This window comes from Onychostoma macrolepis, chromosome 13 (assembly GCF_012432095.1).
Source record: "Onychostoma macrolepis isolate SWU-2019 chromosome 13, ASM1243209v1, whole genome shotgun sequence".
Classification (NCBI taxonomy): Eukaryota; Metazoa; Chordata; class Actinopteri; order Cypriniformes; family Cyprinidae; genus Onychostoma; species Onychostoma macrolepis.
In genome coordinates, this window is record NC_081167.1 from 17,321,789 (window position 1) to 17,393,877 (window position 72,089).

At 37.4% G+C, this 72,089-nt stretch overlaps 2 protein-coding genes and 1 long non-coding RNA gene across 4 annotated transcripts; 2 read left to right on the forward strand and 1 right to left on the reverse strand.

Moving 5' to 3' along the window:
• Positions 1-19,431: 19,431 nt before the first annotated feature.
• Positions 19,432-39,054, forward strand: fancl (FA complementation group L). Its single transcript, XM_058796215.1, has 14 exons — positions 19,432-19,681; positions 19,844-19,902; positions 20,457-20,517; positions 20,848-20,904; positions 21,074-21,171; positions 24,450-24,546; positions 27,973-28,041; positions 33,020-33,170; positions 33,298-33,381; positions 36,309-36,354; positions 36,694-36,775; positions 38,414-38,530; positions 38,681-38,752; positions 38,917-39,054. The coding sequence occupies exons 1-14, from the start codon at positions 19,595-19,597 to the stop codon at positions 38,950-38,952; spliced, it is 1,116 nt and encodes a 371-aa protein (XP_058652198.1). The 5' UTR covers positions 19,432-19,594; the 3' UTR covers positions 38,953-39,054.
• On the reverse strand, positions 38,896-55,538 carry vrk2 (VRK serine/threonine kinase 2). Of its 2 annotated transcripts, none has more exons than XM_058796214.1 (13): positions 55,151-55,538; positions 54,716-54,771; positions 54,557-54,626; positions 53,899-53,986; positions 53,353-53,461; positions 52,688-52,780; positions 52,229-52,361; positions 47,273-47,393; positions 46,862-46,920; positions 45,210-45,367; positions 41,562-41,705; positions 39,611-39,769; positions 38,896-39,383 (listed from the first exon to the last, which is right to left on the reverse strand). In XM_058796214.1, the coding sequence occupies exons 1-13, from the start codon at positions 55,251-55,253 to the stop codon at positions 38,982-38,984; spliced, it is 1,695 nt and encodes a 564-aa protein (XP_058652197.1). In that variant the 5' UTR covers positions 55,254-55,538; the 3' UTR covers positions 38,896-38,981. The 2 variants fall into 2 exon arrangements, with proteins under 2 accessions (XP_058652197.1, XP_058652196.1); XM_058796213.1 differs by having other exon boundaries at positions 55,127-55,538.
• A 2,688-nt stretch (positions 55,539-58,226) lies between these two features.
• LOC131552465 (uncharacterized) lies at positions 58,227-70,282 on the forward strand. Its single transcript, XR_009273976.1, has 3 exons — positions 58,227-58,266; positions 64,410-64,465; positions 69,949-70,282. It is a non-coding gene; the product is annotated as an uncharacterized LOC131552465 (long non-coding RNA).
• The last annotated feature ends 1,807 nt before the right edge of the window (positions 70,283-72,089 follow it).

Here is a 72,089-nt window from a genome sequence, read left to right on the forward strand (position 1 = left end):
CAGTAATCTCCCTGTGACAGCACTTGGACGTGCCGTCATTAAGCCGTCCGTGTTATTGAGATGATAGCCCTGAGAATGTGGCCATCGTGCCAAAGAGAGCAAGCGATGAGCAGCTCTTCCTCTCCGGCTGAAAGACAATGAAAAAGAAAGAAAGGGAGGACAGACAGTTTTCCTCTTTCCCAAAAGCCACACCAGTTTAATCCGTGCTTTTAACATGCTCTTGCCAAGGAGTATTTTACAGTCCGCATGTTGACTTAATTAAACAGAAAATCGACTTAAAAATATCTCCTCTACAAAAAACCCCCAAAACAAATCTGATTTAAGTGTACGCAGACAGGACACTAACAACAGGCGATAGTTAAGGAATAATTTACACATCATTTACTCACCTTCATGTTGTTCCAAACTAGCATGGTCTCTTACTCGCAATTTTCTCATGTGGTAAATACAAATTGATATATTTTGTAGATTATTCTGGCTGCTCTTTTATATACAAAGGAAGTGAAATTACTTGGGTGAAACAGCCCAAAAAAATTACGTTTTGGTCGAAAAAGTTTGAAAGGGCGCAATCATTGACCCAAACAGGTTTAAGGTTTGATTATGCATATTAACTGTAAATAAACTGCAAGAAGTAAACATATCAGCACTGTGGACAAAAATTTTTAAATTAGCAATATGTAAAATGTATTTGGCTAAAATATCAAGAGGCAGCGCATGAACTTCACTTCAACTGGTTTATCCGCTGACAACAACACCCTAACAGCAAATTCAGTAATCCAATTAATCATATTTAATTATCGAAACATTTGTTCTTCTTGTTTTTTTTAGATCTTCTGTGAAGTTTCAGTCTCTTTGTGTGTAGGACAGAATGAATTTCGAATAATTAATTATTTACTAGAATCTTCCTCTCTGCAGTAGATCTCAAATCTCATTTGTGAACTTGGACCACAAAACCAGTCTTAAAGGGTTAGTTCACCCAAAAAAGAAAAGTAGCCTGTGTTTTACTCGCCCTTGAAGCATCCTAGGTGTATGTGACTTTCTTCTTTCAGACAAATCCAATTGGAGTTATATTAAAAATTGTCCAGGCCCCTCCAAGCCTTAAGATGTGTCAAGATAACATCTTGACACATCTTAATGTGTCCAATTTAAATATATAGCATGTGAATGAGATTTGAAAGTTGTTGTGAAAAGAAAGACAAAGGTGTCATATGGCTTATTTTTAATATAGTGCAGGCATCATATGGACTACTTTTTGTCATTTTTTTTTGAGCCTGACAGCCCATAGCCACCATTCACTTCCATAGCATGGAAAAGGGCAGCGTGAACATACAGCGAAACAATTCTTTTTGAACAAATTTTTAGGTGAACTATCCATTTAACGTGTCAAACCATTTGATAAATTGCAAAACCTGTTATTCTAAAGAAAGAACAGAAAGATCAGATGAGCGACAGAGTGAGTGAGGAGAGAGAGAGAGAGAGAGAGAGAGAGAGAAAAGGAGAAAACTTTACTTTCCCCCTCCTCTCCTCTCAGAGTCTCAGAGTGCCCTGACAGGGAAACAGATGGCAATTTAAGCAGAGAATTTATGAGCGCCACAATCTTAATGTTGCATAAAGAAAAGAAAAAGACTCGCATCAAGCCCACTGACAAATGTACTCGCTAATATTAATGCACTCCTCATTCATCCAATATGCTTCCTAATTGCTTTTCTGTACACAGTAATATGGCACCTGCTGCTCAGCCCTTGCTCTGGCGTTCAGGAACCAGGCAAGGCATGGGCCGCCACTGGCCCTCGCGTCGTGATGGATGCAGGGCCGTGCATCACGCACCGAGCCTGTCAGGCAGCATAATTAAAATTTTAGACTTACAGCCGAGAGAGAGAGAAAGGGAGAGAGAGAGAGAGGGAGAGGGAGGAGTGGTAAACAATCAGACAAAAAACACGGCCACTGCTCAAAGGCATCTTCACAGTCAGTTCACACACTTTGAACACCTCTAGAATAGTGACTGACAAAAGCACACACATATATAGGTTCACACAAACAAGTGAGAACATGAACAGCCACAATAACCTATACAGACATATCTGAAATAGCATATAGACTGGTGAATGTGATGATTCCTCAATACCACTTTACATCACTACTTGTTCAAAAAAAAAAAAGAAGCTATTTCAAGTATCAAAAAGATTATATTATTACTGTCAGCAATCATCATTACGGGTGAACTTCACAAAAGTGGTCAAGAACATGTATTGTTCATGGAGTTTTAAAACCCTCAATCAAAATTATAAACTGCATTTTTTTTTTAAATCTCATTTATTCCAAAAATGTATATATATATATATATATATATATATATATATACACAGTTACACTGTTTTAGCTTATCATTTAAAAATATTATAGTATTTACAGTTAAAAAAACATGAATAATCACCGAGGAAAAAGTGGAAATGCAAAAATAAATAAATAAATACAACCTTTTACCTGGAAGCACCACACATAATACAATAATAAGCATCACTGCTAAAGAAAGAAAGAAAGAAGTTATTGTGTTTTAAATGTCCTTTGAATCCAGTATCCATGATCCATTCTTGGGATCAGTTTACATCAGTTAATTGTTATTCAAGTAAAGAAATCCTTGATTTCTCTCTCTTAAAAATTACACTCACTTTAAATCTCATTCCATTGCTCGAACCTGTGGTCCCTGCATGCAGAATGAGTGTTTGAGTGTGGAATTACACCTTGCACAGAGTCATTTGGGATAATGTAGATCCTCCCTATAGCTCTTGTCATTAACTCTATAACAGCTGCTGTTAAATGCACTAAATTGTACTATAATGAGCAAGTGAATTGCAAGCAATTACAGAGTTAAATTGAATAAATCCTCAGAGCAATAAATTGTCCTTTCTCTTTACTTCAGGTTTAATTGATGCATATTCGTATGGAGACCCACGCATATAATTCTCAGGGAAACAATAAGGTCTTCCATTTAGACACTAACACTTTCAAGATGTAGTATTATAGATAAATGAATATTAAACTAATATATATTCACAGCACTGACTCATCTATTTTAAATGTATAGGCCTACAACACACCGTCTTAAAGGGGTAATATATATATATTTTTTAATATTAAAGTAAAACTGTATACAGTCTATAAATACAAACATTAAAAACATAGTACTTATGTTATTTTATTTATCTTTATCTTTGTTATCTTTGTGACCATTATACACCAGAATCTTACAGAGTTTTCACACTAGACGCATTTTCCTGCCTTCCAAATCCAATTGTGATATTTCCTGGTAAGCCCTGCAGTGTTGGTCTGGTTTCAGAGCCACTTGATTCTATCGAACCCTGATGCATTTGCGTTCATTTGCAATTACTCTTGCTCGTATCACCACCGTCATCCCCTACATGTGTTTTGTTGAACTAATGAGGTCATCATTAGCTAAAATGCATGTTACTTTATTTCCTAAAGAAGTGTGGACTCAAGTTTAAGCTGCTTTCACATTTACGCAAATTGTGCAATAGTTCCATTGCAACCAAACTCATATCACCTCCTACAGGTTGTCTTGGGTTTGGTATTGCGGTGTGCTCCTGGGTCCGCATGACAAAATTTTCATGCAAACTGTGCACTGTTTGAACTAAACAGCCAGTGTAACTGGTTCTACTTCGGCTTGCTCCGAGCGGGATTCGAACCACAGTCTCTGGCATGGGAGGCGGGCGCTTTAACAAGGAGGCTAAAGGCCACGGCCTCTAGTGTCATTTGCTAGAGCACCTCTTTTTGAGATCAGGGGAGTGAGGTTTACACGCAACAGCACTTACTGGCCTACAACAGTTACTACAGTGTGCCACCTTACAATAAAAGGGGCATGTTTGCCGCTTACCTCAAATGGCTGGGCAGGCCAAGTTTCTCAACACCAAATGTCTGTTGTTGTCACAAAATTGTGACTGGTCAAGATATGTTCCCTTTAAAGCAAGCCTAATAACTCATGATCATGTGTTTTAGATACAAAAAAAAACACTGGGGTGATTTAATGTAACTTTAAAAAGACAAACATAATCAACAAGAAGACTCATTTGCAAAGCCAATTGTTTTTAATAAACTATCTTACGATAGTTATCTTATTAGTTAACTATCTTATTTCTGCGTATACATTTTCTAACTCTTCTCCCTAATTCAGCACTCTAGTATGTTTAAAACGATCATACACACACACACACACACACACACACACACACACACATACACACACACACACAAAGGGCTCAACAGCGTTCTCTGGCTCTGGTTCTATGTCAGGGACTAACTCCGTTATGTGTGTAATGGGGAGTGTTGTGCACCTGAAGGCACTTGTCAACACAGGATCCCAGGAGCTGGCAGCAGCCGGGGGCCCCAGCGCCACACATCTGCTGTACCCACTTCCAGTGGGCACATATATCAAAAACACAATCCGTTCAGACACACACAAGTGCACAAATAACCTCTCGTTTAGCGTGAAAGGCAACAAAACCTGGTTAAAAAAATCAAATAATTTTTATTTATTTAATATATATATATATATATATATATATATATATATATATTTATATATATGCACACATATATACATATATATATATATATATTAGTGATTAATAGAAGTTTTTGTTTACAATACACTCTCAGAAATAAAGGTACAAAAGCTGTCACTGGGCGGTACCTGTTCAAAAGGTACATATTTGTACCTAAAGGGTCCATTCTGGTACCTTAAAGGTACATATTAGCACTTAAAGTGTACATATTTGAACCTAATAGGTACAAAAGTGTACCTTTTGAAAAGGTACCGCCCCAGTGACAACTTTTGTACCTTTATTTTTTAGAGTGTATATGAATATATGTATGTGTACTGTATATATTTATTATGTACAGGTGCATCTCAAAAAATTTGAATATCATGAAAGGTTTTTTTTTTTTATAACTTATTTATAAAAGTTAAACTTTCATATATTATAGATTCATTACATGTAAAGTAAAACATTTCAGAAGTTTTTTTGTTTGTTTTAATTTTGATGATTAGAACTTACAGCTCATTAAAGTCAAAAATCCAGTATCTCAAAATATTCAAATATTTACATTTGAGGTTCATTAAATGACCATCTCTACAGTATAAATTCTGGGTATCTCTTGTTCTTTGAAACCACAAAAAATGGGGAAGACTGCTGACTTCACAAGGAGTGGACTGAAGCTGGAGTCAGTGCATCAAGAGTCACCACGCTAAGTCGTCTTCAGGAAAAGGGCTACCAAGCCACTTCTGAAACAGAAACAACGTCAGAAGCATCTTACCTGGGCTAAGGAGAAAAATAACTGGACTGTTGCTCGGTGGTCCAAAGTCCTCTTTTGGAAATCAAGGTCTGGAGTCTGGAGGAAGACTGGAGAGGCACAGAATCCAAGCTGCTTGAAGTCCAGAGTGAAGTTTCCGAAGTCAGTGATGATTTGGGGTGCAGTGACATCTGCTGATGTTGGTCCATTTTGTTTTATCAAGTCCAAAGTCAATGCAGCCATCTACCAGCAGATTTTGGAGCACTTTATGCTTCCATCTGCTGACAAGCTTTATGGAGATGCTGATTTCCTTTTCCAGCAGGACTTTAGCACCTGCTCACAGTGCCAAAGCCACTTCCAAGTGGTTTGCTGACCATGATATTACTGTGCTTGATTGGCCAGCCAACATGCCTGACCTGAACCCCATATGGAATCTATGGGATATTTTCAAGAGAAAGATAAGTACCAGTCGATCCAACAATACAGACGAGCTGAAGACTCAATAGTGCCTCAGCAGTGCCACAGGCTGATCGCTTCCATGCCACACCTCACTGATGCTGGAGTTTGTGCTAAAGGAGCCGCGACCAAGTATTGAGTGCATAAATGAACATACTTTACTGAACTTTTCTGATTTGCAAATCCTTTTTTGGTTGATCTTAGGAAATCTAATATTTTGAGATACTGGATTCTTGACTTTCATGAGCTGTAAGCTCTAATGATCAAAATTAAACCAAAAAAAAAAGAATTTACATATTTCATGGCACACTCGTTTTAAGCGTGTTTGGCGCCACCTATTGTTGTGGGTGTATTATTGACATGTCAAAGTCTAGACCCTGAATATAAAACGGACGTATTTTTTCAGATGTATTTCCAAGAAAAAAACATCATCTTATAGCCTATTCAGGTCAATACGGTAATCGTGATTAATCATTTGACAGCACTAATATATATTATACACACACACACACACACACATATACATGTAAATGAATATTACGCGTGTGTGTGTGTGTGTGTGTGTGTTAAACAAAAGGTCAAAAATATAATTTCATATAATTTGAATAGCCATGTGCATCTCAGTTTTTTTGTTTTTGTTTTTCTCCAAGTGTGTGTAACAAGAAAGTGCTTGGCAGCAGCTCTTTCCTCAGCCCGTGTAAAACTACTCGCGCTCATACCGCCACACACGTAGCATTTAACACAGCATGGGCACGCGTTTGTACATTTCAACACCTTACATTACCGCGCTCATCTGTGCAATTGCATTCCTGAGACAGCTGCAAGTTCCTGCCTACTTGTGCTCATGCACATCCCAGATAACTCTCTCTGCTTCAATGTCACCACAATTACACAACACAGGCACGGGACCAAGGTCCGGTTTGCAGGCATGAGGTAATAATTGGGTTTTATTTTATGGTTTGTGTATTTTAAGATTGTGAGAAATAGCTCGGCTGAATAAATCATTCATACGTTTAGAGTGATTACCGGAGCAAGAAGAGGGGGGAAGCTGGATCGCCCAAGATAGATTACCCATAATGCATTTCAAGAAGGCAACTAATTAGCAGAAGAAAGGTCAAGTAAAACCAGAAAGTGATTAGAGAGAGGAGACAGAAAAAGAGAGAAGAGAGAGCGAGCGAGCGAGAGATGTTCGCATCTCACATACGTTTAGTCACTTTTGGAATGTGGCCAAATTTTTTTCCCCACCTCGATAACTGAAAGCAGTCGCTTCAATATTTAATGAAATGCTTATGTTGTGGCACCTGGGCACATCCGCATCCACAGCGACCCGCTGCCTCCCAAGTGGGTCATTACTGTAGCCATTTGCAAAGGGCATGGGCCTCTCTCCGCCAGCAATGATGCCAGTCTTCGGGAATCTGCCGCAAAACAGCAGGGGACGTGGGGGCGGTGCCGTACCCATCTACCGGGAGGACGGAGTACCGCTGCAGAGGAGAAAAAAAAAGGCAACAACAACAGCCCGACGTCGCACCCAGAGCAAAGCTACTCCCACTGAGCCCTGCTACATTACAGCCCGCAGCCAGGCTTCTGCTGCCTTCTACGCCCAGAGATTACAGCGCACTGCCAGCGCAGGCACGGCGGACGCATTTCTTCTGGCGCATCTCTCCTGTCAACAGCGAAAACACAGCTTTGCGCTGGCACCATCCGCTAAGCGCCCCCCCCTCCCCCTTAATGATCCAATGCATCAATACCTTCAGCCATCAACGGGGAGCAGATGTCCTCCGTTACCGTATCCTTGGCCGGGATTGGGAGCACTGCTTTAAAAAGCATTAGTCTCCAGGTCCAGGATGGCTGTCTCACCGTGGCCCGCCACCCGCTTCCACTGGCAGGTGATCCCGGGGCCTAATGGAATTTAATTACTTCAGCCACATTAATCATGGCTACAGTGGAACAGCCACTATTTCATCTCCACTCTTAGGGGTTATTAGTACAAATACACTGTCAAACTGCATTGTGGAAGTGGCATTTTAGGTGTCATCGCCTGTACATTTATTAAAATCTATATCAATATCTTTCAGCGGACACTGCTCTCACCACCCCCCTCCTCGGTCGTCTCCCGTGCACATTAGGGTTTCAGACAAAGTTTCCTGGCATGAAGTGACACCGGTCTGAGAAACTTTTCCTTCATTAATTCTTTCCTGCCACTCCTGCCCGTCTTTCGACGATTGATTGGACGTGGCTGGCAAGGACAGCGGAGCAGCGCTTCAAGACAACACTCTGAAATAGAGACTTCATGCCTTGACTCGATGGAGGTGTCAAAAGCATTACTCAATTCATTATATTATTAATGGTCTGATGGTCACAAGCATGACCATTTTTTTCACAACAGTAAAGTTTCATAGATAAAATCTGGCAACATATACCTGGATAAAATATCTATTGTTGCTTTTCACTAGCAAAACAAAAATAAAAAAACTCAAAAAAATATTTAGGAAATGTATTTATCTATTTATTTCTTTTTACAACAGTCGTATAGTTAAAGTTTAATTGACGTTGTCCAGCAATTTTTTTTCCCCCAAGAAAGAATTTTATTTATCCACCCATTAGTACAGTGAAGTTTATCTCTTAAGTTTGTCATTTTAAAGAATCGGCTACTTAAATAAGAGTTTCATTCTTTGAAGAAGCTAAAATTGAAATACTATATGACTTTACTCTACCACCTTAACATACCTAAACTAAAATAGCACTTTACACATACATTTATTTCTAAAATCACTCAGCCAAGGACCAGGTGCTGGTTTGTTCTGTTTTAATTATTATTTCTAGCCTTGAAATAAAAATCAATAGGTAGATTCCCTGAGCCCTCATTATCCTTTTTCATGTATTTCATAGTAAAATAAAAAGCCACAATAGTAATATGTGGAATTTGAGTCCTGCTGCTCTGAAAACCCGAAGGTCAGGGAAATTAATTTTACTGACTTTGGAGGTGAGGAAAGGAAAAAAGGTGAAACCACAATAAAAACTCCTGCTATACAAAATATTTCAACAGAAGGTAATTCAGTATTCGCTGTTCCATACGTTTCAATATTTCCTAATGCAAGTCTCACATGAGGATTTGATCACACAGCGACAGCTGAATTAGACCTGCAATGACGAAAGACCTGCAATGAGAAATTCACCTCACTAAAAAAACCTTAACCTCCCGCATTCTCCACCAACTTCCAGGTTATGTTTTATGTGACAGCCTCATTTAAATGCATATCTTCTCCATACCTGAAGATTTTCAAACATGTTATTTTGTAGACATGCACCAATTTAATATATTAATATACCAATAGATATCACAGCAAAAAAGTTCAGTCAAGATACAACTAAAATCAATCCTGAATCAGGCAATTCAGTAGTTCTACAGCAAAAAAAAAAAAACATTAAACATGCGCGCATTCAAAGCAAATGATGAGAAGCTGCCTTAAGCTTTGCTTTGATGAGGATACACCTATCAATAAAAACATAATAGATCTGGATCAGCGAGCTTGTTAGCTCGCTCACAACCAGACTAGAACCCTATAGCACTGACAAAAGAATGTAGGCGCTTTTAACAAAGGCATATGAACAGTGAAGTCGTGAGCTCTGGGCTATATAGATTATTATATGATTACTAGAGCCTATGCTTGCGCATGCGTGATGTTATGTGGGGAGATTGTTGTGTTGATGAGGCTCAGGTAGCCAGAGAGGCGGCTGGGCCGCAACAGAGAATTCTGGGTGTGTGAATGCGAGCGGTGGAACCCTCTGGATCCCTGCCACTCATCTGGCCACCTTCCTAAGCAGGGCAGAAAATCAAACAAGTAGGAAAGAATTAAATAAAAGCAAGAAGAAAAATGATTTCTTATAAATAGCAGGCTTCGCCAGAAGGCATAGGAAATGAGAGCAGCGAGGCGCAGGAGAGGAGCTTGAGCTTGACACGGGTCTTAAAATTGAGAGGGGGCGGAATCAGGGACCTATTGCGCAAAATGGCTCCAACCAAAGCAAGGATTAGTGTTCCTGCCTCCACAGCCAAGATTCTCCAGAACAACTAATCACCTTCAAGTTCTCTCGGTTTTTTTTCCTTTTCCTTTTTCCTCCTCACTGTCTCTCGCTCTCCTTCTCACTCCCTTTCTCTCTCTCTATCCTCTTTAAAGTATCATTTCACCCCTCACAGCCATTATGGCTAAAATTAAGCAGAGAGTGTTCTGCCAGCGCCGATTAGACACATCCCTGGATCCGCGCTGAGGAGAAGGTGTCATGTCAGTTACAGCTCTGAGAAGAAACGTGCTTCGCCGAGACAGTCTACACAGGCAGACTGAGAAAGCGACGTACATCTGTGCCACCCAGCGAAAAGACTTGTGGCGAGAATAGTTTCGATTCGGTTCAGAGGGCTAAAATATCAGCCGGCAATTAGAAACGAGGAGGAACGGCATACAAAACAAAGCTTTTGTGCGTAACTGTTAATAGACTTCAGCGTGTTTTGAGTGAACAAGTGTTATACAACTCAGAATAAAGACAGATAATCTACTTTCAAGTGAGCTTAATTAAACTTATCCTGCAAGAATAAAAATGTACATGTGTTTACAGTTGTATGAATATTCTAGTAGCTAGAATTCGCTTGAATTCATTTACTACAAAACAACGGTTTGCATATCAGTCAAAAGCATGCGGTGATCAATTAGCTTAATGCAAAGAAACAAACAAGCGCTTCTTTGTTGTTGCTTAAAAATACAAAATGCAGACATCAGCAAATCTCACGTTCACACTTTAACCCACTTACAACAAAAAGCCGAAGAAGAAACTGAAGTTTCATAATTAGTTACTGCAAGGATGTGCATAAGAACACATGTTTACTTCATTTATAAACAGACGGAGTGTTTGTACACCTGTTTAATGTGACATTCTGCGAGAGATCTGCATCTCACAAGCACGGCTGCACCCGCAAAGGGCAGCGATGATATTGATAAAACAGACGTTTTATAATCACAATGATCTGGAGAACTGCACTGCCACAGGAAGTTTAAATGAAGCTTAGATAGGTCACCTTCAACTTTAAGAGTTTTGTCTGACCTTTAGTTCTTTAATGTCGAGCCGCTGGTTTTGAAAGAAAAAAAAAAAAAAAAAAGGAAGAAGGATGGCTGTATGATTTCTCTCCAGTCCTATTCAGAGATGAAATGGGCCCTGCATACTTGCAAATGACTGGGAAATATGCAAGTAATTTACCGTTAAATTCCATAACAGGAAAACCTAATTGTACAGCATGTCCAGCCTAATTGAATTGTTCTACAAGTGCATTACTGATATGGAAATAATACTGACAGGAGTGATAAGAGATTGAACGAGAGACACTGAATGGAGAATAAAACTATTAGGCTAAAAGAAAAAAAGAAGAAAAAAAATCATATACAGAATGTGTTTCAGTGAGATGTGTAAAACAGGATCAAAAACTTTAAGATGAACAAATTATTATAAATAAACAAAAGTAATACTACTAATAATTATTATGCTTATGTATGCACTAAAAATAAACAACAATTTAAAAATATTAATAAATGCTTCCAAATTAGAAGCATTAAAAATCACACGACTACTCATCAAATCTGATGTTTCAATTTGCATGTTTTTATAAACTACATATTTACAAAAATAAAAATGCTATGTTTTCACTGTAAATAAAACACTAAATAGCATGATCATTTGTCAAAAATCCCCCCAAAAAATGCCCTTTTGCTTGCCAGGACTGGAAAGGCCGCCCTCTGCTGGTCAGAGACTGAAGCACAGTTGACCCTTCTACAGTTTTCCTGCAGTGGCCTCTGTCAACTAACAAAAGCAGCAGCCTGTGTCAAAACACACTGTCTATTTCGTAAAAGAAATTGACATGTGAGATACAGGATGCGCTGAGCAAACACATATGAAGAAAATTTGCATCCACGCTTGTGTGCACCAAACACATTCAACCAGTAAATACATGCTGCCCAGCCTTTCTTGCAAACAAAAATTACACAGATACATACATTTGCACATGTATGTAATAATGCACTTTTAACACAAAGGTACGCATGTGCTTTATTGTATCAAGTTGGAAGCAAGAAACAAAACAATCTTGCGATAATAATTCTGCTGTGAATATTAGCCTTCGTTTGATTGATGCAAAGAACACGTGCAGTTATATTGAAAAGCTCATGAGTGATAATGTCGAACTGGGAATGTAATATCACCAGTGTTTCCAAGAAAATCTACATACATGTTACACTTACTAAAAAAAAATAATAATAATTGTTAAATCTCATTAAAGCACATCACTCTTAAACACCGGAACTGCCTAAATATAATGAACCTTATGATCTCAAGCTACAGTATCTCTTTGACAGCAGGTTGTTTCAGCAATGATAGGTTAATGTCATTTCTCTTTTGTTTTCATTCAGTCATCATGGAGGAGATGTCCATCCATGATGACATGCCGATGGTGAGCAACTTCATTTCAGCCCCGGAATATCTCACGCATGTGACAACACCTTCCTTTGTTGCCAAGAGTGTTGAACTGCTTTGAACTGCCGACTGACAGAATAGGGAAGCCATTCCAAACGCAAATGTAAATTATTGTTACTTACACGTTTAACCCTCTAGACACTGTTCTGTCCTGGTATGTTGAGGAATTCTGAAATCATGTTGCCCTCTTTTGGCTGGCATGTGCGACTGCAGATTCTTTCCTGACATAATTACAACAGCTTGAAAATGGGCAGATGTTTAAAAAAGGATAAAGGTGTGATATCTTGATAAGATGTTGAAGAATGTAAAATATGAATGTGACATATTTGAAAATCGGATATGACAATGTTACAAATATAGAGGAAATGGCCTAGCAGTTGCCCTACGTAGTATGGTACAAAAACATAAATGACTGGATTTGATAGATGAATTAAACTGCAATGACTTGTAAAAAACCTGTAACAGAAACCCTGAAAAAAAAAACTTGAAAAAGAAACCTGTAAAAGAAAGTCAACATCAAAAAACATAAATAAATAAATAGTGACCTGTACTCATCACACTAGGCCAAACTACCCTGTAAATGTCTATTAATGAATTTGCTTTTCTATTCCCAACACAATTCCTCCTGTGCTTTCGTCTCATTTCATACTCACTCGCTTTCTCCGCCTTCCTCTCCCTCACTCCTCCTCAGACCTGCGGGTCACTCCAGCAGGAACAGGAAGTATCTGTCCTCCTTTCCAGAGCTCACCCCTTTGTCAGTTTCCCCAGTGTTCTCCCAGCATTCCAGTCTTTGATTTCCCACTCGTCTGCAAAGATAAGAAACAAACCCCAGCAATGGGAACTTTCAGTGAATATCCTTTTCAGCCTCCACACCTACTATCTGTTTTGCTTTCTCTTTTTTTCCTCCCTCGTTCATCTCTGAGCTCGGGGGAAAGTGAAGAGGTGGGTAGTTTATTCAGTAATATTCAGAACGGTTGATCTAAATAAAGATGCTCTTCAAATTCCAGTGTATGTCTAATGGTCTATCACTGAGGGAGGATTAATGATCTGATTTAAACGGCTAAACAATGCAGAGTGGAAAGGAGGAGCGGAAAAAGGACTTTTGTGGTGACAGATGCACTATCGAGAATTTCGGTGGCTCATATTTCAAGCTGGTGAAATAGAGTCGTTTAAACGGCCTGTACTGTCCAATACATAGCGGTAAATAAACGATAAGAGCTTGGCGATAAGCAACCCTCCCCACGCTCTCTCCTCGCAGCTGAATCGATACGGCCTGTGCAGCATATCATTCATCTCATAAGTATAATGAATACTTGTGTTATTAATCTCATCTTTATACAGGGGTAATATGATAGTTAATTCAGCTCAGTTGAAATGAATGGAAATAAGTTAATCACAAACGCATCGCTTAGGAAAATCAATTCGGGTGAGATATTCTAATAACAATACGTATAGGCAACGAGCGCTAATTTCATCATGCATAGAAACCAATATTTCACTCCGTTCATCTGACTAACGCATAAATGGAATATTTCACACTCTTTTCTTCAGTGAAAACAATATAGATTTTGATTTGCTTGCGAACAATTTTAATAAAAAGCTATTGATGGGATATTGATTGGTTAGCTCACGGCACAGCTCGTGGACCCAGTGTGCAACAATCATTACGCGCCATGCTTTTGGGTTCATTTCAGCTCATATGGTCAATAAAGACTCCATATGCTCTTGGCCCTTTGAACACGTCGGGATGCTTTTTCCACAGTGTCCTTTAAATCAAACACTACTGTCAGGATGAGCCAGAAGAAATACTTAAATGTAGCGTTGTTCCACAATCAGACTGACCATGAATCAAGATTATGCTGAAACAAAAACGTGTAGGACAAATTTATACTTTATATCAATCTAATATAAAATAGAAAAAAAAAAAAAAAAGAGTCATTATGTGTTGGCAGTGCACTATGATTTCCACCATCACTGAAACTTTAGTAGTACATAAGTAAACTGAATTTAAAATTGGCCAGGGTTTCAAGTCTTTTCAGCTTTAATTTTCCAGGAATCACTTTTATGCTGTAGTTTCAAAATTTGTGGCATCCCTCAAGGCTCGCTGAGTGGTTCCTTGACTTCTCTCCCGTCTGTACCTTCCTTTAAGAATGTGATCTCTGCACTCCAAGATCTTATTTATCTCCATGTCACTTTGTAAAATCTTTATTCGTGTGAACATATCTTTTAAATGTGAGAGCCACTGGAGTAACGGCAATAAAAGGCTGGAGAGGGATCAATGCTGAACGCATTACGCCTCAGCACAGAGACTTGGCTTTAATAATCAAAAAATTGATCCATTAAGCTCAACCTAATTCTTTGCCAAAACGAGAGAGGTGCTCAGTTTTCAACACATGGTTATGTGAAGAATTGCAATTTTTCACTGCGACTCTGGTCTAATGACACAATATTGAAGATGAAATAGACTTATTACATCAATTCATAGATAGATAGATAGATCTGATGAACAAAAATATCTGATGGACAATCTAATTACATTTTATTTAATGACCTTGAAGATGATGTGTACAGTAAATTTACATCTGGACTGTAACATTTAAGAGCCATCATTCATGTAAAGAACAAAAGATTGTTACAACTTTTTTTTTTTTTTTGAAGTGACCTAACATTTACCGAGCCCTTCTCACATGACTGTGATCGTTCTCCACACACACTTCAAAGGTTACCGGATGTGCCCGATTCAAAGCTGTAAGTGAGAGTTCCACTTTTGACACTAGGATTTACCAAAAAAGATGAAACCTTATCCATGCCACTCTGATGAGCTGGAGCATGTGTGTCTATTCCACTGTGTAGGACCAAACAGCAAAGTTTAAGAGAGCAAATAGGGGGAAGTGGATGAAAAGGAGCACAAAGGAGGTAAACAACCAAAACCCTCTGAAACAAAACCCGTGGCAGAGTCGTTTGGACCTTGGTGGATGTGCAGGTCGAGCATCACAGCGCAGAGACGCTTCCTCTGCGCCGTGTCCCTGGGCTGCCGCTGCAACTCAACACCAGCGATATCGATCGGACTCCTAAGCCTCAACCAACCTGGTCAAACCCGAGTCCTTTCTGATATTTACCCACTAAAGTATTCCCTTCTGCTAGCGCTGCCAACCCACAAGACATGGAGGGAGAAAAAAAAGTCAATTATATACAACGTGCTTGGTTTCCCCTCAAGGATGGAATCCACCCTTTCTAATCCGATCAATTCATGTCAGACAGGAGGCTGGATTCAGCGCTATCTCTGAAGTCCTGTAATCCAGGCTAAGTCTTCACACTGCCTGCTTCACCTCCACAAGAAAAGGGTTTGGTCCAGAGCGTGATACAGCAAATTAGCCGTAGTGTACATTCAGACACACTGCAGTGAATGAGTGCCAGTGTGCTAACAGCTAAGCATAATTGGATAAGCAATTCAGCTAATTCCTATAGTCAATACTACAGTTGGCACATACAATATAGGGGCACTGGGGCTAGTTGTCACACTTTTTATTTTCATTTTATTTTTGAAAGTCAATTTCTATATTAGCAGGTGTGTTGAAACACATAAAACAATACAAACTATATGCCATTTCATGATTACATAAACAGTAACAAAAATATCAAACCATTGTTTTAGCCACAAATACTGTAATTAATAAACTGTATAAATTTACAACTTTAAAAAACGTGACAACTTGCCTCAACCTGACCTGCTCATTCAATTAAAATCTACCTTCATCATATACTTGACTCTTGTCTGAATGTTTAATTATATTCACTTGTTTAAACATTAACTAAGGCGAAGATATGATGCTGTAATTAATTTGGTTAACATAATTTACAAAAAAATATTTTAATGTAAGAGGGTTTTGAACTAGATATTTGAAAGGTGTGACAATTAGCCCCAGTCTCCCATATTGTAGACGTTCAGCGAGGTACAATCTGATATTTCTCTTCTTTCCTTTCTAATTTTTTTTTTATCCTTTTTTTTTACCTTTAGCCACTGGTGAACTATATCCAAGCAGTATATAACTTTGAAGTATTTGGCTGGTGGTGAGACATGGGAAGGTGTCCCATTACAGACATGCAAAGGCTAACGGCCAGTGTGCACGGTAAATGAGCAGGAACGAGGAGAGAGTGCTGGGACACTTTAATTTCCACTGACATATTGTGCTTCATGTACAGTCTGAATGGCTCCATAAAGAAAGTGTAATGATGGTCCAGGACCCTGGCCAAATAGCTGACATGCACGGCTTCCCTGGTCAGCTCAGCACCGGGTTTGATCCGTCTCATTACACCAGTCATTCAAATAATGGGCAGCTATGGGAGCTCTGGTAAAGCTGCAACCAATACACATGCCAAAGTCTACATCATAGTGGTTCATTCTCGCTGTCTGCTTAGTATGCACAGGTGTTCAGGGCTGAGAAAGTAAACATATAAATCTACATTTGTAATTTATAACATACTATAATAAAATTATATAAACAGATATAAAATCTTATTTCAAAATTATACATAGAAAATAATATATTATATGAATAATTTATCTAATTAAAATTCTCTAAAAACGTAAAAATAATGTTTTATATTATATTAGTAAAAAAAAACTAAAAAAAAAACTATAATACTACTAAAAAAGATACAATATTCTTAATATAATCATTTTCTGAAATGTCCTCTAAAACTTATAAATACTAAATAAAAAAATGCATTACAATCAAGAATGTTCTAATCTGATCATATATGAGAAACTGAAGGAAGCTTAGATAAATCATCAGCTATAAAAGGATCTCACAATCCGCAGTCTAGCAATAACGATATATTTTCAAACCAGTTTGTAAAAACAGCATTAAAGCTTGTCTACCGAGATCGGAAAAGAACAATAGCTCCTTATTCTCATTCAGATGAATGCATGGCAAGGAGAGGGAGAGGCGCGATAAATCGGCCACCCCTGCTCTTGTCTCGCTTCAAAAGAATCTGTTAGAGAGAGAGGGAGAGGGGAAAAAAAAAGCAGGGAGCAAGACCCACACGATGTAGTTCCAGCCAATTGCATTCCAGAGAAGTGACCATGGCTGGAGATAAACAATGCACAATAGATCACGCTCCTCAAAAGGTATAAAAGAAAGGCAGATGCCGCAGGAATAAGGCAATAGCAGAAGAAAAGATATAATCCGCGTTTCTCCAGCAATTCCGAAAAGCATAATTGTTTAAATCCTTTATTCAGGATTGCCATTAACCCTGTGCAGTGTATGGCTGTAACAATCTGCATGTGAAGGGAAATAGGAACCTCTCTCTCTCTATCTCTCTCTCTCTCTCCCTATGTGAGGTTGCCAGGCTCACCCTCTCCAAACCACAGCCAGAGCCAAAATCGCTTTAAATTGTTCCTCACTGTCGCAAACAAAAAAAGCATTTAACACTCACCCATTGTGCGGGGACTGATCTCTCAACCACTCTAGCACCCCGTCAACACAAGCCCAGATATCCTTCCACAGATATGTAAACAGCCCACTAAGATTTCTTTGTTTGGATTTTGAAGCTGGGTAGGTTTGCCTTTGCTGCGCTTGCTTTTACAGCTTAGAAGCAGGTGGATGACAAAACATCAATCTCTCCAGGCACAATGTGTAGCACGCACGCTTGACACTCTACACAAGCAATATACAATCACACACTCCAATACAGGGCTCTCAGCTGTAATGATGTGTGTTTGCTGAAAGGCAGCTTTACTGAATATTTGAGCATTTTTGGATTAAAAACACACTGCATATTAGAGCCTGTGAGGTTTAATGAAGGGGGAATTAGACACCAAAACATCCATGCATAGACATCTGCATCCATAGCATCTGAGCAGAAAATGATAAGGGAAGGGGAAAGTTATTTTTCAATGTTTATATTTTCACCAAAGTATTAATGCAAGACAGGTGCTATAGTCTATTGGGGGAAAATAAATGTTTAAGTGAGGTGTTGCTACAATGGAAACCTGTCAGAGAACAACTGATATGCTGAGATTCTGGCTACTGTATGTGTCACGCTATTTAGTCTAGAGTACATATCTTCAGGATTAGTTTCGGTATAAACACATAGACACCGTAATCTTGGGTACAAATAATACACGCCTTGAACCAGTTCTCAACTACGGTAGGTGGCCCTTTAAGGAGCCTTAGCAAACTTCCAAGGGGGCAGCATGGACGACTTTAATGTCGTTAATTGTATTACATCTTTGTTAAGTTTTACTATAAAAAATATTATAATAATCTAGGCTAAATCTAATCTAAAACTAAAACTAAAAAAAAAAAAAAAAAAAAAACTCAATTCATTAAAAAATTACGTAAACTGAAATCATGTTCCACACTCAAAAACTATTGTTTTGTATTGAAGAACCATTGTTAATTTAATATCTAAATAATATTTTTATTAAATAAATAAATAAGCACCTCTTTTATAATGACAGAATAAATACATGAGCCAATTGAGTAAAAAAAAAAAAAAAAAATGTCCTGCTATAATAAAAACAAAAGCACCAATGTATAAAAGGAAAACATATTATTCATGAAACAGCAAAAGTGTAACGTACAATAGCATCGATCGATTTTCACAAGTAATTAATACAATAATGTATGGTTTGATAAAAACGTGTGACAACATGCCCCTACCTGAAAATGTCGGTCCTGAAAAGACTGTTCAAACTCTTCATACGTTAGTTGACTAACGTATATCTTGTCTAATATATGCAAGTCTGGGTTTATTACGTTCACTTGTTCACCCAGCAGATACAACAAAAATATGACGACACTGGAATTTTAGTTTGGAGGACAGAAGTCATAAAACAGTAGAATAATTGTCACACGGGGCGTTTTAGCCTACCTGTTGCACTGTGTGTCGTTTGCTTGTTTTGATTTTGGTTAAAGGCGCGCTCTTTAATTGAAAGAAGCGAATATAAACATCCATCAAGTGATGAACTAATACTGAACTTTATATGTCATACAATAGCACCTTTATTTTACAAGATGTTGAGAGATTCTGTACGTGTGTACTGCTAATACAGTATTGCAGCGATAAATTTGGTTATTAATTTCTGTTGCAAATTAGTTCAAATAAAGTTCGGCCATTCAAACTTTAATGACGTCAGCGACGCTTGAGTCTTTTCGCGGGAAGTTACTTTCGCTTTGCCTGAATAACAACAGCGGGCAAAGACGGTTTTCTGCCTGTGAAGCTTTAGTTTGTGTTTATATGGTTTAGTTTATTGTCGAGACACCTAAATAGGTGTTTATATTCAGCCTGTGCTTTGGCATACTTCTTTTTAATCATGAACTGTTTGCTGATGAGAGAAAGTCCTATGATTATCCCGCTTAATAAGGAGAAGACAGTGTATGACGGGTTCATCACAGTACTGGTAAGAAAAGTTTCACATCTCAGTTCACAATCATGCTAAATAAGACAGCGTAGGTTGTCAGCTTCGTTTACAGTGTGAATGTGTAACGTCGTGTGACTCGTATACCGGAAGGTGAACCGATTGTCAAGTGTCACATTTTTCTCATTATTTTATCTTTGACAGGAAAAAGACTTCAGGATAAGAATATCTCTGCCGCCTGATCATCAGATGAAACAAGCAAAGTATGATTGTAATAGTAGTTTTTGTATATGATGGCTATGGAATGTTATGTTATTGCCTTTTTTATTGATTAAGGTAGCAGAGAAGATAAACAACAATATCAAACAAAATATCACAGTGAAGAACATAAGTCCAACATATAGCCATATATAAAATGTCTTAATCAATCTCAGTTACACTTAAAATACTCTATATTGTAAGCAAAATGACTGTAAAATTAATTTCTTTTTTTATGTTTTTTGATGAAGTTACCAAAATGCTTTTAAACTGCTCAAAGCTCTTTCATTCCATTTAAATTTGTGTATATAATGTTGAGCCAGTATAATTAAGTCACTCATAAACAATAAATTTTTATTATTTTCATTTTAACCGTTTTGACTTATGTATGTGTATATATATATATATATATATATATATATATATATATATATATATGAGGTTATATATATATATATATATATATATATATAAATAATTCCAAAAATATTATTATTATTATTATTATTATTATTAATATTATTTAATTTTCTTGTGCTTGTCTTTGGTTGTTTTGCAGATTACATTGTTGCTGGCAAATGAAACGGCTACTTCATGGTTATCAACAGATTGTGAAGCAGGTACAATAAATCAAAGGGAAATAGTTTGCAGCTATTTCTCATCATTCTAGAAATACGTCTTAATTAACACATAATGTTTGGCGTGGGGGGGGGAAGCTTTTTCCATATGCCTCTAGGGTAAAAAGATTAGATTTATGATTTACCCTGCCTAGATTTATGCGGTACCCTAACTAGTTAAAGTTCATTATTTTCTTATGAATTTAAAATTATTAATAATTAACTTTCATGGTCACTCTCATTAGTCAAATGACAGGTGCTGGTTTTGATATTCTGTATGTAGCCTAATAGTTTAATCACAATATTTGTATTTTATTGGTTTTCTTTTAACAGAGGTTACAGCATTCAACTAATTTGATGGCTTTTATCCTGGAACTCAGGACAGTATTGGTAAATATTCTCAAAATATTGCACAATTTATCCCCAGGGTTGGACATTACCATATTCATGTTGACAAATGTTATACATGATGTAATGTTCAGCATCATATTACCATAATAAGCACATGAGTCCCGCAGATTGAATAAATGATTCTCATTACGAACTTGTCTGTTATCAGGAAGTGGCGTTGAAGAGCCAGCCAGGATGTCAGTCCTTCTCACCACCTCAGTATTATTCCCAGCTGATAACAGAATTGGAGATCTTAGGATGGGATAAGTATGATGTTTCTAGTGGCCTAGTGCTTCTCTCAGCTAGCATTGCATTGTGTTCTCTTATAATTACATACAGTACAAATCCTTTGCATTACTGTAAACGTGTAGGACATTAATAGCATATACTTCTGTCATCAACTTACTATAGTTTCATGAAAACAGCGTGTCAGATTTCTTGCTTTGTAATAGAAGAGGCTAATGTGGTGTCTGTCAGCCACGTATCAAGCTGTGATTTCACGAGGCTTCTCATTTTCCACTTTCTATTAATGTCCAAAGATATAATTATGATATTAGCAAATGCAAATTGGTCTAATTGGAGACCCACTCTCAAGTTTAATGGGGAAATGTAGGCTGAAAAGTTAGGCTGGAAATAAGGTGCACGTTTCAGACCTGAATTGCGGTCAGAAGTATTATACACCAGCGCTATCTGTAAATGCACTTGAGATTAATTAAGATCCTTAATTCGTGTCTCTGTTAATAGCCTCAAGTCCGGCACAGTTGTGGACCCTGATTGGTTTAGGAAGGGGGAAGTGCCGCAGAACCTGGTCATTTTAATGAGTTTTAGTTGCCTTGAAGAAGCCACATTTACTGTTAATTACTGTATAGATGGGGTCAGGTCTGTTCTCCCCTCTTATCCCCAGAATAGTTCAAAAGAGTCAGATATTTAGAAAATTACAAAACATCAGTCTCTGACTGCAATGTAAGTGTGCTATTTGGAGTTTAGCAGCAAAGCGTTAGGTCATAAGAAAATGAAACTTGAATATTTTGACTTTGATCCCATTTTGCTCCCATTTTACTGTGAGATATTGCGTTTGGTCTGACATCGTCATCTGAAACTGTTCAGATTTTTTTTAGACAATTGGTGCATGGGAGCTGTGGTGAGAGGTTGTCACACCTTGCACATGTATGAGAGAGAAGCGCGGGGCCTCTCGCTGTGGTCTTTTAACACCCCGCCAAGATAATGACACCTGAGCAGGTTTCCTATTGGCTGGTCTTCTCACCATCTCACTCTAGCCAGCAGTTATATCTTAAAACCCATGATCCCTGGTGGCACCTGTGAGAATGGAATAACTGTACTATTTTCAGCAGCTGGCTTTTTGCATATCTGGAAAGTTGTTATGAGAAGTCTTCGCAAAAGTGGCCTTGGCGGTATTACGGTTTGTGTTTTCCCCATCTTACTCTTCCGATTTTTTTAGTTTTTGTTTTTTGTACAGCTTTACGCTTTCATCTATGGCCTGTTTGTATGCAAACATGCCAAATGTTCCTTCGCCATTTATGAGGGGAGCTGATTTTCTAGTTGCAAATGTAATGCTCTCATCAATCCTCCCAGCAAGACATCGAGCCGTCAAGCTGTTTCAATCAACTGAGGTGAACGCCAGCAAGGCCTGATACTGTGGCGGGAGATCCCTGTAGAATGCAGAGTGGCTGAATGGGGTTCCAGCTCAGAAAAGAGATCTCAATTTTGAAGAAATGAATGATTGGTGTGATTTTGTGCCAAAAGCTCATGTAATTGAATGTGATGCAAAAGATTTGTCCCGTTGCTTCATGGGTTGTGAGAGAAAAACACTGAGTATTAAGGACATTTTGAACAGTGAAAGAGAAAAAGAAAGGGTTGTTTGTGGGTGGATCCGTCAAAATGTTTGCATCAAAAATTACAAACAGTGTTCAAATGTTACCACCAATGTCACCAATAATGGTTTTAAAATACAGCTAACAATGCAATTGTTAACTGTTAATATGCATTTATAAAAATGTAGAAAATAGCAGCTAAATAGTACATTTGCATTCAATTAGCTTACATACAAGGCTTCTGCCGGTGTTAAAAAGGTCTTTAAAAGTATTAATTTGCCTTTCCATAAATTAAAAGGTCTTAAGTCAGAGCAAAAAGTTTTAAATTCTAATAGTTGTGACATTAATGTTGCATGCGTTGCTAGAAATTAATATCTTCCTCAGTGCTTTTGCCTTGCTTTCCAATAGAAATATCCCATTGTCCTTAAATCAAGGTACATTTGCTTGAGATGCAAAATGAAGTCTTGTTTTCTGGGAAATTGAACAAAGTTAAGTGAGTTTATGCTTAAAACATGAACAGATATCAGTGGGGTATGAGAATAAATTTTTCCTTTGAATTAAATATTTTTTCTGAGCCATTGACAGATATCAGTATCAGATATCATACAACATTGTTCTTGTTTTAATCAAGTCACTTCATTTTGATCAATATCACAGAAAACAAGACTTCTTATGTCATTTTTTGATTTAAGAATATTTAGACATTTGCACTGGAAAACTACAAAAATACTATGGAAGAACATTACTTTTCTTCAGTGTGATCACTTATGTTATTTCTATATTTTAGTGGTTAGGAGTGGCTTTTTTATTTTTATTTTTTTTTTTTAATAAAATACATTTTTAAAATCTTAAATTAACGGTCATAAAACCTGTGGAAACCCTGTACATGGAAACCAATTTAAAAAGTAGACTACTGCCATTAGGGTACTCCACCATGCATTATGGTAACTGAGTAATATATAAAGGCATTTATTTATTTATTTATTTATTTATTTAAACTTGATTGTTCACATCTACTACTTTTCACTGTACTTTTTAATTAAAAGGAAAATAATCACCCTCCCCCAATATTAAAAAATGTGGAAAAACAGTGAAATAATCATGAGCTGAAGTTGTAAAATGGTCAGTGAGTTAGTAAAAAATCTGTTGTATTAATGTACAACAAGTTGTTTATTTTCTGCAGTAATAGCAGAGGAGAGTGTGAGCAGAGGAAAAGTGTAGAAGTTCTCCCAGAGTTTTTATGTGGATCTAAGTGCTCAGGGACAGAATGTGGATACGTGATCCTGCAGTTTTTGCCAATGAGAACACTCAGAGCAAAGTGTGCATGTATGGACAAACCACAATATGCTGTTACACGACTCGTAAATAAGCTGCTGAAATACAAGTGTGTCATGTGAACTGCTGGAATTTTAGCAATAAATCAGCCGTGGTCGCTGTAGTCGATTCAAGACTTTCATCACTCTTTGCTGGGAGAAAGGATTGTGTAGATCTGAGGAGCTTCTTTAAATGAAATCAACCAAAATCTTTTTTTTCCCCCAAACCAAAAGATCTTGTCTGATTTATTTAGTTAGAATAACCAAAATACACATCCTTCAATGAAACAGTTGTTTTTACTTACAAAAGATGTTCTGTAAGTGGTCACTGTTGACCAGTTTAATGTGTGTATATACTGTATGTGCTCTTATGTGTGGTGCTATTGATCTGTTTTGGCAGGCTGCTCTTCATTGATGCAGAGTTCCTCACACTCAAGCTGAAGGCAGAGGACTCTGCAGGTCGTCAACACGCCATTACAGTCAAGCTCAAGCCCAAGGTGAAACCAAGGGTCAAGCCCTATTTTATTTCTTTTTTTCTCTCAGCTTAATGTTTTATTTTATGATCGTTTTTGCATGGTCCTTTTTTAAGGCTTTACATTCAGTAAAAACTAGTTTTTTTCAATTTAACACAATAATTTAGTATGATTATTTATTTATCTCTTATGCTTGCCAAGGCTACATTAATATTCTGAAGCATGATTACAATTTAAGATACCTATTGTAGTATAATGCAATTTAAACTATAATTCATTAAATATTAAACATTAATTAAAAACTGTCAAAGTGAGCCACATTTTTCTAAATGTGACAATTTCCCCTTTTTTATTAAACAAATTTCACATTGGAGTTCACACAAAAAGAAACTTAAAATATTTTGCAAATTTAATTTGCAAATTTATGATTTTTATGGGTCACAGATGGCTGTGGATAAGTTCACACAGCTTTCTGTATCTAGATTCTCAGACTCAGCTGGACTGCAAAAGGAGCAGAACTTTGGTTTAGGTATCTAACTTTAAGCAGGTGGCACTAATGTGCTGTGACTATAAGATTATGTTGAGAGATGGAGCCGTGAGATTGTGGCAGGGCCTGAAGGAGAGGCGAGAGAGTGTGCGGGGATGCGGTAGCACAGATAAGACCATGAGTGATCCTCATAAGGTGATTACAGGGCCACAGAAGAAGCAGAAAATTGTGGCGTGTGAGTGGTTTAGTCTGAGAGTCGGGCTGTGTGAGTGGCGAGCTCTGCCTGGCATTGGAAGTGGTGACATGGTATAGATGCCAGTGGCTCCTTGTGGACACTGCACGGGGTCCTGATGAGATTCAGCAGGGCGTGAGAAGCCCCCTGTGCCCACCTGCCCACCGTCCTGCTGGGTGCTAAAAATAGCCGTGATCTACCCATCTCACATCTGCTCATCTTCCCGAAGCCGGGCACCTCTCACAAGGCCCTCCGTCACCCAGCAGCAGCTTACTCAACAGGAGCCAGTAAAGGCATCTCTGATGCCGGTGGAAATGTGGGTTGTGGGGTCATACACATAGTTGTATTATTGGTTGTAGCATAGAAGCATATGTAAGAGAATTTCAAGATTAAAGGGATTGATTAAGAAAGACCTTCAGGTGTGGTAAGTTCTCCTAGTGTTCTAGCATGGAGAGTGGATATGCTCTTTAAATTTATAATTTATTTGAATAGAAATGTATTAATATTTTTAACTGTAATTGTATTCATTTATATATTTATTTAATTTTATATTAATGTTGTATATAATATGCACTATTGTTCAGTATTCATATTATATACCATTGTCATTACCCAAGTCTCTTATGCTCATGAAGGCTTACCAAAATAAAGTAAGAAGAATAGTGCAGCAATCACTGTTTTTAGTCTGAATATACAACTCGAATTCCGGAAATGTTGGGACGTTTTTTAAATTTTGATAAAATGATAACTAAAAGACTTTCAAATCACATGAGCCAATATTTTATTCACAATAGAACATAGATAACATAACAAATGTTTAAACTGAGAAATTTTACACTTTCATCCACTAAATGAGCTCATTTCAAATTTGATGCCTGCTACAGGTCTCAAAAAAGTTGGCACAGGGGCAACAAAGGGCTGAAAAAGCAAGACATTTTGAAAAGATTCAGCTGGGAGAACATCTAGCAACTAATTAAGTTAATTGACATCAGGTCTGTAACATAAAAGGGATGTCTTAGAGAGGCAGAGTCGCTCAGAAGTAAAGAGGCAGAGGCTCTCCAATCTGTGAAAGGGTGCGTAAAAAGATTGTGGAATACTTTAAAAACGTTCCTCAACGTCAAATTGCAAAGGCTTTGCAATTCTCGTCATCTACAGTGCATAACATCATCAAAAGTTTCAGAGAAACTGGAGAAATCTCTGTGCGTAAGCGCCAAGGCTGAAGACCTTTGTAGGATGCCCGTGGTTTTCGGGCCCTCAGACGTTACTGCATCACTCATCGACATGATTCTGTCATTGACATTATTAAATGGGCCCAGGAGTACTTCCAGAAACAACTGTCACTAAACACAATCCGCCGTGATATCTGCAGATGCCAACTAAAGCTCTGCCATACAAAAAGGAAGCCATATGTGAACATGGTCCAGAAGCGCCGTTGTGTCCTGTGGGCCAAGGTTCGTTTAAAATGGACTGTTTCAAAATGGAAAAGTGTTCTATGGTCAGACGAGTCCAAATTTGACATTCTTGTTGGAAATCACGGATGCCATGTCCTCCGGGCTAAAGAGGAGGGAGACTTTCCAGCATGTCATCAGCGTTCAGTTCAAAAGCCAGCATCTCTGATGGTATGGGCGTGCATAAGTACATACGGTATGGGCAGCTTGCATGTTTTGGAAGGCACTATGAATGCTGAAAGGTGTATATAAAGGTTTTAGAGCAACATATGCTCCCCTCCAGATGACATGTATTTCAGCAGGACAATGCATAACCACATACTGATGTCTTCAAACTGTTTTGAAAAGAATAGGAGATGCTACACCATGGTAAACATGCCCCCGTCCCAACTATTTTCAGACCTGTAGCAGGAAATGAAATGAAATGAGCTCATTTTGTGCATAAAATTGTACAATTTCTCAGTTTAAACATTTATGTTATCTATGTTCTACTGTGAATAAAATATTGGCTCATGTGATTTGAAATTGTTTTAGTTGTCTTTTTATTCAAATTTAAAAAAACATCCCATCATTTCTGGAATTCTGGTTGTATTTTAAAATGTAATTTATTCCTGTGATGGCAAAGCTGTTACTCCAGTCTTTAGTGTCACATGATCCTTCATAAATCATTCTAATATACTGATTTGGTGCTCAGGAAACATTTCTTATTATTATCAATGTTAAAAACAGCTGTGCTGTGCAATATTATTGTGGAAACCGTGACTTTTTCAGGAGCATTTGATGAATAGAAAGATCAAAAGAACAGCACTTATATAAAATGGAGGTCTTTTGTAATTTTATAATTTACTGTCACTTCTTTAAAAACATAAAAAATAAAAAATTCTGACCCCAAACTTTTGAGTGATTTTTTTATTATTATTATTATTATTATAATACTTTCTTGTACTTTTACTTATGGGAGCAATCATTTCAGTCAAATTGCCATTTTTCCAAGTAAACATTTTAAAACCGTAAATCTAGTTATAAATAATCTAAGCATGTTTTTTTTTCACTAAGCACAAGGAAGGATGATAATTAATAATTATATGCATAACAAAACACCGTAATAAGAATGAATGATTACCTACATCTTACCTTTTACACTTTAATATTTGAAAAACACCCATTCCATACTTACATTAACATTTTTAGTGATAAAAGCATCTGTTAAATAACTACTTGCTTACCACGTATACTGTTTTAAATCGTGATTATATATCTCTCTTTTTTCTCTCTCTTTTTAGTATCCAACTGAGGCCCCAGAGTTTTCTGCAGATCTTCCTGTTCCATTGGTCATCACGTGGACCTCTCAGGTACATAATTGTAAATTACTTAACTTTTTGAATAGAAAAAAAAATTATTAAAAAGTTGATTTGGCTTTTTATCATATTACCAAAATTGTCCTTTAAAAAAAAACAAAGTACAATGTTTTTAATTAACAAAGTTTTTTGGCATTTGAAGGTGTGTTTTTCTTGATAAAAAGGTGTTCCGTTACACCGCCGCTTTGATGTTGCTTCCATAAAAAAACAATAACTCCGCTCACAAAGGCTCAAACTGTGCCAAATAAACCGACAGGACGGCGATCTGGAAAGCTACATATGTTAGCGGCCTCTAATGAGCCTCGACGAGTTTCCTCTTACGTATAACAATTAAAAGCGAGAACGGAGACCCATTTTTCACTGTCGTTTTCTTTTTATCATCTTCCTCTGTTTTCGCCTCCTCCCCTGAAAAACAGGCTCCTCTTCAGTCATACGTTTGCTCCAATTACTTTGAGGTGGATGAAAGCGACTTGGCACATTGCACAGCAGTGGTGTGAGTTAGGGAGGGTTCTGCGTTGTGTTGGGTGAGGGATGGCAGTGGAACATGGCTCTCTGACAGAGAAGACCAGCTCAGCACACAGCAGCCTTCTGTCGGCTGAAGTCCTGCTGCGCTGCTGATGTCTTGATGCATCTCCTCTGTTCAGGGAAGAGAAAGGCCTGTCTGCCTGCCTCTCACGTACATTTGAATGAGTAATGATTACCTGCACTCAACTGACTGTGTGTGTGTGTGTGTGTGAGAGAGAGAGAGTCAGTGAGTTTGTGAGTAATGTAGAATATGGATCGGGAGATTTGGCGGGGTGTGCTCTTTGTTTGGTGGCGGACACAGCGGTGCAGGTGTGTCTCAGCGGGATTTACACTCAACCAGCCACCCGGTCCGACTCCTGGAGTGCACAAAGAGAAACAATGCTCACTGCATGAATTTTAACCCCTCGGCCTATTTAAAAAAATGAAATACAATACCAATAAAAAGTTTGGGGTTGGTAAGATCTTTTAATGTTTCTGAAAGAAGTCCTATATTTTCACCAGGATGGATTTACTGGATTTATTTAACAAAAAAGTAATATTGTGAAATATTACAATTTAAAATAATTGTTTCTGATTTAATATAAATTGAATGCCTTTACTGTCACTTTTATATAGCATTATATGCATTCTATGTATATATTTTTTTTTTTTATATATATATTATAACATTATAAACAATATAAACTGATAATATAAAATTATATTGATATATAATTTTTATTTTTACATTTATTTATTTAGCAGATGCTTGACAAGTAAGGAGAAAGCTATTTATAAGCTATTATATTCATAAGAGCTAAAATATATTTAGACGAATATATATTCTTATAAAATAATAAACATTATTATTATACATTTTTATTTTTCCTTAAACATGCCAACTACAAAACAGTGATGGAAATTAAGAACGTAAATTAAATGATTAAATATTAATAATTGCTTAATAATTAAAAATTCAATAATTGTTTAATTATTGAATGTATTGACACTCACTAAAGGCTGTTCATTTGTTGTCAGGGTATCTATTTATTAGTTATACTGAGATATCAAAAGGCCAAAATTGTGTTATTGATGCAACTGTTTACAGTGATAATGAATGATTACCATATTCATGTCCTTTTATGTTTATTATGTACTCCAAGGTACTGAGGTCATGTATGGCTCTTCTCCACTATGTAGTGTGTTTTATACAGTATAATAATAATTTGTTTAGCCCAGCATTGCTTCATTACGTGGTGGGTCCTTAACAATCACAATTATAGACTATGAGCATTAAGGAATACATATTTCTCTCTGTGCAATTTTTGATTTATTTACTTGACACTTGTTCACTAAATGACTGAAAATGCACCATTGAACATTATGAGGAGGGACCTAATTGGGAGAGTTAACAGAACAGTAAGCATGCTGTCACCTCACTGGGGAGGAATCCATTGTGCCGTTCCACATTTCGGGCACATTTCCAAGAGAAATTCAATTATGAGGACATCCAGCCTGCACCATATATTTAAATAAAAGCATAACTATAATCACACAAGCGGCATTAATTGGGAAATAATTGCTGCATCTTTGCACCTGTGCAATGCTAAATTGTGTGTGCTGTATTGGCACAATGACCCATCATATTTGTTTTATGCTCTCCTTCCTATATCAAACCGTCCCCTCCTGTGTGGCATCAGGAGAAAGCTCATTCACATTAATATGCTGTAGTCTTAAGAAAGACTATATTCAGCCAGATCACTATGCTGTTTTTCTGATTTTCCTGTCTGCATATCCCTTACCTTAGTGCTACTGTCTTAAAAAAAAAAAAAAAAAAAAAACAGAAGTCATTTGATTTGTTTTGTTATGTTCAATTACCAGCTCTGGCTGCTCCATTCAGCTCTGACTCTGTGCTCTTCAATTTAACATGTATGGAATCAGGCACATAATCAACATCAGCACACACAAATTATGTGACAAAAGAAAAACACACGAGATCTCATCCTCTAAATGCACCAAGTCCTGTCCCTCTTAAATCAGCTGAGATTGGCTGTATTATGTTGTTGAGATATTACAATGCTTCAAAATTACGGTTGACAAATGTGATTTAACAGCTCACAATCTAAAATCAATCTAGTTTTCCTTTGGATCACAGCAAAAATACACAGTCCAATAAAAATACACTGTCTGTGTGTATATAGACATGTTTTTCTCTCTGTCTCTAATTAATATATATATATATATATATATATATATAGGTCACCTTCAGCAGTATACAGTATATGGACTTACAGTGCATATAATATATGTGTGATTAGGGTGGCATCATTTTAGATATCCAAAGGTTTGATAACACAAAAAGTTAATTGCAGCTGCTGCCTTTTTCGATGCTAAATAAGCCTATTCATATTTATCAGCACTAAAAATAAAGCAATGGTCGTGGCTTTGAGCAGAGAGGATCTGGTGTCCAGACTAAAGCATTCTGATTTTGGGCTAAGATTAAAGACCTTGAATTGGCAGCCGGGTGGAAAACGAGGAGTGTGGGTCTGAGGTCACAGCGGTGTGGGTGACCTGTGCTCCCTCACTCTGACAGCATGGAGTGAAACAGGGCCAGAGCCCATCAGCTGTCAATCATCAGCTGTGATTTATGAGCGGCCATACTCAAACCATTAGCTCTGCCTCGCCACTGGACAGCTCCAAAGGAAACAGAGGCCTACTGTGTTTGTGTATGTTAGAATTAGAGGAAGCCGTTATGCTGAACCGTAGATGGGTCGTATGTGGTTCTCAGTGATCAAACGCTATTGCTGAATTTCTCTTGTTTGCTGATGTATGAGTTTTAGTCTTTTCCTGTTCAGTCACTTTTTATATTTGATTTGTTCTTGGTTGGTGCTTTAATCAATGGTTTGTTGACAGGTAGTTGATGAAGACTTGGCAAGACTTCAGTGGCAATGTTTCTTTTTTTCATTTTCCTCCCCGAGTGTTGATGGCAGAGGGTTGAAGAGTTTGTATAAAGCAGTGATATGAAACCAGACATGTGGACAGTATCAACATCTTCCATATGCAGAAGTGTTCAGGAGTTATTAAAGACAGCCTAGCCAATGTCAGACTGGAAGAAAAAAAAAACTGTTGTTCCTGTAGATCAAGAGTTGCACAAAAAAATTTAAAAGGATACTATTTCTAGCGTCTAGGCATTTCTGAGAGTCGGAAAAACGTTTAAGAGTACAACCACGGACTGAGAGGCTTCATGTCCATTCAAACTGAAATGTTTGAGCCAGTTGGATTTTAAATGCAATGCAAAAAATATATATAAAAATATAACGTGGTAATTAATTGATCAATCGCATGATTATGGTTTAGTGGCATAAAGTGTTTCAAATACTGTGGCAGAAATCATGTATTCACGTCTTAATTAGTACAATCACTCCACTCCTGCAGATTGGCATGAAATGCAATCACCCTATTTTCTACATGGATGTTATTGATCATATTGTAAACAATTCATCTATGCATATGTTTATTTTTCAAATGTGCATTCCTGTTTTTGTTTTAGTCTGTGTGATTCCGCCCACTGCCAGTTTAACCAATAGTATTTCAACACCATAACACAATGGGTTCAGTTGTTCACTCGAATTTGTGCATTGACCAACAGCTGCTTGATTTGAAAGTGACTTCTGTGTGAGATGTAAATCATACAACTTCAGACACTATTGACAACAGACCTTTTTCATCGGAAACTAAAAAAACAAACATAAAGAACAAGAAATGTTCGACACAGAAAAAAGAAAGTTACACCTATTCTATTTATTTATTTATTTTCATTTTATTTTATTATTATTATTGTTGTCGTTATTGTTTTTCTCCTTCTTAAATGAATTCCTCATTTAACTTATACTTATTTAATTATTTATCTTTTTCTCTCTCTCTCTCTCTCTTAGTTTATATACCCATTTAATTATTTCTTTCCTTTCCTTCTCTTCCCTTTCTATTTATTTATTTATTTTCTCTCCTCTCTCTTCTCCTCTACAAATATTCTGCTATGACCTTAGAAAAATAGGCTGTTCCACATATTTGAAAATGCATAACAGCGATATACACATACCCCACACAAATGTTTCACACATACTCCACATAACTACATGTACATCTTACTTTGTGTTCTACATGTTTTGTATTTATGGTATCGTCTAAGTATGTTTTGTCTTATGTACTGCTTAAAAACTAATATATAAAAAAAAAGTAAGAAAGTTAGGTTTGGAATGAAATGAGGGTGAGTAAATAATTACTTTAAAAAATGAAACGCTTCAAAGATGATGAATGAAAGATTAAATCATGATGTAAATCGTTTGACAGCACTAAAATGAAATTAGATTTTTGGGTAAACTGCCGCTTGGTGACAAAGATAAGTCAAATACCAACTCTCAAGCAGGAAAAATACATTTGAGACTAATTGCCCTTTTTTCACACACAGAGCACCTTAGCCAATGTCCACAGTCAGTTCCTGTTAAATGTGGAGGCTCTGTCAGAGTTCTGGTCGGTGTTGGATGAGATAGATGAGCAGACATGGGTATTGGAACCAGAAAAACCCACGAAAGCAGACTCCATGAGAAGGATCGCGATCGGTAACATTACATTCATATTACTACATTTGAATCTCATTATTTGCAGATCACCCACCATCCATCCAACTATGCCCATCCACAATCATTTCCCGTGATATTAAGCTGCCATATCGCTGTTCTTCCCCAGGAAACAATGTCTCAATAAAGGTACAAATTGACCCCAGACACCCCAAAATGCTGCCGGAGTGCTGTTTGCTTGGGGCTGAGCACGGTAGGCATTTTTCATATCTGCAAATCTCTCTGTTTATCTCCATACCGCTTTTATTACGCTTTCCTGCATGTGAGAGGCAGCTCGGATGTGAAAAACTCGTGCCTCTTGTTTTTCAATTACCTCCGTACATAAGTGCACATGCTGTAAATGCTTTACTGCATTTAGACAGGAGCGCTACAGCTGGAGCGGCCGAGCTGACAGCCCGCAATATGTTTGTGGCGCAATGTGCTTTTAGATTTCGAGTGAGATGGTGCAGGAATGGAGGTCAGTTTGCACTATTTAAGCCACCGTGATTGTTTCTTTAAATCCAAGGTCATGCTTGGCTGACAATGGCACACAGAACACATTGTCGGTTGCCTAGCAATGTTATTCATTGATATTAAATCCACACTTCAGTAGTCAAGACGGTGGCAGTCGCAGACCCTCCGAGCGTGGGGTCAGACAGAAATATTGCTTTTTGCATTTACAAATGACAAACAGAGAGTGCAGCTATCACGTTCCTCCCAGATTGATCTCTCGGGTGGAACAGCCATGATGAGCGCGTTTTATTTGAATTATTTGAATATTTCCCTTTCTGTCAGACTGTTTGTCACAGTGGGAAATGCCCTGTGCTTTCGGCCGCTCTGCTGTGGCATTTCTTCGAGAGAATAGAGATTAGAGGTAAGAAATGACGCGGCTGTGCATTGTCTGTCAGTGCTCTGCGATCAGGTGAGGAACGCTGAATGAGAGATGAGGTAGAGTTAATTGAAACTGCTCGGCTACATTAGGGGGGTGAGCGCTGTTCTTGCCTTCATATACAACACTCCCTCGGGCTTGTTTTTGCTATGCAGATTGATTGATATGATTTATGTTGATGGCGTTTTTGTCCCCCAGTGCTTTGCAAACATTATGAAGTCCAGTGTGGATCGCTATTACAGAAAACTTAAATAAGTCTGTATGTTTTAATAATGAATAATTGAAGATGTGACAGAACAGATAACAGTGCACTGTGTTAACTAGGGTCATCATACCAATATTACCAATAAATAAAATAGTGTTGTCAAGTGATTAATCGCATCCAAAATAAAAGTTTTTACATAATATATCTGTGTGTTCTGTGTATATTTATTGTGTGTATATATAAATACACACATACAGTAAATATTTTCAAAATATTTGCATGTATTTACATGTATATATTTATATACACACACAGTACACATACTATGTAAACAAAAACTTTTATTTTGGATGTGATTAATCGCGATTAATCGTTTGGCAGCACTAATAAAATACCAATAAAAAATTTGATGACATAAATATAGTTTAATTATTAAAAAATGTGTTAATATTGAAATTAATTATTTAAATGAATATGGATTCATATGGATATATTTAAAAAATAAAAATAAAATTACCATTCAATTTTTTATTTATTTAAATGAATACTTTTATTCAGCAAGAACACTTTAAAGCTGCAGTCCATAAGTTTTGCCTCTTTGTCGCCATCTCTGTTTAAAACCTGCAATTGCAGTTACTTGCGGAATTATTTTTATTGCGTGGGATGTGCTCTGGCACGGCTCCAGCGTGGATGAAGCTAATGTTTTGAGGTGAATGTGTGGCACCGGTGTGGATACTGTACTTAGGAATCACAGATTCTAGCCTACGTCTTGGAATATATGACCCAAATAAGACTTTTCACCGGATATTGTCATCAGAACAAGTAACAAGTCTTCCACGTTTGTTCTGACCAGCTGAGGAAAAAGAGCATTACAATAAATTGCGCTACCAATGGTGATTTAAATCTAATGATCGATTAGCTCATATCACATCAAACCGTGCAAAATATTATGGTTATACTTTGTTCTCAAATTGTTAATGTTAACAACAGCATTGCGTGACTGTGTGTATGTAGTGTGTATTAGCGTGTAGATTTCAATTTCTGTACAGTCTAATCTCCAATTGTCATACCATTCGAATTTCATATTAAGAAATTATTTTAACCCAAAAAGCAAATTATTCTTCCTTTTGAATTGGTTGTCTTTAAAATACGAATCCTGTGTAATCCCAGATATCCCTAATCAGATGCACATTTAAAACTGGAATAATTTAATTTCAGTCACGTGTTCAGTCATCAAAATGATAAATGTAATTATTCTAGCTGCTGTGAGAAAAGGCTATAAACAATCCGTCACCTGCAGGATCCTCACAAGCGATAGCCTAGTAGCCGGGACTCAATCTTTGTTTACAAACGTAATGATGCAGCAGCATGCTCGAATTTCCCACAAAAACCTACCCGTACCACTCAAATTACAGAACATTATTATAAGCGAACCGTTGTGAATCTGGCTAAAGTAAGGCAATAGTTTTGAACACTGACTGGTTATGTACTTGCTCAAATATTGATTTCTGATCATTTTTAACAAACAAAAGTTACGGACTGCAGCTTTTAAATTCATCAAAAGTGACAGTAAAGACATTTATAGAGTTACAAAAGATTTCCATTTCAAATAAATGCTGTTCTTTTGAATTTTCTATTCAAATAATCCTGAAAAAAAATAAGTATCACAGACTGTTTTCAACATCAATGATAATAAGAAATATTTCTTGAGTACCAAATCAGCATATTAGAATGATTTCTGAAGGATCATGTGGTATTGAAGACTGCTGAAAATTCAGCTTTGCCATCACAGGAATAAATTACATTTTAAAATACATTTTAAATTGTAACATTATTTGACAGTATTACCATTCTGGCTGTATTTTTAATTAAGTAAATGCAGTCTTTGTGAGCTTAAGAGACTTCTTTCAAAAACATTAAAAAATCTTACCAAAAAATATTATTTATTAGTATTGTTTGCTAGTATCGACTTAGTACTGAAGCATCTGTACTTTTGACATTTGTCACTGCAATTCTAATAATTTTAACTCTTGCTTATGTCTTTCAGTTGTTACTCCTTTAAGGAATAAGTTGAATGCTAATATGCATTTATGGTAAGCAAATAATTATACATTTATGTTTGATTCCTATTACTTTTTTCCAAGGAGTTTGAACATGATTAACGAGGAATCAAAGTGAATGTTGCATATTTCAAAGCAAATTTTCTATTTCATATGCATACTGCACATATCGTTCAGTGGATATCTGTATTACAGTGTAAAATGAATCAGAAACCACATGGTGAGAATGTCTTGGCCAAGAGTGTTGATTCTCACAGTGATATACTGGATTTTTTGGGCAGTAATCACTGAGCTGTATTCATTATACCATCATGACTTGACTGTATGTGTTTAATTAGTGTACGAGGGTCTGATTTCCTTCTCTCCTCATAGGAACCCTGACTGCAGTGTCCTACAGAATATGAAGGATGTGTTGGAGATAGAATTTCCATCGCCTACCACCCACGAAAAATCTGTACGTTGCATATTTTCGTCTCATACACTGCCACTTACAATTAGTTCCACAGCACCATCACATTTGAAGCTTGCAGTGTTTGTTTTTTTTTTTTTCCACCTCCTTTTCTCTTTACGTTTTTATCATCGGGAGAGGTGGGTACGGATTTCCTTTAATTGGGTTGTTTACAGATAAGATCATTACAATAACAAAGGTGGCAGAATCTTCAGCACTATCAAGAGCTGTTTAATCATAGCTCCGCCATTTATCTTTTTTTCTTGTGTGCATTTTTTTATGCTTTCTCTCTTTCAGCTCGCGGGTTGAAAGGGCGCAGTGTTTATTCACAGTCTGTACCGCAGATTAATGCTTGACCATCATTAACATTCTGAAGCGAGAAAAGTTTACTTGACCAGATGTTGAAATTTTTATCTTCCATCCTTTTAATGGATTGCTCAGGAAAAAAAGCCTCTAATTATCTGAACAGCAATATGCAAACACAGACAGTGGAGGAGAAGAGAGCAGAAGCATGGGAGGGGGGGTGTAAAGATTCTCCAGCCTGGCTGAGGCGTCTTGCAAAGCAGAAGGATTGTGTGAAGAGGGGTCAAGCATATATAGGGTTGATGAGTCCACCTGAGTCTCCTCACCCTGTGGGAACAAATATGAGCCGCCGCGCAGGGAGAGTGAATTTCAAATGCAGAATTTCATATCAGACTCAGGGATACAATATATGAAAGATGCTTTTCATTTATTTATACATATCTATTCTGTTATCATGAACTCACAGTGATTACAAATCTGTACGACTTTTTTAAATATTTCAGTGGAACACAACTGGAGAAATTTTGTTTTCATGTATAGTACTGTTCTCTATTTACCAATCATGCAATGAATGGAGACTGGATTTAAAATAAATGTAAATTTAAATAATAATAAAAAAAAGTGGTCCGTACTGTACATCCTATAAAGTATTTTAAAGCTTAGTGTGAAGTACAAATCAAAATCATTGTTTACTGAAAATCAGTGCATTCATGAGAAAAGTAGCAATGATTTGTTTTTGTTTTTCTTTGAGTTGCTGAATATTTTCATTGAATCGGTTCATCCAGTACTCAAAACCAGTCTGAATGATTAATTCACAAATTCATGAGTTCAACTTAATGACTCGGTTAGTTGCCAAGGCAAGCTTTTCAATTTTCATTTTTCACTTTATATTTATATTTTATTTAAGATTTATCTAAATTACAGAAAACAATTTTTATATTTTTTTTGTTTGTTTTATCATCAACACTGCTTACTGGAAAGAAAAACTATTTAAAAAACCTGACTTTCTCACACAAAGCTATCAAGCTTCAGAAGACTTGGAATATATTGTATGAGTGGACCACTTTTATGATGCTGCTTTTATACACATCTTTGTTGAAGATTAAAAGTTTCTATCCCCATTCATTATAATGGCATACAGTATAAGAATATCTGGTAGATTTGTCAATATTTCTCCTTTCGTGCTCTAAGGAAAAATAGAAAATCCTACAGGTTTGAAACCACACAAAGGTGAGTAAGTAATGACAGAAATGGCATTGCTGGATACACTAAGATAAGTTGTTCCTTTACTGACAGCTTGTACACTTGAAAGTTTATCTCATTTTGTTGTTGTGTACTCAGAGTTTCAGTGTTGAATGTGGCATCTGCTACTCTTATCGACTTGAGTCAGCCATTCCAGATCAGGTCTGCAATGACCCACGCTGTGGCCAGCCTTTCCATCAAGTGTGTCTTTATGAAGTAAGAGCTTGAAGATTCAGTAATCAGAAACGCAGAAATTTAACAACAGAACAATCATAGATTATTATGCCAAGACCAATATGCAATTTTCTAAAGTTTTTAATGCGTTAGTGTTTATTTCATCTTTTGTTGATTGATTTGTCTTCACAGTGGTTGAGAGGTCTGTCCACCAGTCGCCAAAGCTTCAATATTGTGTTTGGAGAATGTCCTTACTGCAGCAAGGTAATATTCAACTTGATCACAAAAACACAGCAAATGCACAATTTAAAAAAAAAAAAAACACACTTTATTTAAATCCACAAATACATTTGTTAAAACTTATAGCTCATGTCTAGTGCAAAAAATGACTGAAAAGTAATTCATGCTTATGTTTTTTTTTTTTCCAGCCCATCACTGTGAAAATGGTCACAGGAAACACTTAACAACAGTCTGTTCATTCAGAACAGTGGTGTCAAGTGGTGTTACGGCTCCAGTGAGGGTAATACCAACAGCCAACAACAGTCAGTATAATAACAACAAGGATGATCAACATTCTTTTGATTGGCCATTTACCCTCATTTTCTGATTTCCCAAAACTATCTCCTTCTCTGTAATGGTACCGAGTCCATTGATCTTCCTGTCCACAAACATCACTTCCCCAGTGGTTTCCTTCATCATCAGTTTCTTTCCAATGGTTCTGATCCCAGCTGTGTTTCCTGCTGTAGTTCCCCCAGTAGTCGACTTTACTGCTGAGCACTGTATGGTCATCATTTAGTTTCAGACTATGTGTTTGGTGGTTCTCGTAGTGACGGTTTTGTCTTTCCCTCATGGTCATCCAGGTCTTGCCCTCATAAACATCTGGGTTCCTCTTTTCCTGTGTTGTTGGAGCAAATTTTATGTTTTCAAAATATAAGAAATAGAAATGAGAAGGCCGGTATGTTGAATTTGTTAATAAACTTTTGTATCAAACAATAAACACTGCAAACCATATTTGTATTTCCTGTGACTCTTGACGCTTTTAAAACATTGATCAATTTTAATAAGTGAACGATTGACTGTGCTCTATTTGGCATTTGGTCTATGCTCTGCTGCTGGTTTTACTTGTTCAAGTTCCTGTCTCTGTCTGGCTCCTGCTCTTGTTCTAGGATGAACTCGCGGAGGGAGGGGCTCATCTTCATCATTGATGTCCTCGTCACATTCATAAGGCATAGGCCTTTGCCTGACGCTTCCTTTAGCAGCCATGTCTGCTTTGTTTGGTCTCTGTGAAGATGACACCAAGGAATAGTATCAATGAGAGTAATTAAACCACTGTATGATAACACTATACAGGTGCTGGTCATATAATTAGAATATCAAAACGTTGATTTATTTCACCAAGTCCATTCAAAAAGTGAAACTTGTATATTATATTCATTCATTACACACAGACTGATATATTTCAAATGTTTATTTCTTTTAATTTTGATGATTATAACTGACAACTAAGGAAAATCCCAAATTCAGTATCTCAGAAAATTAGAAGATTGTGAAAAGGTTCAATATTGAAGACACCTAGTGCCACACTCTAATCAGCTAATTAACTTAAAACACCTGCAAAGGCCTTTAAATGGTCTCTCAGTCTAGTTCTGTAGGCTACACAATCATGGGGAAGACTGCTGACTTGACAGTTGTCCAAAAGACCACCATTGACACGTTGCACAAGGAGGGCAAGACACAAAAGGTCATTGCAAAAGAGGCTGGCTGTTCACAGAGCTCTGTGTCCAAGCACATTAATAGAGAGGCGAAGGGAAGGAAAAGATGTGGTAGAAAAAAAGTGTACAAGCAATAGGGATAACCGCACCCTGGAGAGGATTGTGAAACAAAAGCCATTCAAAAATGTGGGGATCGGGTGCTTAGGCATTTTTGTATCTTAGTTTTCTTATTATTCTTTAGCTGCTTTTTTTTTTTGCTCTGGGAGTCTATGGCAGCCCATTGGAACTTATGATATTTGGCACACAGATAGGAGGACAGTTTCGGGAATTAACAATAGCAAATTTGGAGCCTCTATTTCAAACTCTAGCTCCGCCAATAGGCCAAATTTGCACTTGTATTTCTGCTAATATCTTTTGAAAAGTAAAATTATTTTTTCTTCTGATTCCTTGGCTCATGCAGAGTCGGATGCATACCAAATTTCTATGGGTCAAGATTTTTTGCAATTTTGAATCTTGCGAAAAAATCTTTGTGAACTTTGTCTGATTTTCACCAAAATTGGCTCAGATCATCTTCAGACAATGCTGGCAAAACAAAGTGTGTTAATGAATTTGACGAAATTACAGCAAAAACGGACAAGAGGCTGTATCTTTGCAATGCGGATTCTGACCAAATTTGGTATGTGTTATACCAATCATGACCTGAGGGCACATGAGTAGTTTCAGCACAGCACCAACTACTGGTCAAAAGATATTTTGAAAATGAATTTTTTTTTATAATTTCAGAACAATTTGACCAAAAATGATCATTGCGGTGGATCAGAGGTAAAAATTATATAAATACTGTTCAGTTTCTTGCACAGACCGATTGTTTCGTGTCATAAGACCTCAATGTATCGTCACGAGCCACAGAGTTTAATTAGATAAACATCAAATTTTCAGTTTTGGGTGAACTATTCCTTTAAGTCTGCAAAAAGATAGCTCTCCAGGGGCAGGGTTAAAGAACCCTGGTCTTCACTGAGTAATTAAAGACAACTCCTTATCTCTTTATTTTTGTGCTCTGTTGTGCTTGGCCCTTTAATTGCTGCTTACAGCTATATTTTTAATAATATTTACAATATTGCTGTTTTGCTGTATTTTTGATCCAAAAAAATGCAGTCTATTTGAGCATGAGAGATTCAAAAACATTTTAAAAATCTTGCAGACCCCAAACACTATGAATGGTAGTGTATATATTTTAATGTATACTGTAAATACCCATTTATACTGTGACAAAAATAAGTTGATTCCTAAATTAAACAATTGGCTTTTAGTTTTTTTTGTTTAGTTTTATTTTTTATTTATTTATTTTTTTAAAATTTTACCTGTTTGTGTGTCTCTCGTTTTGTCTTGCTCGAAACTTTGTTTGGCGTTGACCTGCCCAACTCTTCCTCATCATCTTCCTCTGCTGTCACCACAGGCTTTGATCTTGCTGTTTTTTTCTCAGTAGTCTTGGGCTGGCTTGTAGCCTGTGGGAGGTTAAGTTAAATTAAATGACAGAAATTTACTTGCTTTTGTCTCTAAGCATTCACAAGGGAGAGAGAGCGAGAAAGAGAGCACTCAATGTTCCCTCCCTGGCCAGAATCCTGAGAGGAGAAGACCTGCCCTGATTAATGACATCTACTGCTCTCCCTAAGGTGGCAACTGTCCAAACTAAATTTGGCCACAGATCACCAGCGAGGTCAGCTGTAGGCAAAATAAACTCCAGGAGTGTTGGAGTGACACAAGGAACCGCTGGCCTCACGCTGCCTGACGTGGTTTCAGGAGAGCTGAGACACGAGGGGGACATTGATGGTGTTGTTTTAGCTTTTATTCAAAGGAACTGAAGCTACATCGTCTAGAAGGAGATGAACAGAACCACAGAGAAAAATAGAACTACAAAGAAAAGGGGATTCAAATCTTAATGCCCTTGCTCTTGACACTGATGCTTTCCATCTGTGCAAAAGGTAGGGTGGTCAAGGTCAGAGGAAAAAGACACTTCTGCATACTGCTTTGTGAGAACTATCCATACAGTATCTCACAGAAGTGAGTACACCCCTCACATTTTTGTAAATATTTTATTATATCTTTTCATGTGACAACACTGAAGAAATGACACTTTGCTACAATGTAAAGTAGTGAGTGTACAGCTTGTATAACAGTGTAAATTTGCTGTCCCCTCAAAATAATTCAACACACAGCCATGTATGTCTAAACCGCTGGCCACAAAAGTGAGTAGACCCCCAAGTGAAAATGTCCAAATTGGGCCCAAAGTGTCAATATTTTGTGTGGCCACCATTATTTTCCAGCACTGCCTTAACCCTCTTGGGCATGGAGTTCATCAGAGCTTCACAGGTTGCCACTGGAATCGACATCACGGAGCTGATGGATGTTAGAGACCTTGCGCACTTCCACCTTCTATTTGAGGATGCCCCACAGATGCTCAATAGGGTTTAGGTCTGGAGACATGCTTGGCCAGTCCATCACCTTTACCTTCAGCTTCTTTAGCAAGTGTTCGGGGTCGTTATCATGTTGGAATACTGCCCTGCGGCCCAGTCTCCGAAGGGAAGGGATCATGCTCTGTTTCAGTATGTCACAGTACATGTTGGCATTCATGGTTCCCTCACTGAACTGTAGCTCCCCAGTGCCGGCAGCACTCATGCAGCCCCAGACCATGACACTCCCACCACCATGCTTGACTGTAGGCAAGACACAATTGTCTTTGTACTCCTCACCTGGTTGCCGCCACACACGCTTGACAGCATCTGAACCAAATAAGTTCATCTTGGTCTCATCAGACCACAGGACATGGTTCCAGTAATCCATGTCCTTAGTCTGCTTGTCTTCAGGAAACTGTTTGCGGGCTTTCTTGTGCATCATCTTTAGAAGAGGCTTCTTTCTGGGACGACAGCCATGCAGACCAATTTGATGCAGTGTGCGGCGTATGGTCTGAGCACTGACAGGCTGACCCCCCACCCCTTCAACCTCTGCAGCAATGCTGGCAGCACTCATACGTCTATTTCCCAAACACGTGCACTCAACTTCTTTGGTCGACCATGGCGAGACCTGTTCTGAGTGGAACCTGTCCTGTTAAACGGCTGTATGGTCTTGGCCACCGTGCTGCAGCTCAGTTACAGGGTCTTGGCAATCTTCTTATAGCCTACGCCATCTTTATGTAGAGCAACAATTCTTTTTTTCAGATCCTCAGAGAGCTCTTTGCCATGAGGTGCCATGTTGAATTTCCAGTGACCAGTATGAGGGTGAGAGCGATAACACCAAATTTAACACACCTGCTCCCCATTCACACCTGAGACCTTGTAACACTAACGAGTCACATGACCCCGGGGAGAGAAAATGGCTAATTGGGCCCAATTTGGACATTTTCACTTAGGGGTGTACTCACTTTTGTGGTCAGCAGTTTAGACATACATAGCTGTGTGTTTTGTTATTTTGAGGGGACACCAAATTTACACAGTTATACAAGCTGTACACTCACTACTTTACATTGTAGCAAAGTGTCATTTCTTCAGTGTTGTCACATGAAAATATATAATAAAATATTTACAAAAATGTACGGGGTGTACTCACTTCTGTGAGATACTGTGCATCCTTGTAGAACATTAAAATACATTGATACTGCAACCATCACCCAACTACCTGGGCACAAAACAGGAACATCAGTGTACTCACTGAAGGAACAATCAAATCATCTCAGCTCTGAACTTGCAGTAATTATGGTTGTGGAGAATTGCGCGCGTGGTCACATTTACCTTTGGATTTCAGTCACTAGAAAAATCTGTGAACAGTCACTTCAATTGAAATCCAAGTGATAAGGAATTACGAGTGAGGGCAGATTTTGTACTGGGTTCATGTTGCTCAAGGGATCAAAAGAAAGCTGCTCGGTTTAAAAGTGACAAGATACATCGCTATACTATTGACTTCTGACCATTTTTTTGCAAGTGAAGTTTCACTTAAATTTCTTAGTTCATTCATGGCATGATATTTTTATATTATTCATGCTTCGTTATAAAACACTTAAATTCAAAGGTCAATCTAAACCTTTGGAACTGAGATGTGTTCTTCAGGTGGTCCACTGTATTACTTACTGTGCAGAGTGGTTTCAATATCAGGCTACGAGTAAATGACACCTTAAACACTGAGGGTATTTACCAACCCTTCTCCAAATCCTCAACACTGAGTCTTCTCTATTGAACCACAGATCAAACCGCTGGACAGCTCCACATAAAAATGAGAGGCAATTCTAACTGGTGCTCTTTTGGCCTCAGCAAAATGTGTGTATTCAACAGCCCCAAATTGGGTTGCTCGGGTGTTTGCAAAAGTTCAGCGGTTCAAGCTGGCAGTGATCAACTGTGAAGTGATTCCAGAGGAATTAAGGTCTCTCCACTCCAGACCACTTGAGAGCCAATAAGCCTTTTGGCAAGGTCAGCAAAGGTTAACCTACGACACTACGGTCAAGATTCACCAGCTCATTCCCCTTATAGAGGAAAAGTGCCATTCTTGTCTCTTGTAATAGAGTGCAGGAATTCAGTGTGGTGTATTTTACGCCGTTCAATTCCGAATGCACATATAGACGCTGAAATACAAGCCTGCATGTGATTGCAATAAATAAAAGTGCTTTAATTAAATAGCGCTCTTGTACGGTTTTGACACTGCATTGAGCTGTGGCCCCAGGCTGAGGGCCTTCAGTAACTCTGAGTCTGTCACCACTGTGTAAATCTACTTTTTTCTGGTCTGCACTACTTCGGCCCAACTCCAACGCCGCCAATAGGCCAGTTAGACAGCTCTGAGCAGAAGTGGGAGTCAGTGTAGCAGGGAAAGGGTCAGAGGAGGGTTCCCAAACCTGAGCATCTCCTTCTCTCTCCCAGACAGATAAATCTGCCGCAGCCCACAGGCTGCTCTGAATGCTCCAGCCCCAGCTCATATGGTCTCTATTAAGACTACTGGGCTGCTGTGCCAAAGCATCTCACACTCACCCTTTGTGTGGTTGGCCTGGCTGTCTCCGACGGTCTCGGCCTAGAGAGGTCCAATGGGCCTTGCGGCCCGGCCACTGACAGAATCTTCCTGAGGGCCTGGTAGTCTGGCTTTTCATTGTAGCCAAGGTTTTTCACAATGGATAGGTACCTGGCAATCTCTGCAAGGGGTCAGAAAGAAGGACATCTGAATACGCAAAACCTAAAGGGATGGTTCACCCCAAAAAAAGAACATTCTGTCACCATTTACCCTTATATCATTCCAGACTTTCTTTCTTCTGTGGAACACAAAGAGATTATTTTGAAGAACATTTCAGTTTTTGTTCTAACAATGAAAGTTGGGGTCCAAAAATTTCGGGTAGCATGAAATTAATCTAAACACCTCCATTTATCCAATTAATTCAATCAAAATGTAGAGAGTACATCGAATATAGCAACACAAACATCAAATAACATCAAAACTCATTGGTTCTTACACGTTACATGACCACGTATCTTTTGTTAAATATATACACACTACTATTTTTAACACATTTATATAATTTTATGATATTACAGTTTCAGTAATTGTCTTTAGTATATTTAAAAAAAAAAAAAAAAGGATTTCTTTTTTTATTTGATAAAATATTTGATGTAGACTGTGCATGCATGCATGCATACAGAACAGAATTGGACTATGCCATTCAAATTGTATGGATTAATTTCACACTACTCTTATGTGCTTTTTTAGGGATTGAAGGTTTCGCCTTTCATAATACGGCTAACAACAGCTGAAACATTCTTCAAAACATCCTTCATATTCAGCAGAAGAAAAAACAAGTCTGTAATGACATGAGGGATAATGATCTTCTTTCTTGAGTGGACTATAACTTTAATACAATTTAATAAACAATCTTAAAAATCAGATGTTGAGCAGGACGCATTGTCGAAACACCTCATCATGTGAAGCATCCTAAATATATCTTTTTTGGCAACTTCAGAAGTGAGGACTACTGTGGAGGTGGACCATGGTTGTGTATTTGCATAATTCACAGATAAACCCCAACTGAGCTGGTCTACATGTTTTATGTTGATGCATCCTGCAGTTGACCTAGATGCTTACTGAAAGCACGTGCAAAAGTCCAGCCAAGTGACAACTTGCATCTGCAGACTTAATTTTCATTCCAAAGGGAACAAAAACCACATCTTCCTAACAAATGGACGGTGGCAGGAGCACAATGTAGAAGGGCCTCTCTGTTCATACGAGAACACAAATGTGTGTCTAATATGGGCACCTTCCATTCTTCACTGTAATAAATATGCTAGATGCAGTGCTACGCCGGTGCGCATTCTCTTTGTGGCAGCCCAGCTGAATGTATACCACATGCGCAGCCTTGATGCATGTTAGAGGTCTTATCTTTCTGGTCCAGCTGCAGCCAGCCTCTCAAGGTTGGGGGAATAAGGCCTCATCATAATCATAGATCACAAAGCCCCCTTTCAGAAGACACACGTGCCCTCGCTCCCTGTGGAGGGGGGAAAGATACTGCGGGGACGCTAGAGTCCGTTGATGAAGGAGAGGCAAGGAGATTGCGTTTGTGGAGATGGCGAGGAAGCTAAGTCCCTGCCCCATACCTTGTTGATCAATGCAAATGGTCCGCACGCTCACGTGCACCTACCCGTGCTGGAGCCGGAGGTGGACATGATCAGGACAGAATCTGGCAGGTTAGACATCAGCCTGTGGTCAAGAGATGATAAAGGGAAAGGTTAACCAGAGGTCATGTTGCTAAATGCATCTGAATACACATCTTTGCTTTCAACTCATTGAAATACACAAAATATTTTATCAATTTTATTGTGAAAAAGTCTATTCTCTATTCTAAAGATCTGCAAATTCTTATAATCCACAGCTTAAATTTCCAGGCAAGAAAAAAAATATGTGGCCTTACACCTTTGGTAAGAGTTTTAAGGCTTTAACTAAGCAGTTGAATGAATAATTCAGGCTGAAAAAGCACAGAAAGCCTCTGATCGGCAGCCACTGTACACAGCAGAGCACAAGGCCTAGACCTGTGGTGAAAAGGGGAACGTACTTGGCCTTGGCCTCCTGGACCTCAGCTGGGTTCTTAAGAGATGAGAGCCAGGGCAGAGTTCCACACTGCCAGTGAAGCAAGCAGTAGCCCAACACCTCCAAGTCTCCTCGTCTGGATGGGGCTGTTGGAGAAAGCGAAGATAAGGAAAAGAATCTGAGTGTCGGTTGAGAAGCAAGTTAAAACCCTTTGATTGAATGACCCTTCCATTGGCTGCTGAAATATGCCCTTATAAAAAAGGCAGATAAATTTGGGGGTGGGGGGGATTGGTTGATAGAGAGGAGTATTTTGTTTTCTCAGCTGGTGCCCTGGCCTGCCTCACAGGCTAACGGGGCTTTTCTAAGAGGGGCTGAGAGTTGAAAGAGTAGGTCAGTTTCCTCCCACCAGCGTTCCTCACATCTCTCTCACACTCCCACCTCCTTCGTCTGGTCTGGCGACTCGTCCAGGAACCTGATCCTGACGGCCTCTGACATGATCCAGACAGCCTGTGGCCCGGCCCGACACTCTCTCCGATGGAGAGCCAAGCAGTAAAACAAAGAAATAAATGTCTGGGCCCAAATAGTTTCCACATGTTTCTGGATTCCGTGGGGTCTCTGCTGGCCTTAAGAGAAGAGCTTGAGAGCGTGTGCTCCCTAGACCTCCTCCAACTCCACCTCTGCTGTAGCACATAACACAACTGCCATCTAGTGTAAATGTCTATTGAATACTAAAAACTTTTTACAAGGCCACTTCATCTTTTATTGTTCTAAAGATGTTCTAAAGGTGTCTACCTGGGCTAGGTATCAATAGAGATTTCTCAAATCAGTTTATTTCTTATTCACAAACTCTTGATTTGATTCAGATTTTAATTTGATTAAATAAGATTCCAACTCTTTTAAGGATGCAGTTGTAAATGTCAATTTTGCTTACATCATCTTACACATCTAATTCTGTAAATTATACCAAGCTTCAGATGGATTCAAATCATCTTCTTGGACGATTCATTACAAGAACCAACTCATAAGCGCCTGATGTTTCAATGGAAACTGAAGCACTCAGTTAGGATTCTGGCTACACGTCACACTGTATGTTTCTGATACACTGAAAAGAACCAGCTCGTAAGACTCATTCATTTAGGAATCAGGCTACACGATTCATGCTGTATATTTTTGATTTACTGAACAGAAGCACCTCACAAAAGTCATTTGCTTGCGAGTCAGACTAAACTGGTCATGTTTGTTTTTGCATGAAGCCTGTGAGAGCAACTCAATAAAAGATTTTTAAAATCAACATATTTTTACCCTGCACTAAATTTTTTTTTTCATTTTTATTGCAATGCTTAACAACTCATACACTAGATTCTATGCAACTGTTCTTAACCTCAGGAGCAGAAGAGATTAGTATTTTTGGAATCAGTACAAGGGTTTTGGTCTTCAAATAAGCCCAAGAGAGCTGGTTTCACACTTGCATAAGCTCAATGGGAATCTATCCCAGTTCAGTTTTAACAACACCACTCTAATGTTACAGCAAAAGCATTTGCTTATGAGCACTGAGTGTGAAATGGCCTCATTTAAACCGACTGATTAGTCGTACACCAACCAGACAGACAGCAGCAACATTTAGATATGAAATATTCATTTTGGATCCCAGCTATTAAACTAAAATAAATTTTAGGTCAGACTGACCAATTACAGGTTGACTTTAAGCCAAGGACCCTCAATGAATTACGTTCACCTAAATTTAAATGTGAATGGAACAGTTTTGTCAGTTCTGCTCATATACGAGAGTTAACCTCCCGTTAAGCATGTCCCTTCATGAAAAGCTCCAACTTCATCAATAAGGGTAAATTAAGGCACATCATTTGTTCGTGCCTAGAGAGTGTATTAACTCAATACTGTAACTGCAGTCCATCTCCTGAGAAATTACCTATTGACTGCATTCATCAAAAGGGAAAATCTCTGCCTAAATCCATGACCATCATTGATCCTGCCATGCCCATTACAGAGTCAGCCTCCCTGCCCGCTAGCCAGCAACAGCATTAGGCCACGTATATAGGTTTTCTTTATTTTTCTTCAACCTTGACCAAACTAATTTAGCAAACACACAATTTAATAGAAAAGATTTTAACATCCCTCACAGGTGACCTTGAGGGAAAAAAAGCCTCTTAAGTGGCATGTAAAAAGGGCACTATGACTAAAGACCAAAGTGCACAAGGTAAGACATGCTCTGTAAACATTTTGTCCGCCTCTGTAATAGGGAACCGAAGGGGTGGGTTGCCTGGCCTAGTCCTGACACCGATTCACTTATAAAAAGGCCGATCCACAAGAATGATGTATTCCAGGCTGAGCACAACACCTTCCATCAGATAGAAGCTGTTGTACATAATTACGGCCTATTGTTATTGTGATTACCCAAAGCGCCATGTCAAACTCTTGAACCTCTCTTTCTGAATTTCAGCCGGCTCACTTCAACCCTACAGGTGATAATTAGGCCTTTAGCACAGGGTTCAGCGGGACACGAAGTGCCTGTCTCTGCACTCCTCACCATGGTAACAAATCAACATCTACACAGGGTGCCAGGGGCCAAAAGAAAAGAAACACTCTGCAATCTGCATTCATCTTCAGGGCAGACGATGCTAATGACCTACACAACAACCTACGTCAAGACAGCTAGTGCGGTGACGTCGGCTCGGCCACAGATTGTTTGATAGTGGCACAAATGAGCTTTGTCAAATTTACAGCCTCGCTGCTTTGAGTTTAGCTTTAGGAGTGGATCAGGACACTGAACTCCCGAGTCGGTGCATAAGTGGGTAGGTGTTTTTATAAACTCTCAAGTGTTATATCACTTGCCATATGCAGTGTGATTTACACAGTACAACTGGCCATACATTTACAGAGCAGTGAGACAGAATCAGGACCATATGTAGAATCCTGTACATGAAAAGTTAACAAATTATATCACGTAAGAACATGGTCTTGTCTGAAAGCAGCCAGACCTTGGTCTGAACCTGAGCATGATTTACTTTCTGATGTATCAAACAATGTGTTGTACTGAGTCCGCGCTATGAGCTACGAGTCGTGCACTTTTTTTTTATCTCGAATAATACACAAAGGCATTCCCACATATAAAACCAACTTTATAATATAACACCTTACTGGAAATAACTTTTTTGTCATGCCAGTGATTTTATAACTTTTTGATACCATGGACCCACAAACATGATAATCTCCTTAAAGGTGAGATATCATGAAATACTGACTTTTTTCTGTGTTTAAAGTGCTATATTAAGGTCCCCAGTGCATCTGCCAATGCCGGAAATGTGAAAAAGATTAATTAAAGATTAATTTGGAAAGCCTTTCTCTGCAAGAGGAGTGTGTCAGATTCCGTGTGACAGCCGCTTTCTGTGTGCGTGCTTTGGATGTGTGTGCTGAGAAAACCATATATCCAAATTTAAACTAATACGGTTTTAAAACGCATGATCTCAATGCGATAGACATGATAATCAAAATCAAACACGTTGTTTTTTTTAGCAGAGTATCTGAGATACGAGCTCTAAAAGGCACAGCCCTACTCTGGAAAAGGGGGCAGGGAGCAGCAGCTCATTTGCATTTAAAGAGACATGAACGAAAACAGCATGTTTCTGCTTCCACTCAAAGTAGGCATTTTCAAAATTATATAAAAAATGATCTGTGGGGTATTTTTGAGCTGAAACTTCACAGAAACTTTCTGGAGACACCTGAGACTTATATTACATATTGTAAAAAGGGGCATAATAGGTCTCCTTTAAAAAGGGATGTGCTTCCAAAAATATACAGGCAAATATTTTGATTTATGTATCCCTATTTTGTTTTTTTTTTAAATATACTAAAGACAATTAATGAAACTGTAATATCATAAAATTATATAAATGTGTTAAAAATAGTAGTGTGTATATATTTAGCATATAAATCAATCTAGCATGTTAACTTTGACCAAATAAATATTTTTAATGTTAAAAATATATTTTAATGTTTTAAAATATAAATATTTCACAGAACATTTCTGTAGACCACTTGGCACCATGGAGTTCTTGCTACAACAACTTGCTACATTTAGAGAGAAAAAAAAAAAAAAAATCACCCATTGTCAAATATTGAACTTTAAATATTTTTCTGCTGACTGGGCCTCTTGTCTTTTTTTCATGCACTTTCAAAATTAACAGCAACAGAAACATGGCTATTAGCAAGCTTTACCACTGTGTATTCAGTATTGAACACCTGTAATATCTTATGGCCAATGCATTCAGAGATATTGGCTTTGAGTCCCAGTTCAACAAAACATCAAAGCTTTAATTAATAGTAAATGCATACAAGATGCAGGTTATGACTTTGACTAATTAGGGATTTCTTGAATTAAGTCTGCCCAAGTAAGCATGGATAGAACAATCAATATCCAATAAAAGGGACTGTACACAATTTACAAGTTAATGTGTTTCCAATAGCGTGACCCAGAGTTGAGGACATGATACTGACAAGTCCCAGCAATATAAACAGGACCCCATTATAAGGTGAGTAAAATGGATAGTGAATTCATACTTTTTGGTGAACCTCTTCCTTTAAAGTGAACATGTGAAATGTTTACACTATTTACTCCCTTAATTCATGTTCCTAGTTTAATTGTGGCTAATACATTGCTATTCCAAAGAAGGGCTCTCTATGTAATTCGTAATCAAATTTACAAAACCACTTTCCTTTTGCCTATTACAATTCCAGATGGATAAAAAAGTCCCAATCTATGTTTATTTTTCTCCCTCTCATTGAATATCCTGTTTTACTTGCAAATACTAAAATTATGGAAGTAAAATAGGTTGTAAATGGCAATTCAGGTTGACTTTAACTGGGAAACGCAGGACGTAATAAAATTGTGCATAATAACATATGTTTCTATCTAATACTTCAGAGTGGTTTCAAAAGATAAAATAAACGACACATTTCACATTACCTACTCCTTTGTGAGCGTCAATGCTTGTATACTCAATAGTGCCATTGTGTCCTTTCTTGGGGTTCTCTTTGTACTCTTTATGCTCACCATTAGGACAGTATCTGTATGAGAGACCATAGTCAGCCAAGTACACCTGCAAGAGATAAAGTCAGCATAAATCATCCCAAAGACATTTTCTTTCAAATTGAATCCTTCCTACTGTATATGGTATGTTAGCGCTGCAAAGCACAAAGAAATGGGGTCAGTATTTAGGTTGTGACAGCAGATTGAGATGTTGACTATACTCAAGAATAAGTTCCAAATATCATCAGTGCTGGCTCGCCGTCTTAGTAGACGATCAATTAAAGTAATAGAAAACACTTTCATTTGAGTATGTGCTGCACTTGAATGGGTAATTTATACACAAAAAGATAACCAATCGTTTAAGATGTGGCTGTGTTGATGTGTATGCAGACTCACCTTGCTTGGATCTTTGGGTCCCAGTAATAGATTGGCAGCCTTAATGTCAGCATGGACATACTCATTGTCATGAATATATTCCAGCACATCCAGCTGTTGAGGGCAAAGTGACAGAGGGGAAGGTTAACATGAATAATTTAGAAACCTCATAATGACCTACCGTAATGACTACTGGCAGACGAGCTGGATGCAAGATAGCTGGACTCCCAGCAAATGCACCTAAAGTTTACACAAAATCCACCTTATTAAGTAATGCTGTAAATACTTTTTGCCTTGTCACACTTATTATGTTTAATCAAACCCTCTATTTGTAATGAGGTCACATTATACATACTCATGGGTCGAGATTAGTGTGTCGATAAATTGTAATGAAGCAAACAGCAGTGTTATTGTTAACTACAACTAAAACAAAATATTTTTAACAATTGAAATTAAGCTGAAACAAATTAAAATATAAGATGTAAAACTTAATAAACGTGAATGAAAATTAGCAATGTCGACTTGACAGCTATCTGAACTAAGTTTAAGCTGAAGTACTAAAGTTACTAAAACTGAAATTACAGCTAATTACAAACATTAAAAATAAAAATAAGAGTATATAGATGATAACACTGGCAAGTTGCTCTGAACTCAAACTAAATGTTGCACATTCAGCGGTGTCTCACCATGAAAACACCCAACTGTAGCACAGTGGGCTTCTTCACTTGTCCACCATTCTCCACAAACACCTTCTGCAGATCAGTACCCAGCCGATCCATCACCATAAACCTGTACCTACACAACCAGAAACCAAAATGAAAATGTACTTAAAAACACAATTATTAATAGTAACAAGATTATAGAAAACAATTTTTTTTTTATGTCAAATTCAAGGTTAGCCCGTAGGATAGTATATACTACTGGATGTGGGGTTAAATGTGTCGGTAATGGGTAAAGATTTTTGTGAGCCGTTTAACAGTGGATTTTATATTATTTGCACATGAGAATAATAAAAATACACAGCAAAGTTTGTCCCAGACACACTTTTATTTTACTGTTTTAAAACTGCTTTTGCATTAAACCCAGACTTATCATTCATTTGTTATTAATAATCTTTTTCTTTTTCTTTTTCTTTTGTGTCCATTGAGATCCAGACAGAATTATAAATAATTATATGAGGCCAAGTACTCATGCCATGATGTAAGATGATAAGTCAAACTCAAGTACAATACCTTGTTCCGTTACTTTCAGTCAGTCCAGACCCCCAGTAAGTTGGAATCCCCAAAAACTCCAGCTGTTTGGACTTCTTCCATTTGTTCACTGTGATTTCAGAGTTAAAAATGTTTTAGCCATTTTATATATTTGCACATGCTTTATAAACACATAATGTGATATATACACATCTCTCATACACTCATAAAGAAGCACTTCCTCCAGCCTAGCTGGAAGGGGAATCTGTCTTGACTGGCTATGCACCAGATTGACAGGTGGTCAGGGGCCCTTTGGAGAAACCAGCATCATTATCAGCAATTTGGTCACTCTCTCTGAATTAGAGCTCAAACAAGCTGGGATTGCACTAACGACCACAGAGGTGCATGTTTGCTTTGGTTTATTAATTCGCCTAGCCAGGCTAATTTACATCTATAGCCACTTCATCAGTGACATGCACTCCATGTTTGAGAACTCTCAGATGAAGATGAGGGGTCTTCAGCATTTTCATTCAACACTACTCTAAAGACTGCATCTGTTTCTACCTCCTTTGGCAATAATGCAATCAGTGTTTATGTTTTATTATTATTAGTAGTATTATTATTATGTCTTGCATAACAACAGAATTCTATTACAAAATTTGGACAGAATTTAAGTTTTAAATGGAACAAAGCATCTTACTATTATCTGCCTTTGCTGCTCGTTGGTAAAATTTCAATTCTGAGAATAAAGGTCCATTTTCATGATATTCCTGAAAATGTACAGTTTAGAGAGTAAAAATTAGAAGCACTGTAGACATTTATATGAAAATTAATGATATTGTTTCAATATATTTCTTACCACTTTGATCACAAAATCAGTGTCATCGCGAACAGGGACATTCACATCCCGAGAGGCTGTAAAATGAGAACAAATAAAAAAGTGAACTTTTTTCAACTTGGAGAACTATCCAATCCTAACACGTCTAGAGTCATTATCTTAAGTGAATAGTCAAGGTGTGTCTATTTTTTAAACATGCTTAATTGTTAAACATGTACACTTTAAGTGTAAACATGTTGAACAAATTAGTAAACAAAAAAAGCACAGTTTGAAAATTATTTTCAAAATCAAGGTTCACTTTCTATATAAATGTTCAAGTCTTTGAATTCTGCTGCCCTAAGTTACCCTGCCACCATGTCTAATGCCATATAAGAAAATGAAATTATAATGGAGTTTGGCAATACATATTTATGCAGAATATACAGTCTTTACCCAAGTAAATCAGTCCAAAACCACCTTTTCCAATGATTTTACCGATGCGCCAACTCTTCTTTTCTGAATCTGTTAAAATGCACCCTTCTGGAAGTGGACGGGGTAATGTGTATTTCTTTGGTGCCATGATGTTAAAAAGTCATGTACAAAGTGAGACTAATGACTGACGACGAAAATATAAAGTTTCTGTCAGATTTCTGGCTAATCGCTTTATATAAGTGCTGTTTCACAAACAAATTAGTTATAACAACAACGCGTTCTTATAAAAGCATGTGACACTCTATAACACTCTATAAGAAGCATAATATTATACAGAAACAGAATTTCGACTCATCATAATCTCAGTTTCAACTCTTCCACACAGTTCCGGATCGTTTCCCTGCAACAGCCTGCTAATGCTACTTCCTGAAAGAGACACTCTCGTTCCAAATCTTTAACAGCCAATCAAAAGCAGGAATGCGTATGCCTTTCATATTCAACCACCAATAAAATAGGTAGAAAGGCGGGGCAATAGCCGTAGCATAAGTTTAATCACAGGGAAGAGCCGATGTTATTCAAGATAGGGACGAGAGGTTCCACTCGTTTCGCTAATCGGTTCCTTCGAACAGTTTGTTGCAAAGAACTGATTCTAAAGTAACAGTTTAATCAGCTCAGTTTCGGTTTTCAACTCATAAAACAAAGTCATTTATAACCTGCAGAGTAATTATAATTTGCATTTACAGTAGACACTAAAGTTGATTTACTGTACATCTGTGGTGTGGTTTTTGCACATTTCAAATAAAATCCAAAGTCAACTGTTATCATGTCACAAACACTTCCATTATCTCCTGTTAATAGGCTACTATTGTTTTTTAAGTAACTTATTTTCCTGTACAAGCTGTTCAGCCTAATTTGTGAACAAACCATTCAGTGTGAATAATAAATCATTTTGGCAGGTTTTAAGAACAACATATTCATTGAGAAGATCCGAATCAAAAGAACAATTCGTTCAAGAATCTTACAAAAATATACTTTTCATTTGGCTAAAACTGATGATAGATGAGGTGTGACATATATGTGACGGGGCGTATTACAGAAAATTTCTTATCTTAGGTCTTAACTTAAGATATGATATGTTAAATTAGGATTTTTCGCAAATTCGTATTACAGAAGCAAATCTTAACTTGATTTGGGATTCTTATCCTATCTTACAAAATAGTATCTTATCTCTAGTTAGGAAATCTTAAATGGCATAATCAAGCTCGACAATCCACTCTCGGGTCTGTTACCAAGCAACCAACACTGCTGATGAGGTAAACAAAATAATAGAAGCTACTTCACTGTGAAAATCGCCTTTTGCAAAAAAAAACGTAAGGCATTAGTCACTTGCACTACAACAAATAATGCTCCGTGACACTTTTGTTGGTCTCTATAATGCTGGTTGCAGTTCCTGTGCTAACTGTAATATGTTGTGCGGCAGTCTGTAATTACTTATAAGTGTCATCAAAATATAACCAAGAGTCTTCCTACCATTAAACATCTTTGTTCTTCATTTTCAACTATTAATAAATGTAATACCATTGTCGGACAGCACAGTTGTAAGCGTTTTTTCCGTTGGTTTTCAAATGATTTTGAAGTTAGGACAGCTGTGGGGTTGTCCTGAAGTTAAGACAGTTTTTAGGGTTTTTTGTCAAGTTAGGAGGTTTCTGTAATACCCCTTTCCTATCTGTAGTTAAGATAGGATAACGCACTTAGGAAATGCTGTTCTGTAATAGCTTTTGTCCTAAATGTGGTCCTAACTGAAATTACCATGGTTACCAAACAGATAAGATAAGATTTTAAAGTTAGGATCTTTCTGTAATACGCCCGGACCACAAAACCAGTCTTAAGTGTAAATTTTTCGAAACTGAGATTTATACATCATCTGAAATCTGCATAAATAAGCTTTCCATTGATGTGTGGGTTGTTAGGATCGTACAATATTTGTCCGAGATACTATTTGAAAATCTGTAATCTGAGGGTGCAAAAAAATCAAAATATTGAGAAAATCGCCTTTAAAGTTGTCCAAATGAATTCTTAGCAATGCATATTACTAATCAAAAAACGACATATGATACATGATATATTTACAGTAGTAAATTTACAAAATATCTTCATGGAACATGATCTCTAATATACTAATGATTTTTGGCATAAAAGAAAAATCTATAATTTTGACCCATACAGTGTATTTTTGGCTATTGCTACAAATATACCCCAGCGACTTAAGACTGGTTTTGTGGTCCAGGGTCACATATATAATTATTCAGGGAATGTTTCAAGAGCTTTATACAATAGATGTTAAAAAGGCATGCAACTTATAGAAATCAGTAGAAAATTTCCCTGGGCCACATTCTGCTCAAAATCACTGGGATATGAGCTCATTTGGGCTGTGTGGGCTGCAGGGCATAACTCCTTGGCTCTCTTGTAGTCCAGAGTGCAATGACACCAATCTTGAGGGGCCATGGCACCATTTTCCATAAATGCCCCTTGTAATGAAGATGGCATAATTGTTGCAATTAGAGAGAGCAGCTTGGGATGGCCTTGCAGTGACCCACCTCAGCCCAGGTCCATATGGTCTGAAATAGATAATCAGTCTCTTAATGTGCTATGTATACTCAAAATGGACTGTAAACGAACTGGCTGTAATTTTCACCCAGGCCATCATGAAGTGACAGATCAGCCCTTGTGAAACTGTCTTGAGAATGTTAGTATGCCACACTTCTCTTTCTGTCATGTTCTGTCTGTCAGTTTCTCGACTGCAGGGGCCACATCCCTGTATTTGTCAGGTTCAGAATAGATGTCATAACAAAAATTAAAATCTTAAGTGAACTCTATTTAAAAGCTTTCATTTTCCACAAACATTTTATTAAACGATACATTGGTTGAGTAATGTTTTGCACATAAAAAAAAGAAAATTAGTACCCTAGTCCTCTTCATGTAATATTTTTTGTTAAATTATATATAAAATTAAATTAAATATAAAATCATAAGTATTCATTAAATTTAAAATAAAATAAAAAAAAAAAAACTTGTATTTTGAAAATATTAAAAGTTGTGAAAAAGTCCTTCCAAGGTCAAAGTTCAGAGAAGCAATAAGGTGTTGCACACAGTTGCACATGGTGAGTTTGTCACCAAATTAAAATGTCGTTTGTTTAATTTGAAATTGAATTGTTTCACTTGGTTAATTTACATGTGTCACAGGGGTTACACTGTCTGCAGTGTTTTGATTTTTGAAAAATAATTCTAAAACGTTTTAAATGCTTTGGAGAACATTTTGGAAAATTATTATTTTCTGAGAATTGGTCACAGGTGACAGGGCTCTAACAAGCTGAAGATGATACTTTCCTACTTTTTTCAATGCAGTGTTAATATAAGACAATTAAAGCTTTCACCGATGTAACTAATGCAGATCCATGTGAGGTGTTTTTTGTTTGTTTGTTTGTTTGTTTTTGTGAGATTGGTGTGTTGGTTTTGACCTTTTTGGGTCAGGTAGCAGTAATACTCTGTGAAAGGAAAACATCAGCGTCAAAAAAAGAATATGCCGAACAGATGAGGAAAATGCATTTTAAAATGTCAAGGCTTAACCCTACACAATAAAAAAGTTATGTATTTATGAATGCATTTATAGATGCATATGTAAAAGGGCATAATGACCTGACCTATCACAGATCATTACATTGACATACACGGTTGGCAAGAAGCAGCGCTGTCAAGGTGTAGCACGTTGGCTGTGTTGGGGCTTTCAGCGCATGTTTAGTATTCTTCATGTGTGCAGTTCTTTATTAGCTTGTAGAAAAAAAAAAAAGGTGAGAATGCTGAAATTTTCTCTCTTATTCCCAGTATGGGTCTTATTGCATCGGTTCCATTATCAAATGTTCATTCAGCACACTAAAAGAAGCTGTTTAATATTGTCTGCATTACATGTCGACTTATCATATTGTAACCCCAAGGCATTGCCTGCAAAATTATACATTCCTCTGAGTCAAAGTATGCCTTAAATGCAAGATTATTTCAGTCTGCACATTTCTGTACTGATTGTACAAGTTATTATACAAGAGAAGCACATTAGCAGTCCATACAAGCAAACAGCCTCTACACCATGTTCCAATTACAAACTGTTTTGCTCCAAGTATTTTCTTTCTCTTTAGTGCATTATTGAGGCCTTTAAAACTAGTTATAGTAGCAAGATGTATTGCTATTTCAAATACAAGTAATATGAATCTAATGACCAGTAATGAGAGACTGGTTTGCTATTACGAGGAGGCCAGAGACTTGCTAATAAAGCATGCGGACTGCTCCAGGGAACTTGCACTGACCAAGATGTACATTAGGGCCTTAATGTCTCTAAGGCCTGGGGCTAAATTGAAATGTAAAACCCCAAACCAAACATCATTTAGGGCTATATATCTCTTCATGATGTGCCACTATTTGTGCAGATTGGTGGTGGTTATGATGTAATTTTTTCTCTTTTAGAGCTGTGCATTCTGCAGTGGTCTTTATTATGTGCTCGTCCTAGATAAACAAATAATAAAAAAGAGTGGGGCTAAAATCGGAGAATATTGCATAGCAACAATCAAGTAATGAGTCCAACTCATTTAAATCGATAGATAGAGCAAGACCTTTGTGGATATTTTGATTTCTTCCTGTAATGTTGAATTGGTTCTGTCTGAGTGCTCATGATCTTTAGTATAGCTTACGTAAGGAACTGCAATATGTGCCTTTAAGTTATTCTTGTTTCCTAAAGATGTGCCCTTGGGCGACAATCATTTACATGTTTTCATAATATTTCCATAGCTTTTCAAGTGACCAAAGACTAGTCCTTCAGGCGAGTAGCAAATTAAATTCAGAATTCAGAAAGGTTAAATTGATATCATTGAGTGTATATGATAATACTACAGCAATCATTCAATAAATGCGTATTGTTTACGCAATATGAGCTGTGCAGTTCAAAAGTTTTGTCAGCAAGTTTTTTTTTTTTCTCCAAATAATTTATTAAGGATGATAAATGTATTATACATTAATACATTTTCTAAAAAGTGCTGTTCATAAAATTCATAAAATAATCCCCCAGGATTCTTTTATGAATAGAAAGTTTAAACATAACAGCACTTTTTAGAGAATTCAGTTACTGTAAATTGTAATAATATTTCACAATATTATGTTTTTATTGTGTTTGATCAAATAAATGCAGCCTTGGTGAGCATAAGAGACTTTTTTACCAACCCCAAATTTTAAAATTGAAATCTACATAGTTGTGTCTCAAATGATTTTTATAAATTTAAGGATCGTGTAATCTCAAATGGAACACTTACCCCCGGTTTCATAGACAAGGCTTAAAACTAGTCCCAGACTAAAATGCATGTCTGGGCTATTTCAACTGAAAGAAATTTGCACTGAGTGATCTTAAAATATGTAAGATTCATTGTTTTGCCTCAAGATGCACACCAGTAATGTTTTTATCTAAGGCATATTTATAAAAGCTAAATGTCCTAATTGAACTATAGCCTAATCCTGGCTGTCTGTGAAACCGGGCCTTAATGTTTTTTACTACTTGAAAGCATTTGTTGCTTTCTATTTGTTTCTGTGTTGCTGTTAGCTTTAGCTTGTTTAGCCCCTTCCGTCAAGTGTATTCAGTGTATACCAACACTTTGTTTATCTCCACTGTCTCATGACATGTCATTTCACAAGAAGCCACCGCAGACATAAAAGTGGGAATAGGAAAGCGAGAATGTAGGTTTACTCTTTCCTATGCCAGCTCTTTTCCTCTGTAGTAAACATGCAGTGAGGCCTGGCTGTAACCTGTAGTTCCTGTATCCCAGGGTTAATGAAGCTGTCTGGTGCTCTGTGCCTGGATGTGTTTGGTGAGACGGCAAGAAGCCCCTTTAGCTTTGTGTCAACCCTGCTGTCCACATGGCCAGCCCCTGCCTCTGTGCGACTCATCGATCTTAGGGTCAGGTAGACAGAGAGAGCAAGCGAAAGAAAGAGAAAGAGGACAGAGTAAGGCACAGGGGAGTTGTGTTTCAAACCGTGTGTGTGTGCACATTTTCTGTGCTGCTTTGACATGATCTCCCCAGACATGTGCACTCTTCTTTGCCCTGCAGGACAACCAATTAGAACCACACACTGCTGGATGTGAAGTAAAGCACCAGCAATACCATCACCTGATTTCTGACACCTTTCATTGTTTTTGGTCTATGCAATTCATGTTTTCAAGAGTGTGTAGCCTACTTCCGTAATCCATAAACATCTTTTATGATATCCTTAATTTTCAGTTAGAATAATCTGTCATTCTTAATGTCTAACCTGTCTGTAAACAGACGTGACATTTTATTTTCAGAATTCCATGCAACTTTTGATACTAATGAATTGCATAAGTATGGGGAACTCAATGTGTTGTTTAAATTATTTATTTATTTATTACTCAAGTGAATATTTCTCAGAATACATTTTCAAAGATGTTGGGTAGGGGGTTGGGGGGGGGGGGGCTTTTAAACATGAACCATTTTTGGCATGTCCGTTAGTTGTTACATTGGATTTGACAGAAACAGTTTATATTTAATGATCTTTAAATGCATTTTTTTAAAGAAATGATTATAAACACAAAATTCATTATACATTGTTTTGACCAAGAGAAATTGTAATTAATAAATTGTACAAAAATCTAAATGAACCTTCACGCAACCTGGCATTTAATTAAAAAAACTTGCTTTGTATTCTTGTTTGTTTATATCAAATTCTTTGCTGTTTATTGTGTTTTATTACAAGAATCTGATTCTGGATTTTTAATTTGGAGGAAAGGATTACTAAAATTTTCCAATCTAGAATAATTTTGAATTGGATCCTTTAAACCAGCATACAACAAATCTGGTGAGTTCAATAGGCAGGGAGAAAATGAAATGACACTAAACCCAGCTTTACTTCTGCTCTCTCTAAAAGATGTTTCATGCTTGTTTGATAGTACAAGCAGTACTGCTACTTGAAGGCGGCCAATATGCAGGTCACTGCGGTGTGGTTTAGTTTGCTGATTTGACCTCTTATGACCCTTCTGGGTTTGCTCTCCTCTCCTCTCCATGTTTCCCCTCTTTAGCTCTCTCAGCCTCACCACAAGTGTCTTCCCTCATACCGCTCAGACACAACATCTCACAATTAAGCCATATCAACAACTTGCTAATCAGTGACCTTTATGTTTATACTGGTCTTCAGCTGAAGGAGATAAGTTGCTTTTTTTATACAGTATAGGTATTTATAGTAGCCCAAATCTATGAGTTGAATGACAGTAGAAATGCATACAGTTTCTCTAGCTGTACACATCAGGGAACCTTAACAAGCTTTGAGAATTACGCTGAATTATTCACCTGTGTGCCAATTACAATAATATTATTTACTTAGCACTACCTTTTCCTTTTATGTTCTGCCTTAATAACAATGGATATTGAGTCCCTTAAGTGCTCGCTTAGGTTTGCTTAATTATGATGCCTATTATCATCCATGTATCCACCCACAGCTCATCTACTTTCAGTGCGTTCTGTCTCTGCCTATGGAGGCCGCACCTCAAGGATAAACACACACAAATACACGCTTTCACTTAAACGACTGAACATTTACTCGCTATGAATTCATCGGGTAAGATCACACAGTATTGAAAATATTTATTTGAAATTTTACGATAAAATCAATATCGTATTCCATGCCTGTTAAGACTTTAACGTCTACCTGTGAAGAAACTGTCTCTGACCTCCCGTGCTGGGCATTAATTTTGCTATTTTAACGGCCTCTCAGTACCATCAGATCATACAAAAGGCATTAGCAAGCATTAGACTGTGTGTGGTTCAGTTGTGAACCTCATAAGTTAACAGTCCTTTTTAATTTGGTCTCCAGTGGGTTGTTAAGAGCAGGGAATGACTATGAGAAACACAGAAACCCTTGGGCTATAATAATTCCCCTCTTTTTCTATTTTTCTCTCTCTCTGTCTCTTCTCATGCTCTCACCCTCCATTTACTTCCCTTCTAAGCCCTTGTTCAACCGTGCATCAAATGTAAAATACTCGAGTTATCTTCTCTTTTTTTTCCTTTCTCTTTTTAATTGAACCACAATGTTTATAGTATTTAAGGCCCCGGAAACAGGTTGTACAGATAACGATTTTACATGAAAAATAGGATTTCCATTTCTCCTCAGATTCATCAGATGAATTTATTCAGATTAGCTTAATATATCTCTATAAGCTGCCTACATCATAATAATCATAGGGTATGTTGCATCTGTATACCTGAGCAGATGAGAGAAAGGGGAAGAAATCAGTTTTGTATTCATGACAGTTTCTCTGCACCGAAAAATCAATCTCAATCAAAGCAGCTACAGAGTTTATCATAAATTATCATGAAAAGGGTTTCCACTGAGTAGATGCTTAATTACAATCTCATTTGAATAATTTTGCATATTAATGAGCGCCGAATGAAAATCGTTTTTGGAGTTCTTACTTGAGCCCAGGAACCCACGGTGATAATCGTAGACCTTTAAAATGTATGTGATCTTATTACCGCACCAAATCCAGCCATTTCTCTCAGCACACAGTTGCGTTATAACTTGATTAATGGACTTGTGTCTTTGACATTAATAAACTATAACTGAATTAGAAAGACTTCATTAGTTTCAGCTTGGACCACATGTTTAGCTGCAACATGAATTAAACTGCTGTGATATCAGCACCTCATAGCATTTTGTTTGGCTGATGAAAGTTTTCTCTGCCATTAGGACTTTCAGACGGGTGGAAATTAATTATCAGTGTTTTGAGAAGACAGAATGCTAGTGAAATCTCTTAAAGGGATAGTTCACCAAAAATTGTATTATCTACACACCCTCATGTTGTTAAAAACCTGCATCTCTTTCTTCTTTGAAAAGCAAAAGAAGATATTTTGAAAAATGTTGGAAATCAAACAACACACACTTCCATCTCAAAATGTCTTCTCTGTGTTGAATAAACAAAAACTTCATTTATTCTAATGGTTTCCACTACAAATACCATTACAAACAATACAAACCATCAACTTTTAACCATTAAAACCATTAAAAAAATGGTTTTCTGTAGTGTATTTTGGGACATATTCCATTAGGATTTATTGGTTTTAACAAGCCACCAATTACCAGTAGAGACCAACAGGGTCCATTACAGTTTCCATTAAAACCAATACAAGTCCCATTATAACCAGTAAAACCATTACAAATTTCGTGACGGTGCCTGTTGTTGTTGGGGGTTTTTTTCCAGCAGGGCTATGTTCCACAGAAGAAGAAAAAGTCTTGCAGGTTTGGAACGACAGGAAGGTGAGTAGCCTAAATAACAGAATTTTCATTTTAGGTTGAACTATCCCTTAAACATAAACACTTTTTATGGCTTATACGGTTGTGTACTCTAAAATCTAACCTGTTCTAAAAGAACAGTCAAAGCTAGCTGTATGTGTATTATAGGAACACGCTCTCATCCACACATTCTCAACCTCTCAAACTCTGGAGTAAAGCGTCACATTTTCAGGGCAGAGGAATGCAGGTTTGTGTGGATCGTGGAGATCAGGCTTGAAAAGTGATCCAACAGCAGAGACTAGTGGCGAGACAGGAGCTTTGTGAACGTTGTGCTTTTTCTTCAGACTCTCCGCTGTTCTTCTTTTATAGCCTTGACCTTTCCCACTGTTTGCTCAATGATCTAAGATACATTTATAACACATTAGGCTGTAAGGGAGGAGGTCATTAGGAGAGGTCGCCTACAATATACACAGAAAGTAAACTTTCTATACTAATGAAAAACCGACGGTCGTAATCCCTGTATGAAAATTCTGTAATGGATTGTATTGACTTGCCATTCTATGAAGAGTTATAATTACCATTTTAATATATTGGGTTAAACCTCTGTGTATTCACTTTCTCTGTGTTAATTAACTATAGTGATATTTCTGTTTAATGCATAAGAAGGATATGCATATAGCTGGTGTAGCTACTTTATGCATCCATTACAACTCATTTGGAAGTAATTTTTCACTTTAAACAAAGTTATGTTTTTATGAACATTTATTTTATTGCTGGAGATCTGTCTCCTCCCTTTCTCTCTCTCTTTCTCTCGCTGTCGTTCAATCTCTCTTAAGCAAACACAGGAGATAAAGTAAGGCTTTAATTAGAGATGTGTCATTAAAATATCCTCTCTTTCCAGAGATGGTGGGGGTTTGCTTCTGGATGGTTGGGTGGGTATTAACAAGTTCATGGATCTTATTACTTTCTCCCTCCGTTGCATGCTGTCAGCTCCTAGGGATATGATATCCGATGGCTGGGCTCACATTTACAACAAGTTCATTACGGCACGACTGCCGCTCTTTCTGCTTGGGCCCAGCTGGTTGGAGGGGTCTGTGTTTTAATTAGTGCTGAGGGTGTGCATATTAATTACAACATGAGTGATATTTACTGTACCTAAGGAACACAGGACCGGCTAAAGACACTGGCAGCCTCAGCTAATAAAGCCAGCCATGCTAATGAGCAAAAGGAACCATAAAAATAGACGGCGGCAAAATAATTCATAAAGTTTATTGATCTCGGAGTAAAGACGTTAAGCTCCGATTAAGGGCAACAAAAGGAAAGGCATCGCACTTTATCAAATAAATAAGCCGAGTGGAGAAATGTGAGCACGGAGACAGATTGTCATTAAGTAGGTCACGTGACGCTTTCCTCCAGAGAACAGGCACATTCGTTCATGCGGTGAAAGAATAAAATAAAGGAGGGGGAAAGGCAGGAGTTTTCTCATAAATCTGATGAACGTAAAACTGGTGGTGTTTTGATTGACAATGACATTGTGATTCATCTAAACACACGGGGGATTGTTATAACCTTGCCCAAGTTGTTTCAGGTCTTACGCCTGTTTGAAAAGTTTCCACATTTGTCTATATCTGGTTAGTAGAAAATGTTGACTTCTGGAGAAGTAGGTGCAGTTTTTTTTAAATGAATAGTGCACCCAAAGTTTAAATTATTATATACAAGTATGCTGGTCTTTATTTATTTTTCATTTCCATATATTTTATGTTTCTTTAGCATCATTTCTGAAGGAACGTGTGACACTGAAGAGAACTGACACTGCTGAAAATTCAGCTTTGCCATCACAAGAATATATTTTTTAAGTATATTAAAATAGAAAATAGTTATTTTAATTGTAACTTTTTTTTATTATTATTATTATTTATTTTTTTTACAGGTTTTTTTTGTTATTGTTTGCATAAAAATACAGATTTTTTTTCAAAAATCTTTGAATTGTAGTATATTTTAGGTAAAGTGTGGTTTTACCACATTAGTATTTGTTTGCATAGATACTGAAACATACAATATTGACAATGACAACATCTCAAACATAAATAATATGAACAACTTTAGAGATGTACAAATGTTTATAAACTCTTATTAAAGCAATTCATGGAATTGTGATGTGAAGCAAAAGTGATATGTACTCTTTAATTGTTGTTGTTGTTTGGCGCGTGTAAGAGAGAGTTTGAGTTTGGCAGCCTGTGGTCACTAAAAGCAAGAAAGAAAGAAAAAAAAAATAAATGTATTATATTATTAATGTTATATTTACCTTTTGTTCATGTGATGTTGATAGATCCTGGTTGTTTCTCTCCATTTGATTGTGGATCTGATGATTACCTGTCAGTAGTATGCTAGTCGTAATGGGCCTGTTATCCTACCTGAGTTCTGTCCATCTCCAGTCGGTTTCCTGTCTGTCCGTTGCTGTGTAATTATGGCCAGTCCGCAGTGGACCATGCCCTCACAGTGTGCGCCAAGCCTGTGCCAAGATGGCTCCATATGTCCTTCACACAACAAGGCCTGTAATTCTCAACCTCTCAAACTCTGGAGTAAAGCGTCACATTTTCAGGGCAGAGGAATGCAGGTTTGTGTGGATCGTGGAGATCAGGCTTGAAAAGTGATCCAACAGCAGAGACTAGTGGCGAGACAGGAGCTTTGTGAACGTTGTGCTTTTTCTTCAGACTCTCCGCTGTTCTTCTTTTATAGCCTTGACCTTTCCCACTGTTTGCTCAATGATCTAAGATACATTTATAACACATTAGGCTGTAAGGGAGGAGGTCATTAGGAGAGGTCGCCTACAATATACACAGAAAGTAAACTTTCTATACTAATGAAAAACCGACGGGTCGTAATCCCTGTATGAAAATTCTGTAATGGATTGTATTGACTTGCCATTCTATGAAGAGTTATAATTACCATTTTAATATATTGGGTTAAACCTCTGTGTATTCACTTTCTCTGTGTTAATTAACTATAGTGATATTTCTGTTTAATGCATAAGAAGGATATGCATATAGCTGGTGTAGCTACTTTATGCATCCATTACAACTCATTTGGAAGTAATTTTTCACTTTAAACAAAGTTATGTTTTTATGAACATTTATTTTATTGCTGGAGATCTGTCTCCTCCCTTTCTCTCTCTCTTTCTCTCGCTGTCGTTCAATCTCTCTTAAGCAAACACAGGAGATAAAGTAAGGCTTTAATTAGAGATGTGTCATTAAAATATCCTCTCTTTCCAGAGATGGTGGGGGTTTGCTTCTGGATGGTTGGGTGGGTATTAACAAGTTCATGGATCTTATTACTTTCTCCCTCCGTTGCATGCTGTCAGCTCCTAGGGATATGATATCCGATGGCTGGGCTCACATTTACAACAAGTTCATTACGGCACGACTGCCGCTCTTTCTGCTTGGGCCCAGCTGGTTGGAGGGGTCTGTGTTTTAATTAGTGCTGAGGGTGTGCATATTAATTACAACATGAGTGATATTTACTGTACCTAAGGAACACAGGACCGGCTAAAGACACTGGCAGCCTCAGCTAATAAAGCCAGCCATGCTAATGAGCAAAAGGAACCATAAAAATAGACGGCGGCAAAATAATTCATAAAGTTTATTGATCTCGGAGTAAAGACGTTAAGCTCCGATTAAGGGCAACAAAAGGAAAGGCATCGCACTTTATCAAATAAATAAGCCGAGTGGAGAAATGTGAGCACGGAGACAGATTGTCATTAAGTAGGTCACGTGACGCTTTCCTCCAGAGAACAGGCACATTCGTTCATGCGGTGAAAGAATAAAATAAAGGAGGGGGAAAGGCAGGAGTTTTCTCATAAATCTGATGAACGTAAAACTGGTGGTGTTTTGATTGACAATGACATTGTGATTCATCTAAACACACGGGGGATTGTTATAACCTTGCCCAAGTTGTTTCAGGTCTTACGCCTGTTTGAAAAGTTTCCACATTTGTCTATATCTGGTTAGTAGAAAATGTTGACTTCTGGAGAAGTAGGTGCAGTTTTTTTTAAATGAATAGTGCACCCAAAGTTTAAATTATTATATACAAGTATGCTGGTCTTTATTTATTTTTCATTTCCATATATTTTATGTTTCTTTAGCATCATTTCTGAAGGAACGTGTGACACTGAAGAGAACTGACACTGCTGAAAATTCAGCTTTGCCATCACAAGAATATATTTTTAAGTATATTAAAATAGAAAATAGTTATTTTAATTGTAACTTTTTTTTATTATTATTATTATTTATTTTTTTTACAGGTTTTTTTTGTTATTGTTTGCATAAAAATACAGATTTTTTTTTCAAAAATCTTTGAATTGTAGTATATTTTAGGTAAAGTGTGGTTTTACCACATTAGTATTTGTTTGCATAGATACTGAAACATACAATATTGACAATGACAACATCTCAAACATAAATAATATGAACAACTTTAGAGATGTACAAATGTTTATAAACTCTTATTAAAGCAATTCATGGAATTGTGATGTGAAGCAAAAGTGATATGTACTCTTTAATTGTTGTTGTTGTTTGGCGCGTGTAAGAGAGAGTTTGAGTTTGGCAGCCTGTGGTCACTAAAAGCAAGAAAGAAAGAAAAAAAAAATAAATGTATTATATTATTAATGTTATATTTACCTTTTGTTCATGTGATGTTGATAGATCCTGGTTGTTTCTCTCCATTTGATTGTGGATCTGATGATTACCTGTCAGTAGTATGCTAGTCGTAATGGGCCTGTTATCCTACCTGAGTTCTGTCCATCTCCAGTCGGTTTCCTGTCTGTCCGTTGCTGTGTAATTATGGCCAGTCCGCAGTGGACCATGCCCTCACAGTGTGCGCCAAGCCTGTGCCAAGATGGCTCCATATGTCCTTCACACAACAAGGCCTGTAATGTGGGAGATCTGGCTCTTATCCAAGACCATCAAGGTGTCTAGACAGGTATATGTTGAGTAGTCATGAAATCTGCCAACATGTGTTAATGAATGTAAGGCTAAGCTGACAGCGGTTGTCTGTATTTGAGTCCCATATGATAACCCTTGACTGGCTATCGGTGTTTCCGCGTCCCCCGCTTTTCACCCGCCGATCAAATCTGTGATTATTTGGGAGTGACTTCAGGATGGTTACGGTTCTATTTACGAAGCGAAATCCACCGTTCACCCAGATCACAAGTTCGTTTGCGTGCGCGGGAAACCTAAGGGCTGATTTTATAGGTTGATAAAAGGCGTCTGAAACAGATGCCATGTTAAATGGCTGCTATGTGAGAGTGCACACTTATGCAGCGGGTGAAAGTGGGATTGCGTTGGCAGCTCTCCAAATGAAGGTTGTGCATAGCACACCGGGGAGAGAGGGAGAGACTGTGAAAAAAAAAAAATCGAGTGAGAGAGTTAGGCGCTTCATCTTAAGTCATGTCTGGTATCAAGGCAACACACTTAAAACAGCAATTTGTTTCCCTTGCATCCAATAAACAGCTCATTCCTTTTCCAATCAATCACCTGAAGCAGAAAGATTAAAAGTGGGGGAGAGGAACTCCGGGCTGCAGGTCGCTCTGGAGAGGCAGCGGTGCAAGGCAATCTGAACCGTCTTCCTCCTGCAGAACAATAACAGCAGATCTGGAACAGACTCATCATCAAGAGTTTTTCCACTTTATAACTATACAGTGTAATCCACTCGCCATATGGGATATTGCTAGGTCAGTACTTTGATGTGAAGTTTATGTATGAGTATTTGTGGGAATTCTGATTGTTTTTCAACTTCTGCGGATGACATTCATTTTCTGTAATACTGAGATGGTTTGAAACTTTTAAAAACATTTAAATAACCTATGAGTCACATGCTGTCATGAGATGTTCCTCACAATGTAGAGATGTTTTCCTCTTGTTAATAAACATGTTAAATGTCTTAAAGAGTCAAGTGCATCCATAACTATTCTGTCTTCATTTTCTCCTATTGTTTCATTTACTTTCCTTCATGGAACGCAAATTGGAGAAGTTTTGCAGATTGTTCATGCTGTTCTTTTCCACAGTCCAAACGTTAAAGTGATAATTCACCCAAAAATGAAAACTGTTACGGTTTACTCAACCTCATGTCATTCCAAACCTGTATAACACAAAAGTATATATATTGAAGAATGTTAGTAACCAAACTTGGTAACCATACAAGGTTCCAAAAGGGTGTTTTTGCAGTGATGCCATAGAAGAGCAAGTTTTGGTTCCTCAGCGAACCTTTCAGTGAATAGTTCCTAAAAGAAACATTTAAAAAATCTAAAGAATCTTTTTTGACTATAAAGAACCTTTTCTGCATTTGAAGGGTTCCATGGATGTTCAAGGTTCTTCATAGAACTAGTGATGACCGTAAATAACCTTTATTTTTAAGAGTGTATTGAGAGGAAAGAAAAGAAAGTCCATTTATAAAATGTTCTTTTTATGTTCTACATACACTGTAAAAAGTGATAAGTTGACTTAACTTTAAAATTTTTAAGGAAATGATCATTTAAAAAAATAAGTTAAGTGAACTGTCAAGTTCACTTAACTTTTAAAAAAAAAAAAATATCATTTACTTAATTATTTTAAGGCAACAGGTTTCCTCAATTTTTTAAAGTGTAAGAAAGAGGTACATGGGGACATGAAGTTGAATAAATGATGTCAGGTTTAATGTCAGTGATTCCAAACATCATTGATATTTATTTGTCTAGTAACCATATCGACAATTTTACATATTTACACTTAGTAGCAGCCAGCAATTTTTATATTGGGCATATTGGATTAATGTTAGGTATATGGTTTATGGTAATGGTTTTTCCCCCAATCTATAGTTCTTTTATACACTTTTGTCTCTGTAATATAAATGATGACATTTTTTATTTACTGGTGAGGTATTCTTCTAAAATAAAACAAAATAAAATAAAAAGGTTTGTTCCACAGAAGAGTCAATCAGGTTTAGAATGACATGAGGCTAAATAGTTGATGACAGAATTTTAATTTTGGTGAACTACCCCTTTAAGTTCAAGAGATACAAAATATTATGAGCAGCTCTGTATAAAAACAATAGAAGTCAATGGAAAGTCCTATGATAGAAAAACCCTGTGTGTGTGTGTGTGTGTGAGAGAGAGAGAAAGAGAGAGAATATGAAATGCTTTGTTTGTCATGCAGAATGAGAGAGAGAGAGTGAGAACTAATGGCATCTCCTCCTCTCTCACCCTTTAACACACATCATCTCTCTCTTCCTCTTCTTCTATCATTCTATCTCTCTCTCGTTTTCCTCGCGGTTTCGGTCTCATCCTCTCTCTTGCCATTTCAGAGATAGGGCTATTTCCAGCCCTGGTGTTGACAGGGCAATTAGTCTGAGCACCAGATCTCTAAACTCCCGGCAACACTATCATTCTGCAGCCCGTCAATTCATCAGCTGATTTGCTATTAAAAAGAAAGCCGGTGCTATAAAACTGGACAATGAGGTCCTGAACTCGGCTGTTTGGAAATGCTGACGTGTCACTCTGACAGGTTTGTTTTCGCAGTGGGTAACTGGCTAACTGGAGACGGCTCTGTCCGGTGTGGTGTAGGCCTGCATTGGTGCGGCCTGTCAGCCCCAGAGTCTGCACTTCTCCTTTGGCACG

Excerpts from the sequence above, each read along its gene's own strand:
- fancl (XM_058796215.1), top strand. The coding sequence starts at position 19,595 with ATGAACTGTTTGCTGATGAGAGAAAGTCCTATGATTATCCCGCTTAAT. Across the intron at positions 21,172-24,449 it reads GAGATCTTAGGATGGGATAA|GCTGCTCTTCATTGATGCAG; the intron begins GTATGATGTTTC and ends CTGTTTTGGCAG. Across the intron at positions 36,776-38,413 it reads CTACCACCCACGAAAAATCT|AGTTTCAGTGTTGAATGTGG; the intron begins GTACGTTGCATA and ends TTGTGTACTCAG.
- vrk2 (XM_058796213.1), bottom strand. The coding sequence starts at position 55,253 with ATGGCACCAAAGAAATACACATTACCCCGTCCACTTCCAGAAGGGTGC. Across the intron at positions 54,772-55,126 it reads TTTTGGACTGATTTACTTGG|CCTCTCGGGATGTGAATGTC; the intron begins GTAAAGACTGTA and ends CTCATTTTACAG. Across the intron at positions 41,706-45,209 it reads CCAGGCCAACCACACAAAGG|GCTACAAGCCAGCCCAAGAC; the intron begins GTGAGTGTGAGA and ends AACCTCCCACAG.